Raw genomic sequence first — 72,089 nt, 5'->3', positions numbered from 1 at the left:
TTTGCATTGTGCATTGTACTATCGTCAAAATGTGTCTTACTCGCTTTTTTAGGATTAAGATTACATGGTATTTTCCATTTCCTTTTGTTGGAAATAATTTTTATCTCTGAGTAAATGATTTGTTGATACATCTTACAAGGTATAATAAATAATTCACAACATAACAGTTTCAAAATATCTTGCTTTGTCATTCAAACTCTCAGGTTAGAGTGACAAAAACAAAAAATGTGACAGTCAACGTTTCAGAAATGTATTGCAGGCTTCTACTGAGTGTTGAATTCAATTACTGGATATCTAAAGTTCAAAGAGATAACACACATAAATGACACTCACAGAAGAGTAATGCATGAAGTGATGAAGTGGGATCAGAGTAATAGATGGGGATCTCTTTTAAGACTCAGTCGTCGTCTTTTACAGCATGTCAACACATCAGATAATGGCTTGCCTCCTTAATTACAGAAGCAGTGACTGGAAGGGCACAGCTTCACTGTAACAGGATCCCTGCTGCTCTGCGTGTCTACTGACGGGGTGGTGGCAAGACAATGGTGTCGGTGAAAAGATGTACATACACCTTCTGCTACAGCTTTTCTTTTAAAGGGCGAAGGAGAGTTACACTTATGACACACTACAAACCCAGACGGTGTTATCTTTTTGTACCTTTGGTTTTTGCCGGTGCAGGCTCCTCTGATGACACCTCCTCCACTGTCACCTTCTCCACATCAACAGGTGCCTCCTCAACGACTTCTACTGATGCCTCCTCCACCGCTTCCTCTTCCACAGTCACATCCTCTGCAGATTCTGGTGCGACCTCCTCTAAAACAGGCTCTAGCTCCACTTCGGGCTCTGGCTCTGCAACCGCCTCAATCTCAGGCTCTGAAATCACCCCTGCTTCTGATTCAGGCTCTGAAATCACCTCTGCTTCTGGTTCAGGCTCTGAAATCACCTCTGGTTCTGGTTCAGGCTCTGAAATCACCTCTGCTTCTGGTTCAGGCTCTGAAATCACCTCTGGTTCTGGTTCTGGTTCAGGCTCAGGAATCATGTCTGGCTCTGCAACCACTTCAATCTCAGGCTCTTCGGTCACCTCTGGTTCTGGTTCAGATTCTGCGATCACTTCAGACTCTGTTTCCTCAGATTCCTCAGAGTCTGTTTGAGGAAGCTCAACTGGTTCTGCTTCTGGTTCGGATTCAGCTGCTTCTGGTTCCAGTGCAATCTCTTCCTCGGCAGCTTCCTCTTCTACAGCCTCATGCAAGAACGTTTCCACATCTTCCTCCTCAGCGGCTGCCTCTGTATCTTCCTGTGTGTCTTCACCTTCCTCAACTGCTTCTTCTTCAGCAGCAGCTTCTTTCGCCTCTGCAACTTCTTCCTGAGGTTCTTCTTCCTTGTTGGATAATTCCTCCTCTGCTTCTTCTTCTTCGTCTTCCTCGATTTTCTTCTCCTCTTCCTCAACCACAGCTACCTCCTCCTCCTCAGTCGATGCTACCTCCTCCTCCTCAGTCGATGCAACCTCCTCAGATACTTCCTCCTCTTCCTCAGCCTTCTCCTCAGATGTCTCTTGCTCCTCCTCTACCTCTTCTTGAGACGCAGCCTCTTCCGGCTCTTCCTCTCCATCACCTGTAATCTCCTCAATGGAAGCATCCCCCTCCACTGAAGCTGCCTCCCCTTCTTCGTGCTCCGAGGTCGAAGCTGAGTCTTCTTCAGTATCTACAGCTGATGGAGGTTTGCAGGGCTGGCATAGGGCCCTCTCTGGGGCCGGGGTGTCGTTGGAGGAGCTCTGGCTAGCGGGCTCCTCTGTTGTATCACATCCACAGGAGAAGAGCTCTTCCTCTGGCTGCTGGAGCTGCAGACGCACCAAGGGATCCTCATCGTGGCTGGAGGGGCCCGTCAGAAGATCTAGGAAGAGGAAATATGCGATTAGACAAGAGAACTCTGGGCTGGTGTCTTTGATCACTAAAACAAATAAGATCTTTTGTTACAAATGTAGAATGCATCCCTGATGAGAGTACTGTGCATCAGTAATGCTTTAACGGAAGATGTTCAGAAATAAACTGACCAATCAGACTGCACTAACTTGCCGGACCTCTGCAGACCAGTCACCTTTGTCTGTTACGTCAGTGTTTGAGCGCAGCTCAGTCACTGTGCAAGAACAGAGCAGATCAGATGTTCAGCACCTCCCAGATTTAAGACTCACATTTCAGCTCCTTGAATGGTGACACTAAAGAGAGGACTATTTGAAGCAGATGTACGGTGGAGCGTTGTGTAGAGAATCTAAAAGAAGACAGCTGAGTGGACAGGGAGGCTTAATCGAATAATGTATTTATTGTTGTTGCATGCATTTATTACTGTTTTCTGGAGCCATTTCTGCATTCAGGTCACACTTCTTCTTTTTTTTGACGACACTCTAAACACAACTAAAGCACTGGTGAATGAATGAATTTGGGCTTAATGTAAATTTAGTCCCCCGTTTATACTCTGCGTCAAATATATTAAAATGTTTCAAAACATAATCTCTTTCAAAAAAGAGAAACATACTTCAATGTATGTCTGTTTTAAATTGTTTCAATCTGTATAAACACAACAAAACCTAAACTGAATGTTAATCTGTGAATTTGATGAAGGCCAATACGGATGTATTTGTCTTAATCCTGACACATAAAAATCTGATATAATAATCTGATATTGACATCCTTAAAAATATAATAGTTTTAGTTTCCTGCACAGAAAGTAATAATCAATGAAAATATAACACCACTAATAATTCTAATAGATATACAACTAATGTATGTTATATTGTATAGATATAAGATATAAGTTTCCTCAGAAGCAAAGCCAACAATTGGTTCGCTCTCTCACTCTGGACAATAAGATACAGAAAAAGAGATGTTCATCACCATCCCTCAGCATCATAAAGTATATTATCGTTACTATTATAGTTACTATGGCTTCAAAACAATCACAGCTAAAACAGGGATCACCCTATCCATTACACCACATGTATACATGTACATATACTCTTTACAACCGAAGTGTTCACCGTGACCTCTATTTAATTATAACTGCCTGCCAGTCTTAAGACTGAGGAATGCGTAGTGGTACACTGTGTGATACGGGGCAGCTAAATGTATGTCCAGTTCATGTTACAAGAGGGGTCAGCGTGCGGGAAGAAGACTAACAGCTATAGCCAGCTGTCACAGGTTTTACATGTTCATGAGGCTTCTGGATCAATGCCCATCATGAGCCAACAGGCTAATGCTATGGAAGAAGTTAACATGTGATGATAGCTTTAGATAGTACGTACACTGTTAAACCTGCAACAACTGATTTTTGGCCACTTGAGGAGCCAAAGTTGTAAATGCATCGTTGACATATCAACATCTTTTAAGTTGATATGGTGAACTTGTTCAAATAAAGGTTGATTATTTGCACGTCCAGCTGTTACAGAGCAAGATTACCATTTATTTAGAGTCATGTGTCAGGTCACCTGATGAATGTAAGTCCAATATACTCTTTTAGCTCTGTTTTTGGTCTCCATCGGCTCCTGAAATATGGAAGTACAGTGGGGTTTTAGAGCTCTTTTACTGACACAAAGCTGCCTGTGAGACCAACAATTCTAGTGGGATCTGTGAGAGTGGACCAAAACAGTAAAGTTACAGCCTGACAGCAAAACAATGAGCTGAAACTCACTATATTGCGCTGCAGATTTTGTTGATGATTCTCTGTAAATTTATCACTTTGCCCCCTCACACATTATCATTTGATACTTTATTGATCTCAATTAAACAAAATCTGATTTCCATAAAAGTACGATGAGAATAGTTAAGAGTGATGATGTCTGACAACCAACCAAAAAGCCCAATGTCCTGAATCTTTCAAGGCCCTGCACACCCCCACAGGTGCTTGTAATTACTCAGACCAGCCTCTCTAACTCTGTACCAATAAGAACGATAACAAGGTAAGTTGTCCCGTCCTAACAGGTGCAACCAAACTAATAGGCAAATGAGGGATGTGCCAGTCAAGCACAGCTTGTACACTCCCACATAGTCCTGAGCAGAGGTCTAATCAGGCAACAAGTAAAGACACCTGTGCGGATGGACCATGGGCTTTGGCTTGACGGGCTGCAATCAATTGGGACAAACAAATCGGAAGTGAGTCAACAAGAGTCAAACATGGAGTTGTTGTTTTCAGCTGTTAATTGTCTGTAACTGAAAAGGGAGTTAGTAACACAACTTTTGAATCACAACCATTCTGTCTTGTTGCATCAAAGAAAAGCACTAGTAAAATGAATAGAATAAACAATGGCTTGTTTCCATTAAGGCCCTCCAGGTCCAGGGTCCTGGTATTGTGCAGGCTGCCTCACTGGCAAGGCATCCTAAGCCCCATAAATGCCATAAGTTAAGTCCTATGACATTCCCAAAAGTCGAAAGCAGCTATAATTCAGTTTTATCAGGCTGATATCATGACTTTGATTTTGATGCTACACCACAATCTAAAACTATAAATAATCTCATACTATGCTTACATGACATGACAAGGTTGGCTATCAGCTGCTTCGTGTTTTAAATGTGGATGTGAAAGTACTAGTGTAAAGCCTTGAAGCTGAGTAAGAGTCTGAGAGTCTGAGCTGAGTCCACCAAACCATGATTAGCTGCTTCTAAGTCAAGATACGTTTATATTTAAGGCTATATGGAAGGCTTAATGCTCATCTAGCTATCCTCAATGATGCTAGCAGGACTCTGTGTACCCTCCTTTTCCCGCATCGTTCTCCATGACGGCTGTTATTGCTCTATTTTTAGGCTCTGAATCAACACACCAAACCATTTCATTCTCATAAATGTCGCTTGTCACCTTGTGTATCTAGATGTTTTGTTAGCATGTCACGTCCTGAGGGAATTGGCAGCGTTGCTGCCCAGAGAACATCAAGTTTAAATTCCCAAAGCATCCACACTGCGTGCAAACTGTGAAGATGAAGATGTTTGGTCCTGTAATGTTTCCTGCATTGTGATGATAGTTTTGCTCCTGACTTTTACCAAAGGTCTGGTCTCATTCCAAGTCTAAGCAAAGGCCAAGATAAGAATATGGACAGGACGTGTCATAGTGTTTAATGAGCCTGTCCGGGCTCTGTTGTTCTGATTGAGACATGAGGAAGGTTTGGAGGCTCTCTCAGACACATAGTGCTGCAGCATCACCTGTGCTGACGCATGAACAGCAGCAGCAGAGGATATGTTGCCTAAATTGGGTGACATATCAATAAAAGGTCAGTCCCTATTGCCTGATGACCAATGTTTACGTTACAACCAATTCGGTAAACCCTAAAGGTTCTGTGATTGTGCTCTTTGACATTAGTTGCCTGGTTTATGTCGGAAGCACCTTGATGTGATGATTGAGATACGAGTATAAAATATATTGGAACCAATTCATAATGCAAGGCTTATCCGATCATATGAGCTGAATTTAGTTCACCGCACTGCATGGTTTATAGTTACGGATATAAAGCATAGAGATAATTTCATGCTGTGGTAGTGGCCAATGGTAATTAAATTAAAGTTAACATAGTTAGGAAGTGGGGCAAGGAAGTATGAGAGACAGAATAAAAGTGAAAATAAAATAGTCTGATCTCGGAGACATATTTTGTTATGATTCCAATTATTAGGACAAATACACAAAACAATATATTACTGAATGATTTGGAAAGAACAACTATACAGTATGCCAAGTAGGTTTTCTGTCTTTAATCATACTACCAAACGTGGCTCTAGAGATTGTGGGTCCGTCGGTAGATCGATCAATTTGGTCCAGAATGAAATATCTGGATTGAATGCCATGACATTTGGTACAAAAAAAGAATGATTGTTAATCCTGATAACTTGTTAATTGCCTGACATTTCCTCTAGTGCCATCACGAGGTTGATATTTATGGTTTTGAATTAAATATCTCAGCATACAATAATATAATTTCCCCCATGACCCTTCATAGCATTCAAACGGTGGTCCTGTCAATCATGTACACTGCATGGATTGGTTACAACAACTTTACATCAGGCTACTGTGGGCAATAAAGATGATGATTTATTAGCATAATTGTAGATAGTTTTGGAGATACAGATACCCCAATATTTGAATTATGCTGCATGGGTAAATTGGAGGTCTTTTTAAACCTACATGCTGAAGGAATGTGGGGTGTGTGAGTAAGTAGTATTCCTTTCAGCCAACAGTGCTGTTTCAGCAGTGATATTCCTGCACATCCAGAACATGTTGAGACAAACTGATAGACTGCAACATCAAACATCATTTTCTTATTTTAAAGCAGCACATTATTCTTTTTTCATCACTTTGGAGTGGCGAAACCAGCCATGAACATAATATTGACATAATATTATTACCTTATGAAGTTAATATGGTGAACGCTTGCAAACAGTTGCCACTTTACACATCCAGCAGACGAAGAGCAACACTAGCATTCATTTTTTCTTGTCCACATGATGAAGTCTAATATTGACTCTTCTTGTCGCTCTGTCTCGAGTAAATCCTGACACAAATATCTGACTCTTCAGCTGCTAAATGCTCCACTAAAGTCACCAGCTGGTCTCCAGCTTTGTCTGCCTTTTGGTGCTGGGCAGATAGTGTAAAGCATAAATAAAAAAGGTTTTCTTAAAGCAAAATGTATGCTATGTAATTATTTATGTGCACATCAGAGTGTGCACACCCAAAACACAGCACATTATGCATCTCGAGCTATGAGTGTCGACTGCAGATCTTTCAGGGTTTAGTGCGCTGTGCCTCTCTGGGGGTTCCTCAGCCAGCTGTTGCTGCGTTGAGGCCTGGGCTCGGAGCACAGTGTCGCGGGGACAGATTGGGACAGGTGCCTGGGTGCTGGATGGTACATCTTTGAGACAGAAATAGCCCGACAATGAGTCAGAGGGTGAAAAGAAGGAGGGATAATTCCACTTCTATTTCCAGTAAATTGTGGCGCTCCACTCCTCCCTGTGATTGTCATGAGGCTGACCTGCAACTCTGCTTCCCTGCAACAGTGAGGGGCGGCGGTGCGTAACGGTTACGCAGTAGCTCTTTAAAGAGCAGGAACAATGAATGCATCAGCACCCGCACTGATGGCATGCACCCTGCTTACTGTGGAACTTTGACTGAGCCATGATGAAGGGTTCGTTCATTTGCTTTTACACTTACGCTTTGAGAAAGAGCACAGACAGCATGACAGCAGTGGGTTTGCACATCTGGCTCATCTTAAATAAATCAGCATCTGTCTCAGCATTCATACATCTTGATTAAAGACACTCTCTCTCTTTCTTGATAATAAACCTGTCAAGTCTCACACTTTCTGAGACATTACCACGCTCACACAAAATGCATTATGTGGAGGGGGATTCCACTTCAGCTCTGTCATTGCTTCAATATATTTCCATTTGCTTCAACTTTTAACGGCACTCGTAACTTTAAACAGTTCATCTTTTTGGCGACTGAACGCTGTGTCCTACATGCCTCTTTTAGCTGGGACATCCCCTGGACACGGAGGCTGCTGACTGGAATGACAGATTAGCAGCTCTGCAGACAGAGCAGAGTCGGAGTGATGAGGCTTTACTGAGACATTAATGCAGCACCGACTTTAGCTTTAGACATGCAGTGTATTTGTAGGAATGTATGATTGTCTTGTGATTTTAAGGGTACCTTAGTGAGTCTTTGATGATGTAGATGCGCGTGCATTCCTGAGCGTCTTGAAGAGAAGTGATTAGTGACATGACCACGGTATCTGGTGACTTTGTCTGACTGGCGCATGACTACGGCAAATTGCAGCGGTCAAAATGCACCGGAGGAAGGACAGACAAGGGTACTCTCTGCCTCGGCTTTAACCAAACAGGACAAGTACCTTCTGTCCAACGTGTAATCAAGCAGAGCAACACTTGTGGTGTATACACCTCTACAGTTGGTTATATTATGTATCACTAGTGTCATCGCGATTTTCCAAGTATAAAACAGGATTCATTAATTTAATGTGGCATAAAGGTAAGCCTGTAAAATAACATCGAGTGACTGTAAATAGCCAAAATCCTCACTTGAGCACTGACTGAGTAGCACACGTACGTGCAACTGCTGTGAGGACACAGTCAAACCGAAATAGATCTAGTGGGAAAACTAATAATTTCTGCCAGCTTTTTGCTTTGGCTGCAGCAGAGAATGTCTCTTTGTAGTGAGTCCAAGTCACTTTGTCAGAGCCGTCACTGTGTTTCCCTCCAGGGCAGAGAGAATAACCAGCAGCCGACAGGACAGTTTCCATCAGCTGGTGCCACCTCAGCCCTGACTTTTTCATTTGTACAACCACAAAGCTCCTCGCGTCTCCAGGGTAACACACACTACATGTGTCCTGCCCAATCAGATGAGTTACGTAAGCGGCGGTAAGTGTCAGTGAAAATGTGAAACATATTTCAACACAACATTATCAATCCTGAAAGTAATTTCCTAATTTAGTTAAATATTTTACCAATTTAATCCAACAACTCAATAAAAAGATACTGATCTTTTTAACTTTTTCTTTTATTGACCTGTGAAATCATTTTCTACACTAAACTCTCAGCAAGACATACACAGCTCTGTTGTGTTCAAAGACACAGACCAAACTCCTATGCAGATATCTGTTGATCATTTCCATGTCTTCTAACGTGCCGTTAGAAGACATGTTCCATACTACACCTGCTTAAATAACTCTAAAATGCATCCGACAGCACTGACACCATGACACTTTTAAATATAAGATATAAACCCATGCCCTCCACCTTACCTGCAGCCGACAGGACCAGCAGAGACAGCAAGCAGCACACAGACAGCAGAGACTTCATTATGGCTGCCAGGGGCCTTCCCCTCATCTCCCCCGCCTATATATACTGCTCTGGCTGAAGGTCAGAGGGCATGCCAGTGGAGAAACTGCAGCCATATCAGCCAATGTGTGTCAGAGCAGCTGCCTGGCCCCATCAGGAATGTTTAGAGCACAGAGAAACACGAAGAATCCGGCTGACCATGCTGTCGTCTGGTAGTTTTATCACTTAGTCTGTAAAACTCGTTGATTTTAATGATCTATATATGCAGCTTTTAATTCAGAAGTGTATTTATAGCCTTCTACACCAGCATTCTCAGACAAAATGTTATTTTCCTAACGTACAATTCTCACAGCTAAGATGTAATATCTGTAGTAGTTGCATTTAGCCTAAAAGGAGATTAAAACAAGGCTGGTGTTTATCAGAATGAAGTCGTGGCTGCAGAGCAGCTTCTTTGCTGCTGCTGAATGAGTCGCTCTATGTCGCCTTCTGGTGGACAAAGCGGTCCACAGCAAGCACCGTTTAGGTAAAGCAGAGGAAGCAGAAGGGTGTAATAAAAAAAGTACAAATTTTATTTTTTTTTCATCTTTACGAAGGCCTGTTTACCTAAGTTTTTATAAACAAAATATAACAGCTTCTCATCGACCTGGACTGATGGGAAAAATAACAAAAACACAAAAGTATAAAAAAAAAAAATGATGCTTGTCATCAAAAACTAGACAAAGACAAATGAAAAGACAGAAAAGCAGAACACAATAAACAGCTGTTAAGTCGTGTCACAGCAAGGGTTTACAAAAAAATAAATGGCGAAAACATAATTCTTCCTCATCATTGATTCAGGCAGTACAGAACAGCAAGTGCTTCATATCAAATATCTCAAATTCCACCAAAAGACAACAGTGCTGCAACACAATGTACAGAAACATTTTGGGAAAGTGTTCCGCTGACCAATCACAAACCTCTGCCTAAACTCAGCCAGTGGCTAACCATTTGTCAACAAAACACCAAACCCTTAAACAAAGTTTCACAAAGAACATATTAGCATTTCTCACCATGTTTGACGAGAAAAATACTAGTCTACCCAAATATAAAACTAAACTCCGTGAGTGATCGTGTCATCACATCTCACACAACATAGTTTCACACTGAACGAATCAGTCATGTGTTCATGAGAGAAAAAAAAGAAACCTGCAACGAAAAAAAAGCCCGAAAACAGCAATTAGTAACATGCATTCAATTGGCAACAGAACATATAAGAGATCAAAAGACAGATACAAAATCCAAATGAAAAGGAATGTTTACAGCATCAAGTCAGCGTATCAAATTGAGTATGACAGGAGGGAGGCTCCAAGCAGGGATTTCCAGTCAAAGTCCCGAGAAACATAAGCAACGCAACATGAGGTGGACAGACTTTAGAAAAAGAAATGGAGATTTGGGGAGAGATCTTCAATTCAGTTCAGTACTTTTCACTAGAGTTTTGCAGTTTTTGTGGCATCTGGAAACTTACATTGAACTTATAGTACAAAACAGCAGTTTTCCAGCAAAAGCTGCTGATCTTCTCTTCAATTAATGTATTTTCCAAAATTATGCTTTTTGGGTTGGAGTTCAGCAAGATGTGACCTACGTATATTGTGATATTTTACATTTATGTGAGCCTATATCACAAGGTGACACAAAATCTGCTGTTAATTGTAGCCAGACAACTCCTCCCTGCTCCCCGGCTCTCTAAGCAATTCCAAGCTGCGGAAATGACACATGTCATTTCGCGGGAAAAATATTATAATAATTCAGAAGCGTAATAAAAGTGTGAAGTTACATGAAGGGTTTGGGCCTCCAGGTTGACAAAGAGACTACATTCTGTGTACAAGCAGGTTTAGTTTCACACATACTGTAGGTGTAATGTACACACCTATCAACGGTGCATAGATAACTTCACCTCACAAATAAAGGATACCGACTAATGGGCTGAAGATGGAATTGCATAAATACCATAAAACTAGTGCATAGTTACTGAAATTAACAAACCAAGAGCAGAAGATAGACTGGAAGTCTTTGGAGGAAAACCGGAAGCCTTCATGCCATCAGACATTGTGAATCATGTCTGTGTGTTTCAGATTTAAATAAATTGTCAAATTGTCTCAGATTGAGATTTAATACCAGCCATTAAAATGCTGTTTGTTTTCCGTAAAATTAAGCCACATTTTGTAATGTTTTTAATAAAAACATCCCTTTTTAAGTTAGCGGTGAAACAATCACCACAAGTAGATAAGGAAAATTTAAAATCAATTAATTTTTTAATCTCAAGGCCTCCGGTTCTCTGTAAAAACCTGACAAACCTCCAAATTTAAGTTGTTAATCTCAAAATGTTAACCTTCGACATTCAGTAACCCTGACAGAAAAAAAGTTAACAAAAACATGAAGAACATTAAAACTAAAAGACGATTAATGTAAATTGTTCAACAGCTTATTTTATAAGGGCTTATTTAGATATCAAAAACAACCTTTTTTCAAGTAAATCAGACATAATTTCATTCAACATCTTTCATCAAATTTACTTAAATTTTAATTATTCCCTAACTTCTTAATTTAGAAATGCCTTCGGTTGTAGTTTAAGTGGAGTTTTGTGGACACCGGCACTAGAATATCACCGAGCCGACCAGGAAACTAAGTAATTAAGACTGGGGAAGAAATAACTGCAACTCCACGTCCCTTTTCAGATTCAAGAGCTGCTTGCTTATCGTGTTGTTACATTCAACTCTCCACTGTACTGGCTCCATCAATTTGTCGCACAAATAATACTGTCAGCGTGCCAGTGGCGACAGATAACCGCGATGCTGCGACCGTATGTAGCGCACACACAAACACACAAGAGGACGGACCGATGCCGAGAGCTTTTTACACGAGGAGACCCTCAAGTTTTCACGTAGCCACAGGCCGGCTCTGACGTTGAAAAACAGCCTCCAGAAATCCCACAGGGCCTCCTCTTCTCGCGCTGACCATCCGATTTTTGTTGTTGAGCTTTTACAGTACAAAACTGACAGAGCTTAACCACTGGATTTAGGAGTTTGGATAATGCCAAAGAAAGATTTTTTTTGAAGTAGTCAAGCTCCTGGAGGGAATCTTACAGTGAGTAGGTATTTAAGTGTTTGTGTGTGTACGTGAGTTCATGGGGGGGGATTGTGGGGGATCAGTTCATCGAGCAGTCCTCGCCCTCTGTGTCGGTGTCTGTGTCTGAGCAGGCGGTGTCCATGGCGACGTGGGCGGGGCTAACGATGACGGCTCGTCTCTGCTCCTCCTCGGCGCTCGCTCTCCTCTCCTGAGCGCGTTCGATGTGCTGGATGGCCTGAAAGCAGCGGAACAAAAAACACACTGAAGGCTGCGGCAAAGACTCAGTCGACTGAGAGACGACGATAACTTGAGACTGTTTACGCACGGCTGGCGACGCAAAGCAAAACGCACTCCTACCTGCACAATAGTGTCCAGGTTCTGTCTAGACGTGGATACGGTGCTGGTGTGAGCAGACGGGCTCATGGTCACCACGGTGACGTGATGGTGGGGGTGCTGGGTTTGTGTCGGAGCTGGAACGATGACCGTGGGGTGGTGGGTCGGGGCCGGGGGGGTGGGAGACGCCAGCACCTGGAGGGCAGAACCAAACATTACTTCATCTGAGACGGTGTGTTATTACTGTTCAGCCTTGCAGGACTTGAAGCCCAGAATGCTTCACTTCAGAAGCCTTTTGTTCAAGCAACACAGAAGCCTACTCCATCTTAAGCGTGAGCGCCGCTGACCTGTGGACTGGGTGGTTGTCTGTCGGCGGCGTGGATCTGCTGCAGCCGTAACAGCGTCTGGGTCTGGATGAGCGCCTGCTCCTCCTCCACCTGCTGAGTGATCACCTTCAGACGCTCCGGCTGAAGGTGGGAGCTCAGCGCTCGCACCTGCACACAAACACACAGAGCCGGTCAATTACAGCGAGAACTACGTCAGCAGCCATTTAAGGGAAACTCAAAACACATTGAAGGCCTTTAAATTACTGCGGAAATCCAGCACCAACATCACAATAATTACTTCTGCAGAAATGAAGAGCAATGAAAGCTACTGCAAATAGTTCACATTTAACGATAAAAGTAACACACTCATACAACTGATGATACTTTGATAAATAGCATGAATGCATGGTAACAAAGCAGTATAATCAAAGTCTTATTTGTTAACAATCTCATTCCAAGCTTTGCTTTTCTGCTGTACTCCTTTCTGCAGTATGGTGTTCTATTAAAAGTTGTGAAACCAGAGCACTCAATTACAGCTCAGCTCAATTTGAACTGTTTGTAATTATCTCAACCCTGCATCTCCACCACTGTTTACTTTTCTCTTTCACTACCGGCTAAAGTTTCTGTTTGTCTCCACCACCTGTTCAGTCCCCATTGTCTTAACCGGCTGTTCGGGTAGATCCGGGATGTGAGCCTATCAGGAACTACTGGTAATTCTGCCAACGCAACCACCTCGTTCAGGTGACTGATAATCAAGTACAGGACCCAGATGATGATTAGAAGTTGAAATGTCTGGTAAAACTGAATAGTTTGTCTGGGTGTTTTGCTAGTTAATGTCCACCGTGACATAGCCTGGAGATATTATGGTCAACTTCTCTTATCCACAATGTCTTTGTAAATGAACGTTCTGTCAAGTGCTTTAAACGTTGTTTTTGTATTGTATTGCTCTAATGCTTCAAGAAAGAAAGAAATAGGTCTTCCTCGCTTGCCTTCACGATGAACAAAGAATACAAAACCAGAGTAAACTCTTAATGAATTGAAGTAAAAAGGGGGTCGCGTTTAACAACAGAAAAACTAGTTGAAAGCATCGGTTTCTCACAAATCTCATGTAGCATCATCTACATCTCATTTATCCAGTCGTATGCTCACTACTTCCCAAACGCATGCGTCTTTAACTTTCTCTGTCTTTCTTTTTTTCGTTCACCGTGGAGACATGCCAGAAAAACAAAGTGTTCTTTAAGACTTCAGGGTAACACGGGGTGAGTAATTGATAGGAAGTACAAATTAACATTTTGGGGTGACATATTTCTTCAAAACTGGTAATATTGGCGAAGTTTGCCAACAATCACAACGTAATGCTGTTAAGTGAGGAAAGCAGTCGCAGAAGGAGTCGTAGATCAGTATTTACGTCTGTGTAGCATTTTTCTTCAGTTGGCACAAACAAACAGTATCACAGTCAACAAATGGTGAAATATCTCAATCACATGACAGATTGAGAGAAGTTGAACGGTTACTGTTAAATACTCTTGTGCTACTGCAATAGATTGTTGTCTCACCTGTTCCTCCAGCTGCATACGAGCCGAGCGTTCCTTGTCCAGTTGCTGTCGCAGCTCTAGCATCTCCCTCCTCACCTCCTCAACTTTCTCCTCCTCCAGCGTGTCTGGAGAGCCGATCCCTTCATCCTTCTCCTCTGCTCGCCTCCTCTTGGGTGATGAGCCGCTGAACTCCTGGGGTGACATGGAGGCCAGGTAAGGTTAGATGTAAAACAAACGTCATAATAAATATGACGTGTTAAATCTTAAATTAATCAAACCAACATAGCACTAGTGTCGGAATAGAATCAGAGACGTTTCCACTCCATTTGAAAAAGACACATGCTGCTTGTGCTGAGCTGAACAAACAAAAACAAACAAACCGGCTGGGCAAGAAAACAAAACGCCAGGTGAACCAACAGCCTGGCAAATAAATGAAACAGGTAAACACACACGGCTGAATGCAGATTGAGAAAGTACTGCACTGTCTTTGCCAACACCTACAAGCTATACAAATACGAAATCTAAGTTTGGCTGAGTTATACCTGCATATGTTGCAATAGTCACACAGATAATAAATCAACTCTGCATTAAGTTGTATTTGTTCTGGTAGAACTCAATGAGAAGCCTCGCCAGAGCATCTAACTACCTGATGCCATTTGATCACACCTCCTACCCACACCACCCTTGCACCTTACTACATGTATACAAAATAAAGGTATTATTACTACATGCCCCACACTGGCACGGCCTGGTGAAGCAGTCCACAGAAGACGGACATTTTCCAGAAGAATGTCTGTAGCTCTATCTCTATAAATGGCTTGTGAAAGAGCCGTCACAACACAGAAGTAATTTCGGGCTAGTGAAAGAATACATTTACCCGACTACAATGATGCAAACATAATTACTACAGGTTGTGCAGCCGGTTTCATTCCCAGGTCAAGTTTTGTCACGCCCGAAGCTCACAGATTCGACACAGAGAGAAAGCGTACAGGTCACATCGCGTGGCTTGGGCTGCATTTATTCAGAGTCCGGCACCTTTTTTGCTGCAGGTTTGTGAGAAGGTGTGCATGTATTTTCTTGAGCTTTAGAACAAGAAAAATTCACGACGGTTAGCTTTAGAACGTAACCGCTGAGAAACAATCAGAAAATAACGTTTTAATCTTATTTTGGCTTTGTTCTCTAACATCGGTGCCCCTCTTCATTCATGCTCTCGCTCAATGAGCCGCACAGAGCGGGCAAATTTTGAATGCCGTGTTTACAAATAGCAGCCAACAATGTGACTACATACTATATATTTTTTAAGATGGCCTGAAAGTGGGTTTGTAAAGAGGATTGAGAGTGTAAATATGAGGTATACAAGATCTATAAATAAAATGGGTTAGAAAGAATTATTATGTAAAACAATGGCACAGGATTTTACCTGGATGAAGCGTTTGAGCTGGTTGTTCTGTGCCAGGAGCTGCGTCTTTTCCTGCTCCAAGGCAAAGATGTAGTCCGATGTCTGCTGCAAGATGGCCGCCTGACAAGAATGGACCCAAAAAGTGAATATGAGAACGGTGCATGGACCAAAAACATAACATTATGCCATCTGCGCTGTCACAAAGTGTCAGTGTTTGCATGTTTTCGCACCTTGCTGAGTTTCTCTCCATCTGTGTGGGGCAGGAGTGTTTTGAGAGACTGGAAACCTGCGTTGATGCTCTGCATGCGCCGGCGTTCATTGCTGTTGGCAATTTCACGGCGGATTCGTCTCTCCTGGTCCTGGGCCGTCTCCGGACTGAGGGGGATGTTGGCCAGGCTGGGGGAGCAGGGTCAAAGGAGAGGCGCTCATTATTCTGATTCTGTCCACATGGGCGTTGTGTCCAATGAGAAGGCATTAGCTTCTAATTTGTTTTTATGTAAAAAGACGAAAGTTTCTCCGTACAAACACTGTCAACATCACAGAAAATGCAGCGAAAAGAAAAAAGTGACTTTAAGAAGAAGAAAAAAGTTAAAATAAACAGCAAAGATAACATTATCAATGAGCTGATATCTGACTGATCTCCCTAATCCTTTAACCTGGAATATTTACAAGGTTTTAGTCTCAACCTTACATTCCTCAGTTTAGCTGCCTGGAGATTTGTGAGTTGGGCTGAACTCGGTGCCCCCTCACACACACCGCCCCACGAGATTGGATGTTATGGTGGCAAACCCCTCTGTCATGTTTGCTCAGGGGGAAAAATGCGTGAACCATTAAGCCTAAAGGTGATTATGGTGCCAAGAAGATGTTTACAAAAACGAAGGAGGTCAGACAGAGGACACGGCGCACATGGATCTAAATAGTTATTCTCTATAAAAGACGAGGTGTGCAGCCATACTATAAATGTTCAGAGCTAAATTTAGTCGGATTTGAATGTTTACAAGCCAGTACAGCCGACTGTAAAAAAAGAAAAAAACTGAAAAACCCATACCTTAAAATAACATCTTTATTACTTCATTATGCATGAACATTAATCTCTAAATTGCTTGTATCTGTTCCTCAGTTTAATCTTATTTCGAAAAGCTTTCTTAAATGCATCCCTATCTCCTGGTTAAAGCCCATATAATGAATGTAAAGCGGACTGCGGAGCATCAGCAACATTTAGGGCTTCATTTCGTCTATTGGGATTACAATGTTTATCCATCAAGTTATTTTATGTACACATGCTTAGATTGAGATGTTGAAGTGGCCTATAAATAAATACAATGAGGATATTGTTGTCCTCTGGTGATGTTTAATGTACGACTTCAGCCCATCATATTTACTGTCGTCTGTTTCCACACAGCTTTAAGATATCCGACCAGAAACGGCACAAACAAACAAATGCATCCATCCCACGCAGTTGAGACGCGCCGCTGTTATTCAACTTTAGAGATGAAATCAGCTGTTGTCGGCTGCGGACCTCCAACATGGCCGCCGGAGGGCGCGTCGCGCAGTCTGCACGGCAGCAGCAGTGAAATGTGACTCCGCCAGCAGCAGCTGCTGCAGGCCCCCTGGCATCATGGAGAACAATGCTTTCCACCGTTAGCACGAAGCTAAGGAGCCACTCTCTGGTCTGCGGCTCCGGGACGGAGACACACGGGTCCCCCAGTCACACGCACGACACGTTTCAGTTAAACACGCCAGGACATCCGAGTGGACGCAAATCCGCGCGCACACGACGCGCTTAAGGGAAGCGAGTGCGTCCCTGGTAGCCGACTAGTTAGCCGTGCTAAGCTAAGTTTAGCACACGGCACCATGGCTGCTACGCACACAGCGCAGCCGAACCCCAACAATTCACGTGGCCGCGTTCAAAACACAGACAGATACGTTACGCGGCACGCGTAATTTGGTGAAAACGGCAACGAGAGTGAGAATCGGTGGTTTCAAACGTGTGGTTTGGTGTAAAGCAGCGGAGCGGCGGGGAACACGTTAACTACCACGTGGTTGGCGTTCAACTGGAAGAGTGTATCGATTTCATGGCGCTGATTTACATATGTCCGAGCGTAATGACTGCAAACGTGCCCTTTGGGTTCATCCCATGTCACTAGGCCCCACGGTGCAACAACGTCAGCTCAACTGTCTCCCCTATCCTCGCCGCCGACCGCAGCAGCAGCAGCTGGCCAACGAGCGGCTAACGTCTCCAACCACGCTGCTGCTGCCGCTGCTGCCAGGGCATCGCAGCGAGGCTAACGCCGAGCATGCTAACTGAAGCCGGGCTGCATCTCCCTCATACACACACACACACACACCCGCACACAAACGCTACAGCGACACGAGGGCTGATTTGTGCATGCGGTTTCGTATCAACAGAGAAATAGTCAGCTACACACCTGCAGAGACCTCCAATAACGTCCTTCTCCGTCTTCTTGAAATGCTGTAAGGACGGTATCTTGTCTGTCGGCATCATGAAATATTCCATGCTTTCAAAGCCACCTTCTGGAGTCCGTGTTTTCAGGTTTTTTTTCTCTCTTCTTCCTCCACTGCTGTCCTTGTTAAAATATAGCCTGCTGATGTACGTTTTTTTTAGCACGGAGCTCTCGCTGTACTCCTCAATGGCGCATATTTAAAATACCGCTTCAAAATGTGCCAATCTGAAGAATAGACTTAGAAAAATAAAAGTAAGTTCAAGCTGTGTTGCTTCCCACAGCTGATGGGGTTCCCTCCAATGTGTGTGTGTGGCTTCTTGCCTCCGCCTACTACGTGTCTGTGTGTGTGTGTGTGTGTGTGTGTGTGTGTGCTGCCTCCGCCTACTACGTGTGTGTGTGTGTGTGTGTGTGCAGCTGATCTGTGCGAGGCGGGAAACAGCTGGTTGGAATCAGAGCCCGTTTTCCGGAAAGCAGAACAAACAGACCAGAAAGAGAGTCCGTGTGTAGCTGCATTGCCGCACATATAAGCCTCATGCCGAAAGCCGAGGATAAACACGAGCACTGACTGTGTAATAGCACAAGTATGAGCAGAGACAGAGGGAAGACTCAATCTAACTGGCATCAATGGGTTAGATAACATTGTGCCTGGTGGTACTGTGTGTGACACCTACTGCTGAAATAGTTTATCTGCACAATACACTTACATTACAGATGTTCACGCCACAAGGCCTTACATCACTTACTGTTTGGTTTTAAATCATACATATTTATAACTATATCTCTCTCTTATCAAGTCTAGATTATCAACTTTTCATATATATATATATATATATATATATATATATATATATATATATATATATATATATATATATATATATTAGTATAATTAAATCATTTTGGATTATCTGAGTGTTGGTTGTAACAAGCCATTTTGAGGCATCGCTATGGAGTTTGGTAACATGGGATTTATATTTGTCTTATTAAAAAACAAAACAATACATTCATTTACAAAACGTATGAAGCATTTTACCTGACAGGTTGCATAACAGTTTACTATGCAGGGAGACATTTATGTAAAAGCTAATGTATACATAACATATCCATTATTCACAGTGCAACATGGTACAGCAGGTGGCAGTAATGCACCATAACATGTTTCTACTATTGAATAATGCTGCATTTAATGTGAAATGTTACAATCAAAAGCTGTAAACATGTGTAGAAGTAAAGCTGTTGTGAATAGATGCATAACAACTTGAGGGTGGAATACAATTTCTTATTTAGGATATAATGGAAATGATGAAGAGAATGGATCCAGTATTGGCAATTCAATCTCCATTTTCACTTGTTAAGTTGTATTTGTGAATGAGTAGACTCAACCAAGTTTAATTTTATCAACAGATTCTGGCGTTAAGTCTGCCATACACGAGTTGTCTCCCAGAGACTACTGATTTGAATCTGAGAGTGGCTTGGAAAATCAAGAAAGGAGGACTGAATGAACCACTTTCTCTGTTCAGCATGTGGTTGTGTGCATAAAGTAAGGGTCTTGCTGAAAAAAGGTCAACACCTGTTGTCTTTGTCCACGTCCTTCCATTTGAACTACTCGCTGCTGGTGAGGCCACCACAATAAAAACTACAAATGGTGTTCGGTTCTTCTCGTCGTTGCCTACTGCAGATTATCGTAATATACACAATTTACATTCTCAAAGCTGAACTTCAAACTAGTCTTCATTTATCAAATGTGCCTTACATGCAGAGTGGCTTGTTCTCTAAGGTGGTACTGTATGTAAACAACACACCAAAAGTAGTGTTTCTTTGGTTTTTATTTTTTCCATGCAATAAAAGTTTACTATGCAGACAATAAAACAACATGTCTTTATATATATATTGTACAATGTCAAAGATAAATATTTGGTCCTTATTCCGCCTGATAGTTAAAAAAAACCACAACCAGATGCTCTCCCTTTTTCCCCACACATCTTAAGTATAACACTGAGCTAAATATACAATCTTTCTCCATTCACCTTAAAATAGGATATATTATGTATTTTCTGGAATAATACAAACCTGTAGTAGTATTCCACTGTTCTTAAAGAAATGTACTATATCCTACATTTAGATATGCTAGTGTGTCCATCGAGTTCACTTCGAAGTCTGCAGCAAAGTTCAACATTACAGCTCTGCTTCAGAAATTCTTTGATATGATTAATCATTTTGTAAAGCATACAATTCGTCTAAATTCTGATATTTAGCATGGTAAAAGTTGGGCTTAATGCTGCAGATGAGTCGTCCCAAAAAGCAGATACTCTACAGATTTGTAGATTCATTACGTCCTTAACCTTGTAACTGTCTAAAAACATTTTAAGGCAACATCACTACAAGTATGATTTCCTTCAAACGGGCGTTTCCTTTGGCAAATAGAAACGTGGAATGCTTAAAGATGGTGATTGAGTATAGACTTGGCATGATAGACAAATAAAAAGGAATGCAAGAGTAAAAAACTCTGAAGTACGATTGTCAAGCCTAATATTAGAAGCCTACAGTGCACATGTAGGCGTGATTATCCTTCATCTGTACCATGATGGGAGATGTCATGATGAACACCTTTGAGCAGAGCGGAACACACAAGTCTGATATTGTTGCTTTGTCAATGTTCAAAGATCACTGAGCTGTTTCGGCTTCTGTTGGCACTGATGGTCTGGTTCTCTTTGCAGCAGATTCCTCCACCACAAAATTGTAGTTATACTGGAAAACAAAAAAACAAAGCAAAGTGAGTGTAATCTTTGTTAGGAAAATTGTATGGTCTTAATTCAAGGATCACAGAGCGGAAATTGAGAGCCAGATGTGACCTTACCTCATTTTCAATGTCTTGGAAGGACTTTATACGAATGTTGTTTAATTGAGAGTTCAGTTGAAGGGCCTAAAAGAGAGAGAGAGAGAGAGAGAGAGAGAGAGAGAGAGAGAGATATATGGCAAACAGAAAGAAACGTGAACACATGTTTATATTAGAAGGTTTGGGTGACAAAAGCATAAATCGAGAGATAAAGTGAGAAAAAAATGAAGTTGCATTTTGGAATGAAATCCATCACTTAAATTTGGTTGGAAAATGTCAAACGCACCATGCCGTTTGCCTGGACATCAAACTTTGGGTGAAGGCTAAAGGGAACTCCATCTAAAGCTGCAGGGAGTGAAGGCAGGTGATAGGTGAGTGAGTTGCCTGCTGTGAGAAATAGCACTACGTACGTCTCCTGTGTGCGAGGAGAGACTCGGAGTACCTGTGATCCCCTGTGTACTGCTGTCAGCAGGTTTGTCCGAGTTGTTCTTGATGTTGAGGCTGTGGCGTCTCTGACTCATTTTACTTTGTGGCAGTGGACAAGGGGGGTTGCTGCGGAAAACAAGTAGATAGGCATTCACGTCAAGAGTAAAACATCGACAAAATACAGACTGTACAAAACATCATTCTCTCTTATTTATTTTTGTACATATACTTTTCATGAAGAGAATCATACAAGTATGTCTCATTGGTATCCAACTGGCTCTATTTAAACATATGTGTACCAGAGGAGCCACAACATGCCCCTGAATAAACAATGGCAAGTATTCATTTTGTGAATTATTCTCTGGATATTAAATAAGTCGTGCACCTGGGTCGAAGGGGCAGAAGAGCAGACGGCTGATCCAATGAGAGTCTGCGGATGTCCAAGCTGACACTGCGGGGCTTTGCTTTAGGCATGGGGCTGGAGAAATGTCCCTTTCTGCACCACAACACGTAGCCATGGACGTCTCTGGAGAATTAAATTGACATCATTAAATGACACATGAAGTACTGAATGCACATCTGAAATAGGGTTATGGAATTTAAGAATCGCCTTGATAAAACAGCTGTAAGTCGAATGTTTGTGTGTGTGAAAGTTACCGACCCCACATATGTGTAGTGCTGCAACATCATTTTGCTTTTGGCAGTCACTTTGATATCCAACACAGCTGTGTCCACACTGCCCACTGGGACGACGCGCATACACACACGCTTCTTCTTCCAAACGGAGGCCTCTGGACACACACACACACACACACACACACACACACACACACACACACACACACACACACACACACACACACACACACACACACACACACACACACACACAAATAAGATATCAAACACCAGGAAAACATCAAATATCCTGATGTGATTGCATTACTATCTTTAGCAAGGACTGATTGCAGCTTTCCACCATTGTAGTGAGGATATTAGTGCATCGTGAGGACATGTTGGCCAGTCCTCACTACTACTTGTTGGAAGGTTAAGACTTGCTTTCAAGGTTAAGGTTAGAATGACGTTTAAGTCAGGGTAAAGGATGGGTGTTTAGTTGTGATGGTGAGGGGCAAGAACATATATTATGTCAATGAAGTCCTCACAAGTGTCAAAAGACAAAAAAGTGAGTAATACTCACTTGCTTCGAGGTGCTCTGCTATAAAGCAGTAACCATGAGGAATAGAATCCTTGTCTGAGATGAGCTGAATGTCCGATACGACCATACCAGCTGTCAAGTTCTAGAGAGAGAGGGAGAGAGACTATATTTATGGAAGACAGGAGGGAGAAATGCAATACACAAGTAATATGGCGATCATATCTGTATATCTGTGATTGGATCTCCGTCTGTTACCTTGCTGTAACAGAGGTAATATCCAGATTTCATCGCAAAGCTGCGTGTAAAGTTTGCTGCTGCTCCGTCTTCTGTGATGCTGATCTGCAGACGGACAGAAACAGAGAAGAGGTACATTTAGACAGACTACATCTGACATCACTAACAAGATGAAAGATGGGCCTGTAAAGAGAGGGAAGCCAGATGTGACTCAAAAGTTACACTTGACTTCCCTGTTCTCTTTAGCAAGGCATTATTCCCGTCTACTGCAGAAGATGTCATTCTGAGCGACAGGGTGTGAGAAATATTCTCCAAATGTGGAATGACAGTGAGGTAATGAAACGCTTCAGATTAGATGGTGTAAGGATAATGTTTGTGTTTTAATCTCATGAGAGATACGCTCACGTCTCTCACCCGACACAATAACCAAAGTGATTACAACACGGAGACGTTTGGCAACTGGAAAAATGCAACAGTGTTTGCTGGTTTATAGGTTTGCATGCTGGCCGTGCAAGATAAATGAATATAACAGCTTTCAGCATGTGAAGAGGCTACTGTGCATGGAAAAGTATGTCGTACGACTTATTTAACAAAGATGTTCATGACATAGAATAGTAATTATAATCACACCATATCTGAATAGAGACTAAATTCTCTGATTAGATCGATCAATTGAACTGTCCATTCAAAGCTCATAATCACGGAGTGTGCATTTTTCTTTTTCGATCAACCAATCGCACCTCTTTAAAAGAGGGAGTCATACCTAGCAATGGGGTCAACCGCAACTCCTCACTACGGTCACATTTTCCGTCCCTGCCTTGCTCAGAGAAGTTTACTAAATCACTCCTAAACCAGGACTCCTTGATACATTTATTTAGGCTAAGTTAGGAGCTCTCTAAAAGTATTCTCAAATGTTTACAGCTCATCAACACACTCAAACTGCCCTCCAACCACATTTGACTTCACTCTAATGCTGGAGGTTGTAATACTGTAACACTGTAACTGACCTCTATCTAGGACGATAACCCCAGCCACACTGAAGCCACTTGCCCACATTATTATCGTAATCTTTTCTTCGTTTACAAACTATTGTAATATTATTTCCTTCTGAGATAATCTATGAATTGCGTTCAACTCAATGAAGCAAATCTACAAATACAGCTGCCCCTGCACTCCCTGCGGCTTTGGAAAGAGACCCCTTTTTGTAGCCCTTCTGGTTACCAGTATGTTTTAAATATTTCCAAGACTGCTCTAAAGCAACGAGTGTTTGTGGCATCACAGTACATCCCAGTACAGAATGGGTCTTTCAGGTTGTCAGTTACTAAAGTAAAGAAGGGAAGCTATATTCTAATTCTCAAACTGTTTGTGGTCACCGCTAAGTGAAACATGGAAATACCTGGTTCCTATTTATTTGGTAGATTTTTAAATGGTTTCACATTGCTACTCCAGTGGCAACAATATACTAGTGTATATGAACAATTGTACAATTGAACAATAATCTCTGTATGAGTATATATACCAGTGTGAAATCTTTGGGGCAGGTGCCGGTGTTGGAGGTCCACGCCACTGCTGTGACTGGCCGAACGACCCCATGCTCCATCACAGACATCTGAGGAAGAGAGAAGGCAGTAGTATAGTATATAAGGAAGTCACATCCAGCTGCATCTGGAAGGGAGGACAACAATATGTACGTGTGTGTTCTATTGGCGGAGGCAAACTTAAATACAATCATGTCAGCCCCTCATCTGACGGTGGAGGTTTTTTAGAGAAATTACTCTACGGTGGTAGCAGAGAGTCATTATCTTTAAAAATGTGCTTTCTCTGGCACTGGTTGGCATTGCAAACCTATTTGCTGTGTCCATGTGACGAAAATAAATGACTCACTAAATGTAAACAGGCTCCCATTGAGTCTAAGAATGAATGTTATCCCTAAGCTACATTGTTTAGGATAGAAAGATCTTATTCAGTGCAAGAATTCATCCAAAAACTACAGCAGTGAAGTGGAAGTCCATCCTGGGAACTTCTGCATTTCCCTTTATATGAGACATTTTTTTATTTTATTTTACCAAGCACCCCTATTCTGGTAGAAAGTATGGGTTGATGTAGTTAAAGTCTTCTATCAAGGGATGTGACATTATATGTCACAATATATTTTATCATGAAATAAGCAATCTGCTTTTGGAAAAATCTGAAAAATGATCATATGCCATTCGAAAGCATTTCTTTCAAAACTTCTCTTTGTCAATGGTCTAATACATGCAGGGATATGAAAGGAACCACAGCATTCACTGTATGGCAACACATCTTATGGTAACTAATGTATGTTGCCTTCAGTACAATTACCATGTGTTTAATAGTACAAGCTGTATCAGTGGCTTTTGTTTTTGACTCCTGTAAACATATAGCGATATCTACATGGAGAACATCGCTGTTTGATTTGACTTGATTATCAAACACCCAGAAACTGTTAGTTTTCATCAGAAAAAAACTCTGAATAAAGCTAAAATCTGAAAGTATGAGTGCTGAACAAAGTGTTTAAAAGCCAGTAAACCAATGAACAACACATTTCAAGTGAGAAATGTAAAATGAGGGTTAGATGTATGTATTTACTTCCCGACAACCTGCTTACGTAACAGGCTAATTGTTATTGTGGGAAATGCATACCAGGTAGATGCAGGTAGCTCAGTTAATAGATCCACGTTGAGGTCTGACAGTTTAACTGCTTTACCAGAAACTTTGACATTCGCGCTGGTATCATACTTCTATGTTTCTAAACAAGCTCGCGTGTATTGTAATAGAGTTATGAATAAGAAAACCCGGACTTGGAGTCATTTTCGAAGAACTCATCGTTCACTTAACTACATGACAAGGCGAGTTTACTTTACCAAAGTAGCCGCTGCTCCATTGACACAACTTCGTCGCTTCTTGTTCAAAATGAACTTCGGCAGCTTTTGTTTCCGCGAGTCGACTAATAAAAGCTTAAAAACAAAACACTTACTGTGTCTCCGGGTCCACTTCTGTCTCTTCGAGGGGAAACGGGTCGGCACGCGAACAACGTTTTGGATCACAGCCGCAATTTCTTGGTCTTTCCTCCAAGCAGGAAGTACTGAATCTATTCTGACTCCAACTCCCATCAGCCCACGGGGCAAGACGTCACCGTTAAGCGTCGAATCGAGCCTGACCGCCAGGTGGCAGCATTACAACAGTCAGAGAAACAGTCTGTTCAATTTCACGCCATACATGCATTAAACATGTTTTTTTTCTCCCCCCATTGCTAAACGTGTACCCGCACTGTTACATATGATATGCTGTGGTTCTCGGCTGTTTGTGTTGTTCGTGTACACAAATAACAAAGGAGGAAATAAACATTTAGCCTGTTTTGGCTCGTTCACAACAAACATATAGGCCACTGCAGATATAACTAGGTGTGGACAGAGGGGTGCTGAGAGAAGAATCGATTCTCATTTGCATGAAAATGAGGGTGAGCAGGGCAGACTGGAGGAGGAGAGGGGAGAGCGAGGGGAGGATAATGAAAAAGGGTAACAGGGAATAAGAGATAAAGAAGGGATGAATTGTAGGGAGCAGTGGGGGTTTTAAAGGGCAAGGAGAAGATGTCTGACGAGACTGGTGTTAAAAACTAGGCATGCACACATTACTGGTTTAATGGACAACATATAATTTATTTCAGAAAAAAACAAAAAAACAATGACTCAATCCTACCAATATGTATATAATAATATATATCAATGTTGCATGTGTCGCCAAAGCCTGGTGTGATAAATTGTGGATCCAAATGACTAAAAACACATTAATGTGTGAAAACATTGCACTGGCTGACATGTTCCTTCATTAATATTTACATGGGCAATGTAGAGTATCTTGAATTAATCCCACACGCACCGTTCGGCTGCTTAAATTATATCAAAATCAGATTATCTTGTGTCACTGGGTCATGATTTCTGGAAAGTGACGTTGCTGTTGAATTTTTTTAATTAATTGCTGGTGCTTTGAGCAATGTTGTTCCATTATATAAAAGAGAAAGCAGACATCTCTACATGGCCGATCTCTAGGCAAATCACACTAAAAACACCATGGATTGATAAATAGCAATTAAGATAAGAAGGAAAATATGTATTTTTTTGGTGAACTGTCCCTTTAAGTAAATGCATTGAAGATGGTCCCCAACAAACACACTATGAATCCTACTCCTGACTTAATAGTTTTTTGAAGAAAACCCCCTTTGAAAAGATGTTTATCTTCAACAGGGATCACTGGCTATGGACCTTGGTGCACAGAGAGGAAACAGAGAAGAAAGGGAAGAAAGCATTTAGGACTAATGGTTCGCTTTCATCTTTTCATGGGGACAATAAGAAAAACACAGAATGTCATCAGCCTTATCCTTGAAGGTGCTGTTTTAATGTAAACACGCACACAGTACAATTCACAACAGTATAGCAACAGCAGGGTTAAATCCACCTCACACCCTCCCAAGGTGAAGGATTCTGGGATATTTACATGTGCTTTGAGTCGTCAGTGAGTCCACCGAATGTGAATAACCCAACAAACGATACCCAAATACCTAGACAAATAAGTCACGCTTATCCTTTGTTTATCTTTTCCACCATGCAACATGGAGGCATGCACATTAGGAATACGCTCCTTTAATGGCTGCAGACGATACATTCTCACAACAGACACTCCTCTTAATCAACTCTAATGTTGTGTGTATCTGTGTGAAAATGAGAAAAAAAGACACTCGACTGGAGCATCCAGAGGTGCTCAGGTCCCTGTTGGCATGGCAACATGCAGAGCAGACCACAGGGGGTGGTTGTAGGGGGGAGGGCTGCAGCGGGTGGACTGTTCCATCTCTGTGAAAACAGAAAATCAGTGTTTATTCAGAGCATTAGCTTTATTGGCTGATTGGCCAATTAATGAGAATGAGCCAGCCGTAATCCGGTGGGACTGAAACAAAAGTGAGAAGAGGCAAATTGCCAGGGAGTGCGTCTGTCTGTGTGCGTGTGTGTGTGTGTGTGTGTGTGTGTGTGTGTGTGTGTGTGTGTGTGTGTGTGTGTGTGAATGCCTGCACATCTGTGTGTCTGCTTGTTGGGGGTGCATGCCTGTGTGTGCGTGGTTGTAAATATGAGAGCGATAGACTGAGTGAGAGAGTAGGTTCAGACGCTCTGGTACTTCCCACTATGCTGGAGGGGGGGGGGTTCATTCATCTTTTCCATCAAGTCAGCCTCCTGTCTCGAGTGACAGACACACATGCATTCAGCTCATGTGCAAACAAACACACACTGCAGCCTTAATAAAAAACACTATATATCCCAGCTCACACACCCACACACAGGGCTTACCCACAGCTTGTGAACATGTGTAGCTATTGAGAAGGTTTATGATAAGTCATCTTTGAAACTGATGAAACATAAAGCCCTGTCGCAATAAAATGTAATTATAGAAAACCGGCTACTATACAATACGATGAGGTCACTATAATATGAGGACAGTGTCTGTAGGGAGAGGGCACCTTTAGCTATTCGGACACACGCACACGCACACACACACACACACACACACACACACACACACACACACACACACACACACACACACACACACACATTTATTAGTATTGGTCGCACATCATCATCATCGACATCAACATCAACAACAACATTGTTTCCATGGTGAAGGGATGGCCTCCTCGCGGTCTCAAATCAAACTGCAGCATTCCCCGGAGCCCGCCGACATACTGATGGAGAGCTGCGTCAAGGGAACCAGAAAAAGCCAGAAAGAGGCCGGAATTGAATCACAGTTTCTTTCAAAATAAAAGTACTAACGCGCTTTAATCTGACTCGAAAGCCATTTTTAAACCATTGTTCCATTTCTGTGTCGGTCAATTGATTTCGCAAGGGATAGTCATCTAGGTAATGTTTCAGACATTAAAACTGTGTCGATGCTCAGCAGCTCTTTGTTCTTCAGTGGCCATATAATTATGTTTGGCTTGTGGCTCTGGTCTGGATATTAAAATCCTGTTCCTGTTACCTCCGGGACAAGTTAGAGGAAGACTCCACATAACTCCTGTCGAACTAGACGCTCATGTGACAACAGCATTGATACATTGTACCATTTTAACAATCCAGATGAGCAGGCTCATGAATGAGAGAAGGTATACATGTCCAGATTCATCTGCTTACCCTGCACAAGAGATGCAGTCTGAAGTGATTGATTACAATACAGTGAAGTGGACAAATTCTGCTATTGTAGGGTGCTGACCAGTGGGGAAAAAGAGCCCAGAAAATGCAAAAATGATGAATCACAACATGGCTACCTGCCCCTTCACACGGGCTCAGTGCGTGAGGTCCACTGTCTGTCCTCAGCCTTGCATGACCCTTTTCTGGTGGGACCATTTGTGTGTTTTGGCGTTTTGCATCGGCGCATATGGTGTAAAAAAAGATCTCTGCACGTCCACAAAAACGTGGCCCGTCCCCCGATGCATTACTTCTTGAAACGCACGCCTTTAATCGGGCCATCTGCGTTAAGGTGTATTAGTCTGAAATGTTAGAGCGGAAGTAGTCTTTTCTCGTGTTGTGTAATTTGACAGAGGACGGCATTGCTCCATGGTGGTGTTTTTCTGGGAGGAGTGGGACAACAGCCGTACGGGGAAAAGAAAATAGCAATAAGCAACAACTAAGGGTGCAAACCCGAATTTGCAGGACTTGGACGGAACCAGATAGATGAAGTTCCTCGGGAACACCTTCCCCAGACCGTCTTTTAGGTGACCGTGTCGGTTCTCACTTTTAATTACCGAGCAGGATACGGGACTCATGGATAAAAGGAGAGCAGGCGGAGACGACGACATCAAAGGGGCTCCCGGGTCATTAGATATAGCTATAGCGCCGATCGGACCAGCATTTAACACGCGGGAGCCGACCAGCCTCTCTCCAACAGGAATGAGCTCCGTAACAAGCCAGTTTTGGTAATTATCCGGAGCCTCTCGGTCGTCTTTTCGGGGTGGAAGAAAAGACGTCCGTGGCGCGTCAAGCTACTTATAAAAACAACAGTATCTTTTCTAAAGGCTAACATTTTGTGAGCCGTGCACCCCCACCCCCCTCATGCCAAAGAAGAACCCGTTTCTAGAGCCCGAGTTTTGTACCGTTTTCTTCGGATGAGTAAAAGCTAAGGCTGCTCCACTTCTGTCTCTTTTGCTTTGTTACTCAGACCAATGCGAGCAGGCAGCTCCAGCTGAGCCAACACTTCTCGCAGTTTTGAGCCCTGTATGCTTTTTTTTCTCCCTTTTTTTTATGGGAAACTTTTCAACCTCTCGTTTTTCTAAGTGCTGAAAGTTGGAGAAGGAAACCCCTTTTTGTAGTGATCCTCCTCCTCCTCCCATCTCTCTCCCCACAATAAGAGCTACACTGTAGGTATGGAGGACCAGGCCCGCATGATGTTGGGTCATATTGGACTAACTGGAATGCCTCACGAGGATGTGGGTGATCCTGACAACATAAGGAAACATCACAACATGGGTCAGCCGCAGCAGGACATTGGTGACATCCTCCAGCAGATCATGGTCATCACAGATGAGAGTCTGGATGAGGCCCAGGCCAGGTAATAACATGCCCAGATAAGGCCGGATAGAAGGCAGAACATGTTTTTAGAGTTGGATTTGGGTCTGCACACGGGGGAAATAGTAATCGCAGTATCCCTACAAGCGTGCATGGTCTTACACACACACACACACACGCATGCATCACACGTTGTAACACACTGTAATAACAACCCCCAACTTCCACATTGTTGTGGCCCCTCTCCAGCTGTGGATCACCACCTTTCACCCCCACAGGTCTTATCAAGAGCACGCTATACAACACTGGCTCCGTAGCACTCCCCACTGGGCCCGGGAATCAAACACTTACTCATAATAATGCAATCTATTATCTCGTCAGCAACCCACAAAGTAGAAATAACAAACTCAGTTGTACATATGAAGACTTTGGGTTCAAGTGAAGTTTAACATGCAGTTGGGTTATTGTATTTGCAATGTTATTACACAGACTGATAGGGGAACACATCCTTATTAATATTGTGCTAATTACAATCATAATCACCCAACTCTTGTACCTCACAATGTGGTCACAGTAGTTTGCTCAAAATAGTATCTCAACACACAGGAAATACTTTAATACACCATATATACAAAGTAAAACCAACTAATCTATTCACATTATACGTGTAACGAATGCTACTTATTATTAATATATTGCATTGTCTTTCTCCCTCTTGTGCTCAGTGTTCCTTTTGTTGACTTCATCTTGTGATATTTCATTGTCGTTTTTTGTTTCACAAAGCAGAAATCAAATAGTATTTTAAGAACTGCCTTAAGTATGACATTCAGCGTTTTAAAACAGGTTGAGATAAATCATCCAATGCCACATGGACGTGTGACAGGATGTACAAATTCAAACAGTCAAAAACTGGCACACCACTGCCAGAAAACGACACATTTCAGATCAGATGTATGCAGGAAAATAATAAAATATCCATGCCTCAGTAATGCAATGGAAATAATGTCACAAAACCGGTGTCAGAGTATCAATATTGTATCGTAGTGCGACTTTATATGGCAATATTGACTGCTATACTATTCCATTTGTGCCATGCCTAATGTATGTGGACACAGATTTGTTCCATTTGAAGCTCTCAGAGTTTCTGCATGATTGTGCCGTCAATCTCTTCTCCTGTCTGTCTTCACGAAGGTGAGTAAGTCCAGGTGAATTAGACAACTATGTGCTCGGGCCTGTTTTCAGTCAAAGGCTTTAACAGGTCTGGTTGCACACTCACTCATCTGAATCCAGTCTGTTCAGCACTGACTTGCAATGTGTCTACATGATCTATTGTTGGTGGATGTCAGTGCCTGTAACCAATAGAACGGCTAATAATTTACATTCTCTGTCTCTGTGTCTTTCATTTTCCATAAAAGGAAACATGCTTTAAACTGCCACAGAATGAAGCCGGCTCTCTTCAGTGTCCTGTGCGAGATCAAAGAAAGGACAGGTGAGTTGTCCATTTGGATCGTGCTCTTATGGTTTTTCCACATCAGCCAGTGAGGAAAAGGCTTTTAATGCGGATACGGATAAACACTTTGACTCTTTCAGCGCGTCCGTGATTGTAGTGGAAGCCCACAGTTCACAACCATTATTTTGAACTTCATCATATTTGGTCAAATTGAGAATATAAGGATCAGGGTTTTTATGGAGAAACAATGATCATCTGAGACAGAAAGATATCAGTATATTGTCCAGCCAGGTCTTCCCAGCCTTCCTTCATCTACCGCTATGTGTTATCAATATATTGTCTCCCTTTCTTCCTCTCTTCCTCTCTTCCTCTCGTGCTCGGTGTGTCACACCTTCCATCTTCAGTTTGTGTTGACATTTTTCTAAAACTCATCTTCTGATGCACGCTTTCCTCTAAAACAGTGGTTCTCAACCTTTTTGCAGTGATGTACCCCATAGGAATTTGTTTTAAGCCAATTGTCCCCTAACAAGCGCAAAGCATTTTTGGTTTAAAAAAAACAATGTAATACACAGTGCATTTAATATAGAACATATACAATTCAGTTTAAGAACTTATTATTGAATATGTATTAAATACATTTTTTTAAAGGATTTTTGAATTTATGCTCATTTTAAATATATATTTTTAGTACCCCCATTTGAGAACCACTGCTCTAAAAGCACAAGGTGGAGCGTCTTTACCAACAGACGCTTTTGACTGAGTAATAATATGGTTGTTACAATTATCTTACACCTAAATGTTTGATCCTGTCACTCAATCACACGGCACTGATGCAGCACTTCACTTGAATAGTAAAGGGCCCAAGTTTGTGTTTTATATGGTAGAAAATCATTTTAACTTGTCTTGAGAGTGGAAACTCCTGGCAGACAAGAGCCAGACAGAAGTGTGAGCTTCACAGAGCCCTTGTTATTACCTCATTTCATTCACTTAGTGTGTAAACGGGAACCCTGAGGTTGGCAGCAGGAGGGATGCAGAGTTTCCAAGGCAACTGGTGTAGTTTTCTCACCTACTCGCTGTCATTCAGCTTTTTCACACTCTGACAGCTTCAGTTGTATATTTATCACAGCTTTGACTCAGAGAGAGACAATCTTTGCGTTTCGTGTGAACGGGTGATCTCGGGTGATGTGCTCTGATCTGGGTTCAGTGAGTGCTTAAGGCTGCCCCTCTCAGCCATAAACCTCGCTCTTCATTAGTGATACGATAATCATAAGGATAAGGCTGGTATTATTCTGTATCTTTGTTGGTGTCAACAAATCCCATGAAAACTTCAAAACTAGCAATGTTTCAGTCTCAGTAATTTCTGCGGCACTCAGCCCATCTGCTCCTACTAAACACATTTAAGAAAAAGGCTCAGAAGTTTCTTATAACAGCTGGGAACTGTAACTGTTACCCAAAGTTACTCAAACAGAGGTAAATAGTGAATTTGCTAAGCATTATTTTTTCCTGTGTTTTCAGCAAAAAATAAGGCCATGTGTAGAATTGGAAACAAGTTAATAAATGAAAAACAAAAAGATCGATACAAGTCCAATAAATACAAGCTAAAACTAAGTCTTCTTGTCTTTACGACAGAGTTACTTTGGAGTCCACCTCCGCGTTTCTTAGTCCCGCCACGAGGCGGACAGGCCGCTCGTCCCCTCAGACCAGTATGCTAGTCGCTAGCTGGCGACATCCTCTCCGCTGCTGCGTTACGCCCACACGCTGCAGACGTCACTTGGAAGAGATAAGAGATATAAGATAGGAGATAAGAGATGGGAGATGGGAGAACAGCCCACCAGCCGAGCTCTTCCTCTCCCCTTCACTTCAGTACTCGCACGACGTGTCCCAGTGGTCCAGAGCTCGCCTGGGCTGAGTGGGCCTCAAGCCCGTGGCCCCGGTTCTTTGGGCCGCCACCAAATTCGCCTCTGCGGTTGAGTCCGCTCGCTCCTGTGTCTCTTCAGTTCTCTTTCGCCAGCAGTTACATCCTGTTACTGTGCTCCCACCCCCGTTAACTGCCTCCACAGGTGTGTTCAATTAAGCTGCTGGCTGCGGCCAAGTCCGAGTCGAACAGAAAACACACACTACAGTTCAGCTCAAGTACGTGCAACACCAAGCAACTGCACATCAAAGGTAAACCTTAATAATCATCACTACATGCAAAACAAAATAACAAACGCAAGATATAATGTATTTAACTCACAACACAGCAACCCCAAACACAACTGCAAGAAAAACAATGAAAGGCCGTCTGCCTTTATTGCATCAACTCCTAATACAGTGAGCTGGTAAAGAGATCAAGGATTACAGGCCATGTCATCATATGCACCATTTTATGTGAAAATCAACATCTAGGGACCACTTTTGGTAACCATGAAATATCAAACACAGCTTGCCACTGACATACACTTACATATAGCTATTATACAAATAGCTAGGAACCCAGGCTTGTGTTACCCTGAAGCAATAATCTGGTATGATTGGCCAAATGGGTTTTGGACGCTTGATCGGTATTACGATGCCTCCAAAGCGACGGAGAGTTCCTAATTTTATTGGTGTCTGGTTACTTCTTCACACTGATTTGAAGAATCACACTATGAGTAACTGATGACGATTCTTAGAGAAATATAGCTCTGAACACATTTAATCTCCAAGTGGTTTTCTGGGCTTCTTAGCAGTCTCCATATCTAGATTATTGTGTGTATTAGTTCAGAACATATTCCTCCTCTCTCTCTCTCTCTCTCTCTCTCTCTCTCTCTCTCTCTCTCTCTCTTTGTCTCGACCGGGCTGCCTCCCTATTTCTGCTGTCAGTGTTTTGTTCCTCTCCATCCCAAGTTAGAACCATTAAAAATAACTCCTCACATGACAGCGGCAAAACACTGCTGTTTTCTTAAGATATATGTTCCCTGCATCCTCCTGGATATGTCGGCTCACTTCTCTGTTATCCTCTATGCCTCTTTTCCCCTCCTTCCCCATACTATTCAACCCCTGTTTTCTGGGAATTTTAGTCGAGGATTACAGGCGCACAAAATAGGACTGAGGCAAAGTAAGAAAACAGAACAAATGACAAGAGCGAGGGAGGGACAGATTGATGGATGAGTTGTAGGGAGAGGCAGTAATGGTTGTGTTTCATGGTATGGCAGACAGTTGATAATCTCCAGACCCCGGAGTCCTGTCAGCCTTCACTACAAACAGATTCTCAGTGGGGGACAGTTTGCCACCCACGGCCCCGACTGGGCTCACAAAGCTGGATTTACTCGCTCTGTTCTACGAAGCGTCATGGGCCGCAGCTCATCTCTTTATCCTGTCTACTGTGTGTGTTAGTGTTTGTACACTCAACGGAGTCAACGGACAATCTGGAAGGCTGGCCCAAAATCTGGACTAATTATTATGTAATTAACAGTAATGGGACCCGGCCCCATTTCAATATATTTGTCGTCGTTTTTTCTCTCATCCACTGTCTTTCCTGCTTTTTACCCTGCTTTCTACACTCAGTTGTCAGTTTATTAGGCATATCAAACTAAAACTAATGCAGTCTAGTACAGTAGTCCTGTAATAAATAGACGTTATAATATTCAGTTTTAATTCAAATTTTTGTCGATTCAACTAAATGGTAATTTTGTTGGCTGTAGTTTGAATTTGATTGCATCTATACGAATGGCGGTTTCCAACATAGAAACATCGCTATGTACACCTAAAAATATAAATGTATATTTTACTGTTACATTAAAGGAAATTTGCCTTTTGACCTTTTTGTTTCTCACAGATATGTTTGGTTTAGCCCACTTTTCCCCCCAAATTAAATATCCCTTTACATTTTCTGTCTGATTTCCCACAAGTAGTTTAGAGGAGTTGGGAGGTTGATCGTATAAATTAAGGAAGAAGGGAAAATGGGGATTCAGATGATGAGAAATGCTTCTCTGTAAACCGGCGATTATCCCTCTTTGTCCATACTTCTGAGAAACAGGTGGACATCGATACCGTCATTGAAGACACTCACACAGGTGCACCTGCATGCAGGCTACAAGAGCATGCAGGACTTTGAGAACAGTGGGATTATAGAGTAATCTGGTTAATCTGGCACATTAGTATGTTGGGTGCAGTATACTCATATTTGGATGCAATATTACATAAATATTTCACATATTAACTATATTACTCTACTATAACATGGTTTTGGAAATTGCTAGTGTGTCTGAAATAATTAGAGGCCATCACGATTGTTAGTGTCTTTAGATGTGTGTGTGTGTGTGTATGTGTGTATGCGTGTGTGTGTATGGATGCTGTTTGCCAGATGCGGAGGCTGTCATTGCCCTCGTTGCGGGATTATGAATGTGATCTCTGGAACTACCTTGTAATTGCCACCTAATTTGCATAGCTGTGCAAATTAACGACCTCTCAAATGAGCCTTAATTTTTCACTGGGTCTTTAGTCGCTCCTTAAGAGCTGGCGTTAATTAACAGCTGTGTGTGTGTGTGTGTGTGTTTGTATGTGTGGGGGCAGTGTGTGTGTGTGTGTGTGTGTGTGTGTGCGCGCGTGCGAAAGGGTGCTTGTGTGGCTGTTTTTCTTTGGGCATGAGGATGCCAAGGAAAGCTGGCATCACTGCCATAGCAACAGCCAGTATTTCTTTATGTAAACCTCCCTCCTTTTTGTTGTGTGTGTCTCCTTCCCCTGCCTCTTCCTTCTCTCTCACTGCAGTTGCCCCAGACACTTGATCTCCTCACCGCCTCTAACTAACAAAGCTATGACTGAGGTTTCCCCTGTCATCTAGTATTACATTGTCAGCTCTTTCCGGGCTATTAAATACTGGTTCCTCTGAACTTTTCTGAAGTTCAACTGTGCCGTTTGTGCTGTAAATTTGATTTAATGCTAGAAAACTTTAAAAAAGCTATTGTAATGTTTCCCCTCGAGGCCGTTAGCCGGCTGTTGCTACATGTTGTCTCGTTAGAGACGAGGCCAAACCAGGTGTCTCGGACATATGAGATTTAAAACACTGGCTGGTTTCTTTAGCACCCAGGAGATCATTATTCATATTTATGAGGAAAAGGAGATTGCAACTTTTTGTTTGAGGACATTCTATTGATGGGACAACTCAGAGGAAAATGCAAGTTAGGAGCCCAAATAATCTGAATCTAGTGTGGAATTATGTTTGTTGTGTGTCTTATATTGTGAGATAGTGCTCTCTGCTGGCTGTGAAGGGAACCCTGACTGTGCCCACAGACACACACTATATCAACTTATACACAATTTGGTGTTGCACACATTTTCATATTTTCAATGGGTGCACCAAACTGGTAGCAACTTGTTTCCTATAATTCTTCCTTTAATTTATCACAGATTGGGCTCACACAGCACGGCGATGTCTGTGTCCCAAATCGCAATGCAGCATTAATTCAATAAAATCATTAAAAGCAGTAATATAAAAACAGCTAAGAAGCTGCTCGTTATGTAAAATATCTATTCAGACATGAATGACTGAGTGACTTACTGAAACAGGCGACTGATCAGAGAGAAATTATATTTGAAAGCAGCTTAAAACTTTGACTAAATGCCAAAATATCTAAAATCCACCGATGTCATGCAGTTTTTCTGTCTTGAGTGTGAGTCCTGTTTTTCTAGTTCTACATACCTGAGCCAGAAGTTATGAATGAACATTTCAGTGCTGCATAAGCAGGATTTACAGACCGTCTCTATTCTCCTCCACAGCCCTGAGCATCCGAGGCATCCAGGAAGAAGACGGTCCCGACCCTCAGATCATGCGACTGGACAACATGCTGTTAGCAGAGGGGGTTGCCGGTCCGGAGAGGGGCGGGGCCTCTGCAGCGGCGGCTGTGGTTGCCGCGGCCGCCGGAGGGTCGCCGAGCGAGGGGAACCTAGAACACAGCGAGTACAAAGAGAAGCTCGCTCAGATACGACGGATGTACCATGCTGAGCTGGAGAAATACCAACAGGTGTGATCTTTTTTCATTGTAGCACGTCACATGACTGAGCCACTCAGAACTGAGTACGAAGAGTTTTTTTAATATATTATATTTAGTTTTTGGGGATGCCAGAGAAGCCAAGTTATAGATCCCACCAGAGTGGAAAACAAACATCTAATGTTTGAGTTTGTTGAATTCTTTCTTTGTGCCTCTCTCTCACCTTCATACCTGACTCCTCCTCCTCCCACACACACACAGGCGTGCAACGAGTTCACCGACCATGTGATGAACCTGCTGAGGGAGCAGTCCCGTACGCGGCCCATCTCACCCAAAGAGATAGAGCGAATGGTGGGAATCATCCACCGCAAGTTCAGCACCATCCAGATGCAGTTAAAGCAGAGCACATGTGAAGCCGTCATGATCCTGCGCTCCAGGTTCCTGGACGCCAGGTGGGTTTCGTGCTTCTATTCGTTTATTTTCCTGCCTCCTCTTAACGTTCATCTTCCGGTGCGTGACAGTGTGCTTACAACATCGCGGAGATGAGTATTTGCTGACGGTTAATTATTACGATTGCACTCTTCTGGCAGGCGGAAACGAAGAAACTTCAGCAAGCAGGCAGCAGAGATTTTGAATACATATTTCTACTCTCATCTGGCAAACCCCTACCCCAGTGAGGAGGCCAAGGAGGACCTGGCCAGGAAGTGTTCCATCACTGTTTCTCAGGTCAGGCCATCAAAGACCCACTGGGGAAAAAAAGGGAACATGAAGAAGTTGATATAACACATCTGTATAGTACTTGGACAACGTTTGGTGTAATGAAGCCAACTGAATTTAGTTTGACTTTGTTTTGACCTCTGCAACTCCCTCAGGTGGCGAACTGGTTTGGAAACAAGAGGATTCGGTATAAGAGGAACGTTGCAAAACTGCAGGAGGAAGCTAACCGGTATGCTGTGAAGACAGCTGTGGACGCTGCCAGTGTTTCTTCACAGGCCAGCCAAGCCAACTCCCCGGCCACGCCAAACTCAGGTACACAGCAAACATTCTGCCAACATACATCCTGTTTTAATCCGATTCCCGTCACGTGATTAAAGCAAGGAGAAGATAAGTGTATAGATAACTCTAACGTATCTGTTATAATCTCAGACGTAAGAATGTTGAGGATTAAATCATTTTGGGAATGTTAAAGAAAGTACTCGGAAGATCTACGGATGGTGAGTGGTAATAGATTGCTTACCACATTTTGCTCGGCAACCCGGGGCAAAAAAATCATATAATCAAACATGACAGAACAGGGAGTTCTAATAAAAGCAACAGAGTGTGGAAGAAAAGCATGATACTAGATGAAGAACAGGGTCTTATTTAAAGAATAAAAATACAACTTATGCTACATTCACACCAAAAGCAAATATATTTTTCTTAATGCTTTACTCGTGTCAGTTTACTCGCTCGACTATGTGGTTTATTCGCGTCATTCGTGCCGGAAAGGGGGCGTGGCTTAGCTCCATGGTTTATATCCGTGGTTTATCTCCATTTACTAGTTAACATTTCTGCCATCCACCATGGAAATAACCTCTATTTCTGCTTTATACTTGTTGTGGAAATTCCACAAACATCTGAACATCAGATGCCCTCGTGTCTGGGTTCATAATATCATCTGTAGCGGCACAAACTCCTCCGGGAACTGCGTCTGAATGACAAATGAAAAAATGGAAAATTTGCAGCGCTTTTCGTGTGAACGCAGCATTAGCACACACAAATATTCCACAAAGTGAAATATGATCAAAACAAGATGATGTGACTGTGAGATCCCGCCCTCACTAAACTGTCACTCAGACTCACTCTGCAAAGTTCTCTCCAAATCCGGTGTATACTGCGGGACGACCGTTGGGTATTTTACTTGCCGTCACATGACCAAAGAGTGTTAAAGTGTGTGTTGACTGTGTGCCGACAGGAGGATACCCAGCCCAGTGTTACACTCCTGAAGGGAGGTTGTGAGGACTCGCCTGGAGGAACCTTCTTCCATCCTCTGCGTGGTCATGTGAGTAGCTATGGTTCCACACTGTTGCTATAGTTACACACTCTCCAACTGAGTCGTCATGGTAACAGCCTTTTCCCCGTGTCAGCGCGTGGTGCGGTGTGACACATTTTGTAAACTACCCTGTTGATGTCGTTTACATCGGACACACTGGACACTGGATTGTTTTTATGCACCGAAGGAAACATTACCACGGACGTGTTATTATGCGTAACCCTAGAAGACTAACGTCGGGTGATTTTCATCTGTGCGATTGTGGTTACGAAATGTCATTGTGTTGCTTTTATCTGAGTTGTGTGGGTCCTTGTGTAGCTTCATGCTGCTCACTGACATTATTAAAGGTAGGCCTCGCTCTCTGCTCCAATCCTTGTTTTTCAACAGGCACGTGTTCGGGTCAAATATACCTGGCGTGAGTGATAGAGGGTAAAAAAATTTGGGTGGACATTACATCCATATGATTATGTCCCATGAACGGGTGGACCAAAAAACAAGTTCATAGTTCCATTATTTATCTTCTTAATCATGTTTTATTGACGTTTCCCTAATTTTTCACCCTATTTTAAGCCTTTTTTGAGGGTCCCCCATGATACCTGCATTTCGTTTTATGAGAAGTTCTATAGGGTAAAATAAAAGAAGAGTACTTCAATTTGCCTGGTATTGTTGTATTTAAATATATTTTGACGAGAAGTATTTTTTATTAGGTATATTATATTGGGTAAAATATACCTGACGTTAGTGATGGTGTTGTAACGTTAGTGTTCTAGGGTTAAAGGGTATCGACTGTGCACCGCCCTGTATCGTTGTTGTTTGGTGTGTTTTGGGGTTATTGTTGTTGGTAACTGGGCTAAATTTGCTTCATCACCATTAAATAAAACATGCATTTATCTATTTACATGACAACTCAGACATCAGGACCCTGTAGTCCTGTGAATAGTCAGATTTACGAAGCAAAATGGAAATGCAGGGAAAATGGCTTGAACAAAATGACTTCTAAACATGATTGAAATCACAAGTGTATATATTAACAGTGTCAGTGGTTCAAGATGTATTTGTTCTCCGTTCACATCTTACTCTGGACGTCTGTTTCAGGGTGATGACGGCTGGTGATTCCTCTTCCCATCTCTCCCCACCCAGAGCACCAGGGAGCGACTACGTCACCTCCAGCTGATGCCCCCCCCCCCCTCGACCCCCACCCTGCTCCTCAGACTAATACAACCCAGACTGGAGGTTGACGTCCAGCCGAGCCACGAACAGAGCATTACCAAAACTCTGCAACTGTTCTGTTTTTGCTTTGTGATGCTGATCGTTTTTTCTAACATCTCTCAAAGTTTTTTTTTAATCCCTCCACTTTGCGAATGTGTTGACACCTATTTCTTTCTTTTTTAGTTTTACTATTACTCACGCCATTTTTTCTTCTGTTATTTTTTTAAAAAGATAAATGACGAAAATAACTTTTTTTAATGTACTACTTCACCTTCAGTGAATCATAAACTGTATGAAGGTTTAGGCCCTGCGTGTCGCCTTGAACCAGTTCATCATTTTATTTCAAAGAATTAAAATAAGAAAAAAAAGACAAAAAAAGAAAGCATGAAGTCATTTTTAGATGTTGAACTACAATTTTATTATGTATTCTTTCTTTCAAGTTTTTTAAGAAAAATGTCACTAAGAAAATGCATTGATAGAGTACAACAAAAACATCATAAATGGCAGAAATGACCAAAAATGAATAAAAACATTGTCACTTATTAAAATTTTCTTTGCTTCAGACAAGAGCTGGTTTGAGTTTGTTGCCATTGAAATTAATTTATACGATATTGCTTTAACAGGTAATGATGTTTCTTAAATGCAAAGCGGCTTCAACCCAGGAGATCAGATTCTGTGTGTTTTGCTCATGTGCACACCTGAAGTTAAGTTCAGTTTCACATCACAATGAGACCATGTGGGTTTTATTTGGCTGCGCCCTCTAGTGTTGAACAGTGCCACTGCATGTATTTGGCCTCTGGATATTCTGAAGCTTGTTTACCCTATCTATTAATCTTCAATTGTGGATGTCAACAAATCCTGAGACCTGATAAACAGACAGGCATTACTCCAAATTATGACATGACAGGTTTCAAGGTCCATGAAGGATGATATCATAATTACTTAGTTGCCTATTACTTAATTAGTTAAGACTACACTCCATTACTTTAACAGCGTTCATTTCTTAAATGTACTTTTTATTGCATCTTATTATTCTGTATATACGTATGAGAGCTAAAAGCCAGTGTTTTATATGAGAGTATTGAAACAAACTATGAGAAGAAATGTTATTGTTCATGCTCTCTTCAGTATCTGATGGATCTTTAAGTGTTACTTTAGTTTTCTACATAATTCTAGATGTTTTTTCATTTCATCTGATTATTCTCCAGCTTTACTTGAGGTTACTCACAAATATCCCAAATTTAGTGACACAAAAAACAGGACAGTTGTACTTTGAGTCCTTATCCAGCTACGTATCACTGTTGGCTCACTGGTCAATACAATACAGATACATGTGTCGGACTGGAGAGAAATACTTTTCTTGGAAAGCAGAATGATACTCTAAAGACTAAAGTGATGACATCAATGTCTCCATTTACTGTTGTTTACATGCTTAACAATTAGTGTCCAACTTTTGTAGCTTTCATCAGAAGTATATGTCCTACAATTTCTGTCCTGCACTGACATTAACATGAGTTATTTGTAAGCTTTACTTGGATAACCTCAATGCAACTGAAATGTCACATTATATCACGCAGGCACTTTAGACGATTTTAAAATCAAACAATTAATGAAAACAAAATAAGATCGCAAAAATAACCATACGGCAGTGAAACACTTCATACGTGACTAGAACTAGTATTTGAATAGGAGAAGGGTTAAATGGTAAGTTAGGGGTTAAAGGTTGAAAGGGACTGTTGGAAAAGAGACAGAGAAACAGTGAAAGAGAGATTCTTCACAGGGGACGAAGGGGACTGTTCTCCGGTCATCATGGATTTCTCACCTGGGGTTCTGATCCTGTTTTCTCTGTTATGTTCAGGTAATAAATCTGATTTACTTGGAACAGAATAGCAACTTTTCTTGCTAATTAGCTTGACGTCTGCAGAGATTTATTGTGCCGTTAAAGGGTCACACAAACTGCTGCTTACACAACAATATACAATAATATATGTTTAAACTTCAACAGCAGTGTCCTTTTAGAAACAATGTCCCAATTACTCTGGATAATCAACACATCTAACTGTCTCACTTGCATTCATAGTTTCAATTTAAGAAATAGTACCTTTGAAGGCTGCTGAAAGCATGTTCTGTTGATTATCCAGAGTAATGGGGAGAGTACAAATCTGGGAAAATCAAACAAAAAATAAACCGCATGGCTCCCATTATTTTGTAATGTGGGCACATTAACCCTTTCATATAGAAATACAGATATTTTTTTACCAAAGTTAAAAAAAAGATATACTTCTTTGAAACAATGTTTTTGAGAGAATTGCATTTAATCTCTGTGCCTTTTATTTTTTGCTTTGACATCAATAGCACTTCTGTTCAATGTGTGTATTTGCTCAGTTTGTTTGCTTTGGGGTGGTTTGTGTTTACACTGCATTTTACCCAGACTCGTCTAAAGGTTCACAAAGTTGCATTGCATGCATGCGTGTGTGTGTGTGTGTGTGTGTGTGTGTGTGTGTGTGCGTGTGTGTGTGTCACCAGTTATCTCTTTCTGTGCAGTTGCTGGTCAGGCTCCAGACGTCTCAGTGGAGCCCCGGGCTGCGACTGTGCGCCAAGGGGAGTCTGCCAGCTTCAGATGCCAGGTGCAGAGAGGAGCCCAGCCAATCCAACTGGTGTGGAAGAAAGCCAATAGCCAAGCATTACCAGGTCAGGAGTCATAACATGTAAGCCTTGTTCATACAATATCAACATCTGTGAAGTTTCACTGCATTCTCCTTTTTCCTTCTAGACAATGTTAAGACGGGTCCTGATGGCTCTGTGCTGACGGTTGCCAACGCTCGACCTGAAAACCAAGGCCAGTATCGTTGCGTGGCAGCCAACGCTGTGGGCCGCGGCACTGCCATGGCTGTGCTGAACGTCAAACGTGAGCTTCTGCTCAGTATATAGTCGAGCCCGTACCTTTATTGCTCAGGTTCACTCTTACCTTATCTTATCTCATATCGTCCTCTCCAGCAACAGGTAGCTGCTTTCAGAGAGAAAGCGGGAGGTCTCCACTACCTGCTCAGGACCAAATGGCACTCAGACACAGTTAGCGACAACAGCTTGTGAACATAAGAGAGCATTGAGCTTTGAATGGATACAAACCAAAAACCTGAAACAGCTAAACGTTAGTGAATATTAGACTTAACATTAGTCAGGTGGGCAAAAACTCCTGCGCTTTAAAAGCGACTCAGCTTCCGAGTGACAAGGATAGTGACGGCAACAGTTACATTCATAACTTCTTACCTCACGTGAACCTCACTCTGACCGGCATACGTTTAAATAGGATGACTATATAAAACAGGTCACAAGGAACAGAAGAATATAATTGGACGAACCCCGCTGGGCTACAGACACCAGCACAGCAGTGCTTACTGCTGTTGGTCACATCAAATCTGTAAAATGTTGCAATGCAGGAATGTCAAAAGCAGCCTCATCCTCCTGTCCTTTTTTGGATGGAGATGAAAGGAGTTGAACCATCGCTGTGCGGGACGCGCCTCTGGCAGGCCCGAATGGAATCACAACTGACGCTGCTGCCAGCAGTCCCAGCTGTTTATGAACCCCTCGCGAGCTTCCCTAGTCGGAAATGACATAACACTTTCTCTAGACTGTCTAGCCTCTCGGGAGTGAGACACGCATTCATTGTCACAGAATCAAAGTGGATTCCAAGAAAGTTTACCTGCTGCTGACGTTGCAGATTGCTCTTCTTAGAGTTCACTGTGAAAAAAAGACTGAACATGAGCCAGCACCATCTCTGGGTCCTGGATTTCTTGATTTAGAGAGAGGGACACAGATACATTAGTCGTTCAGATATGGCAAGATTTTCAGAGCCTGTAACTACAAATATTTGACAACTTGGCCTTGACAGGCAAAGGCGATTTCTGTGTATGTATGTATCAATCAATTTGAATGGGAGTATCTTCAGGTATCGGTTTGGTGCCTGAAGTTGAAAACAGGTCTGTGACCAACACCTTTTTCTGAGCTCTATTGTTGGCCTCTTTGAGACTGAGGCCTCCTCGGTCGGTTTGTGGCGTAATTCTATCCGCGGGCACAAAAGCTCTGTTCCTGAACCCCTGCGGGGCTCCGACCCACAAGTCGAGGCCAGACAGACTGCTATAGCTTTTGAGGCATTTCAAACCCATTTGAAGGTCGGGGCTGGCTTGCAACAAGCCTATTAGACAGTTTCCCTCAATGCAATAGAGCGCTCAGCCCTATCCAGCACATGCTGAGAACCTGGCATTACTGGCAAATTCATCACTTCATTCCTTATGGCATCTGGCAAAACAGTCTGTGCCAGCCATATATCCTATGACCTAGGACAGCTGATGATAGCCTCCACACAACAGTTTCGATAGAGCTGACTAAGGGGATCCAATAAGGCATAGAATCCTGATCCTCTATGCTCAGTACTTGTCGCAAGGACGCCAGGAGGATAACCCTAGCCCTAAAACACTGCTTCACTCTCCATGGTGTAATTGCCGGTTCTGGTGGCAAGTCAGCTCCAGTTTTCACTCAGTAACGGACATTAGTGAACCATATATAGCATACATTGAATTGAGGCTGGTAGTTGCCTGATCGCCCCCCCAGTGGCTTCCTCTTTCTGATTGATGTACACTATCAAACAAAGAATAGCCAGCAAAAAGAGACAGCACAACCAGCATCATGCATGGTGTCCATCCTCTCAGATCTGATGATGTGCATCTGAGCTGCCGCCCTCTACTGATGGAGAAGGGGTCGGGGTTGAAGCAGTTTGCGTTTCACTGCAAGGCTTTATACGTCATCCCTCAATGCCCATCATCGGTTCCATTGCTGCTTTGGATGCTCCTTGAAACTCAGTTCTAAACGGTAACTAGTTCTAAGTGAGTAAAATCCCGGAGTATTGATATGGTCTGGAGTTAACGGTTCTGTTATTGGTACTGGAGTGAGATCTCCGAGGAAAAAAACAGCAAACCTCCTCTCTCTTGATAAAATCATAACGATACTCATACCTATTGCTGACTGACAACCAGCAGCCGTGGGAAGCCATTATGTCCCTAAACAAAGCCGGATAGGACACAATAAAACCCCCCTGACCGCAAACAGCAGTTAAGGGTAAATCAAGTCCACACAAAGAATGTGTCTCACACCAGTATGCAAATTTGAGCAGCAGGCCCAACACTAAACCCCACCAACTGCCAACGGTGATTATAGAGCATAAGGACTGCAATAAGAACCAAACTTTGCAATTGTTTATCCGGTGGGTAATCTGAAGGAACTGCAACTACAACGGTTTTCCATGCCAACTTAGCAGTTTATATAAAAGTATTTTGGTCCCAAAAGTGGGTTATTGCTGGTTTAATATGTCCCTTGTGTCTGTGTGTCCTTTGTCAGATGCTCCTAAAGTGAGCCTGACACCTGTAGGGCCCCTGCGAGTCAGGATGGGAAACCCTGTCTCGGTGGAGTGTCGTGCCACAGGCAGGCCACGGCCCACGCTGACCTGGCAACGCCAAGGCTCCACCCTGCAGCTGGTAACCAAGGAGACAAATGATGTCAACACTATACAGGTGAAATATGAAACACACGCACAAGTAATGCTTTTTTCCACAATTTAAGATAGCAAATAAAACATGATTGCCAACTCTTTTCTCAGTGGCCTGCAGTGCATCCAGAGGACTCAGGAGTTTATATTTGCCAGGCTGAAAACAATGAGGGGTTGGCAGAGGTCAAAGTGGAGGTCATTGTTGTGGGGCAGCCGGGAGCACCAGCGGCTTCAGTGGGGGCGACAGAAATGACCGTGGTGGAGGGACATACAATCACAATGGCGTGCCAGGCCAGTGGTAGGATGTTTGTATGCGTGTGCGTGACGATATCACTCAGCGCTGCTCTCACTTCCCTTTTTTTCTTTCTCACTTTGTTCTCCATTCATCTCCCTCGTTCCAGGTTCCCCTCCTCCAGTCATCACCTGGTCCAAGCTGCGAGCACCGTTGCCATGGAAACACACAATGGTTGGTGGAGTTTTGACACTGACCAGCGTGGGGCGCCAAGATTCAGGCCAATACATCTGTAATGCAACCAACATGCATGGCTACAGTGAAGCGTACACGCAGATGGAGGTGGAGAGTGAGTTGACGATGCAGATCATGGACACAGGCGCGTATCAAGATTGTCACCACTCATGATGAAAGTCATGCTTTCTCCTTCATGCAGGTCCTCCATACGCCACCTGCCTGCCGGACCAGGTGAGGCTGCAGCCCGGGGATGCGCTGCACGTTCAGTGCCTCGCCCACGGCTCTCCTCACATTCAGTTTGAGTGGAGCCGGGGGGACAGGGGGAGTCTGCCTCCAGGAGCAGAGACCACAAACGATGGAAGGCTGCGCATCGCCCACGTTAAACTGAGCGACAGTGGGGCGTACAAGTGTGTGGCCACCAACCACATCGGCTCCAGTGAGGCACTGGCCAAAGTCATCATAAAAGGTGGGCTGGTGTTTGGGTTGAGGCAATTCAGTCAAAATAACTGACTCTATGCTCTTTATTTCCATTTTTTAATGTTGTGTCTTTTCCCTTTTTGCTTCTTTTTACAGCTTAATCCAATGTGTTCTTGTCTGATTGACAATCCAATGCAACGCTTTCACCTTCTACAAGTTGTTGTTGCCATCAACACAGGTTAACAGCTAATATTCAGAAAACATAGAACAATGTATTGAATAGATCCTTATATTTTGAGGTATGAAATATATCAATGCTGTTTAAACTTCTGGTGCCGTTAATGTGGCGTTAAGTTTGTACTTTTATAGAAAACTGATAATGTTACTGTTGTTGCTCCTGTCTCATTTCTTCCTTGCGATAGCTCTTCTCTGGACCTCAGTGTGGACTCAAGTCCGACAGTATGTGTGTGGGAGTTTCTGCTGGAATGCCTCTGCTCCCTGTCTGCCTCCCTTCATGTCATCTGCTGAGTTGACACTGTTGCACTTCTATTAGATCCAGCTTTTCTTTGTTTTGTCCGGAAACAAAGAAAAGCCTGATCTATAACAGCTCTGATTGTGCTATTTCATTCAAAACAATAAAGACCAAATAAAACAAGTTTCATTAAGTTCAATGTAAACATTGTGTTTTATTAAATTGTTGTCTGAGTTGTTGTCTGAAAAGGTGTAGGTTTGCTTTACTAATGCTATAAAATATGAGCACACTTTGCCAAAAACCTCGCCGCTCAGGTAAAAATATGCAATAAACCTGGTTATTAAATTACATTCGCTGGTCAGGAGCCTTGTAACTCCATTTCAGCTCAATCTTATTATTGGTTATTGGTTTTAAAATATTATTACAATGACAAATACAATACCAACTTGGAAGATGCAGTGCACAATTATTTTATGAACACAGGGCTTTTTTTATCTCTCATTTTCAGACTTTAGTCTTTCGCCCCAGCCGACGCTGATGTCACAAAGCTCCCACTGGAGCCACAAATGCATGATTGATTTATGAACTACTTTGCAGAATGTTAAAGAGCATATGCACCAGAGACGTGAAGCCCAGAAAGGGACGATAAAGAGGTTTTCATTGGTTCCAGTGGTCCCTCCTATGCGGCTGCCAACAAAAAAATCAAAAGACACAAAATCTGTGAATTAAAAAAACTGTCTCAATGCACAATTCAGTGCTACGTAGTTCAGTCTTTTCACGTTTTCAGCAATTATTTCTAAACATGTCGGGCTTAAAATGTGTTTAAACATTATTTTGGAACATTTACAGAAAGGACCTTGCCATTGCTTCCCAAATCCAGCAGCAACGCATCCCTACTACAGTAATTGTTGAACATTTATGTTTCTGCCTTTATATCAGATAAATTATACAACTGGTGTCTAATCTGAGCATTGCTTCATAAAGTAATTTCTTTAACCACATGGTGGCAACATATAGCTTTAAGGCACACACCCATTGCCTTCAAGCCAAGAGCAATTTGAGCCTTCACACCCTCAACAACTGGAGGGACAGATGCAGTTCACAGTCAAACTATTGTTTTCCAAATCCCTTCATTTAAAAAAAGCAAACAGACTTGGCTGATCATTGCAGCTCTCTGAGTAAATATGGACTGTAAACTCCTCTTGAACAAGCAAAGTTCAGTTTGATCAGATGGACTGTGTTGCAGAGTGACGCAATGAAGGCTGCGCTGACAGAGACAATTTAAAGCAGCTTCGACTAAATGAGGTGTTAGCTTGACATTTCGGGTTTGTGGCTGCAGTCGAAGGTTGGAAAGAGAGCTACCCTTTCCAAAGCTGCTGCCAGGACAGAGCCTGTATCTGCTGCTTGTGATTGCGGCCTCCCTCATGAAACGCCCAACCTCCACGGAGAAACAGGCTTTACCCTTTCCACCATTCCTCCCCTCCATCTTTACAAGCATCTTCAAAGCTGGGGAGGAAACATCTGCCCTCTGTCACCTCACTCCACCCCCTCACTTCACAGACAGACTGGAGGGAGGTAGGATGAAGGAAACTAAATAAATACACTGCGGAGGATATTAGAGGACGGAAATCTAGATTGATAAAGCGCTATGGAGCTGGAAAAGAGGGAAAAATGTATCAGCGACAGAGAGGAAACTCACATTCATTAAATCGGATCCCTCCACTCTCTCTCTGTATGCCTTTGTATACATAACAACTAGACATGGACATATGGTCTCTAATGGAGTCTAATATAAACAGTGAGGTTCATAGGAGTTCAGATGACATCCCTCAAAAAGGATGTGCGCACACACTCGCACAGTCTGTCACAGTTTGTCACAGTTTCAGAAGCGTTGCATTGGTTTATATTACAGTAGGAGTAAACAACAGCGGTACATGTACTCAGGACCACACTGCTGACATTAGCCTTAAGAGGCGAGGAAAGGAAGAAATCAACAAGCAATCAGTCTTGTAGCGGTATGAGCGCACAAGGAGAGTAAAATTCTTCAAATATAATTTTTCCTCTTCGCTTTATATTCCAATTATAATTAAAACAGTAGATAATTTTGGATAAAGATCATTGTCATGTCCCTGCAGTAATAATAATGGGAAAACCGGATAATTCAGGAAGGAACCAATGAGGTGACAGCTTCCTCAGGAAGTGATAGGTGGAAGGGGGTGGGGGGAGGGGGACCCCTGTCAAGTCTGTTGCTATGGTTTCCACCTGGTGAACTCGGATAAGCAGTGGCAGGGCAGCCGCTTGTTGCCTTAGGATGTAGGAAGGCCAGCTGATGGGCTGATAGGGATCACAGTTCCTCTATTGTGTTGGCTGTGGAGCCAAGTTGACCAGAGTGCATAATAGCACACACCGCCTCCAACCTGGTCTCACATTGTGTTAATGAAAGCAAATAATTTCATATCGATCAGCTAAAATGTTGTTATGGGGAAAAAAAGAAGAGTCAGCTATTCCCCTGAGGCTGACAGGAAGATGCAACCTGGCTCCACGTGACAAGAGCTAGGGGCCTCTGAGTCGGGATTTAGTTGTTTTAACTGTAATGCAAATATAGCAAAGAGGGCTGTTACGGCATTTACCAGGGGTTTGTGAAATCCCAGGGTTGTCATGTGGTTCCATCATACTCCTTTAAAAATAATCCCAGTGACAGTATACTGTATGGCCTTAAACTACCCTGTGACAAATTCTGTGGAAAATATTTTCTGAGATTCAGACTGAAGAGGGTCATTTCCTCTGCCACAGCCACACCACAGATTGACTTCAACAGACGCCACACAATTTAAAACATATGTCTGTCTTAGTTTGATGTGTTTTGTAAATTATTTATATTCTCTTAAAAACTTTTTTTTATTTTATGATATTTGTTAAACAGCCTTAATAGTAGGGTGGCTGTAGGTGGGGGAAACACATAATAACAGCCTTGTTGTCAGTAGCATCCAGCGGTGGTTGGCATTAAACACACAGCCAGCTCCTTCTGGCTGTAAATACACTGCTGCTTGTTGCTGAGCACCAACAATATGAATTATTTTGGTACAAGCCGTGTTCACTTCACTTGCATCTCAAACAACATCACAGACCATCTCAATCAAACATAGTGCACACACACTTTCACTACCCCGCTTTTCTTCTTGCAGGCTTGCAAAGCGTCTCTTAAGCCATGACGGATCACAGGCACGTTATGTTCACTGTCTGAACCACAATCTGAACCACAAGATGTGTACTTGTTCTTGTACTTGTACATGACGTCACATGTCAAACCCACATGTAGGTTTTGCTTTCCAGAATTAATTTATTCTGTAATTGTGTTGATAAAACAACAGTAGACACGAACTAAAAATGAAAACTGAATGACAGTCTGTTTTCTTTCCAATTATTCTCTGCTCTATTACACTTGTCCCTACTCTACTTTCATGAAGTTGTATGCTCGAAAGAAGAAAAGAGGGGCAGGAAAAAGGATGTGGCAATTGAGTGAAGGGCATCAGAGAAAGATAATCTCTAGTCATCGGCAGTTTCAAATGTCCTCCTGGACTGGTGGAAAATAACATATTACGAAACCAGATTTGATTAAAAAAACATTGAAACGTTATTTTCCAAAGATTGTTTGTCTGTGTCTGTGCCCGGCTGAGTTTCTGGATGTAAACAGCAACTGCAACTGTGTGATTATGATCCATTTACTCTCCTGTTTCCATATGGAAAGATCCTGTTTGTGAGTGTGTGTGTGTGTGTGTGTGTGTGTGTATATGTGTGTGTGTGTGTGTGTGTGTGTGTGTGTGTGTGTGTGTGTGTGTGTGTGGCACTGACATTTAGTTGTCGGTTAGTATCATTAGGTTGTATTCCACATTTGTAACATTATACAGAAACGTTCCACCATACCACAGAAATGCAACTTAAGGCAACTTTTAAATGCCATGACAAACTCTTCAAAGTAAATCTAAATTTGTGGGCAGCTGGGGTATTGCAAGAAAATGTATTGCACTGGGAGGTTTTCTGCAGTTGACAACGGCTATTTTATATTTCATTTCTTGACAACCCCTTGAGGATACATTCTTTCCCACGATCCATGGCTGGCTTGCAACCCTAACTTTGAAATTTTTTGATTTAAAATACTTTTCCCTATGAAATTAAAGAATACCCAAATACGAATCTTTTAAACCTCTCTTCCTAATCTGTCCGGCTTCGTTGGGGGAAAAAACAAACTGTTATCTTCTAGATTGAAGTTGATCAGCAATTATGAATGAAATTATGACATTAATTTAGCTCAGTAATAGATTTGCTTACGCTTATTTATATATATTTTCTCTGGTGCCGATTGAGTTATATTCTTTCTCATGTGAATTTAGTCACAAACTTAAACCACACAGGCTTTTAGGCCGAGAATAAACAAACACCTCGCTGCGGTGGCGTGAGATTTTAGATTAGATTAGAAAACTTTATTAATCCCCAGTGGGGAAACTCATTTGCCACCAAATCAACTCGTACAGACAACAATACCCAGTTTCCACAGCGCACGACAGACAGAAAAACACATTACAACGAATAAATAACACTATAAATGCCATTTGAGATATTTTTAACATCAGTAAAATGCTAAATCTAAAAACCACATATAACAAAGAGGGTTGTAAAAATAATCATAATCCATTGCTACCCCTAATTTAAAGGTGGGGTCCGTGATTTTTATCCCATACACTTTTTGTTAAATTCAGCAAATATCTTCTCACAGTCGACTAGCTGTCTGTTCTGTCTGCTCAATGAAGAATAAAGCCGGTGTTTTGTGTGTGCGCTAGCAAGTGGAAGAGCAAACAGTTTTTGACTGCAGTGAATAGAGAGATTCTAAAAAAGAAGAAGATTGAATAATTTGAAGCATGATGTTCCGTTAGATCACAACGTGTTTTAAAACACACTCTATTTACTCTACAGTCTATTTCACAAGACATGCAGATCAGCAACTCTGAGGACAAGTCATACCTACAGTTTGAAAACCCAAAAGTATATTGACAACAACTTTATTATTTTGCCATTGCACTCATAGGCCTTGCTATTAAAAACACATCAAAGTCGTATTTAATCACTGTGATTTCCCTGTCTGCTCTTATCAAAGGGATGTTCTTGATAAGCATGGAAGTTAATTATTCACTGTGGAAATATTGTTTTGACAAGACAATCACAATTTAAAACTTTGCTCAGCTGTCATGGCGGTGCAATCTAAAACACACTTAGATAAATTACTATGTTGGCCCAGGGGATGGCAACGTCCGCCTGCCCAGCACTTTCGTTAAGACTTCAACAACTAGCATTTTGGCCTATAGTGAAAATATCCATGCAAATATTTTGTCATTTCACTGCAAATTTGGTAGACCCAAGGAAGAGCTTTTGGTAGCGCTTTAAAAGAACTACATTCTATTTAGCATTTATAAAGCATTGTTCCAACATGAACACTCATTAGTAACTCATTTGTATGTGATAGAAAAATGTACTCGACACCTGGTGGTAAAATCATTGATCAGGACATTTAATCTTTGCAAAGAGGAGCAGAGTCAGAAACACAACATGACATGTCAATTGCATATCCTGGACTGCTCAATGAATGAGCAGAGAGTTACCTCTTAAATACATTAATGACACAATCACAGAAGCTCTCATGACGTCTTCAGATTCGCTTGCATCGGCATGGTCATATGATAACAAGGAACACCACGTTCTTCACACAAAGACATGTAGGCATCCACAGTCTCAAGACTCCATCAGAAGGTCACTGTTAAAGCATACGCATGTTTTAACAGGAAAGTAGGTCAAATGAGATTTACACCGATTTACAAATGGGGAATCCATAATTTATAAAGTATGAAAATCATGCGACTAAATACTGGCAAAACCGATGACATTCCCATCAGTCTCAGCTGTAATTTGTGTTCCGTTCAAATTAGCAAATGTCAGCATTCTAACACGCTAAACTGAGATAGTGTACATGGTAAACACAAGAAAACACTTTCAAACTAATTTAACACCTATGAGTCTGAGACTTAGCACTACAAATAGACATCTGGTAATCTCACCTCTTTTTGGAGGGGGGGACCTTTTTTTATTACAGAGACCGTGAGTGCAGAGCAAGAGGACGGAAGAGGACAAGAGGAAAGAAGAAAACCAGAATGACATTACTTGTGATGTGGCCGGACCCAAACGGAAAGTGGGATCCAAATTCCAAACTCCTGGACTTGCACACAACATAAAGGTGTTTTGGAAGTTTAAGTTAGGACACAGGAAGTGGGGGGGAAAGCTTTCAGTTATGTCATGTTCCTCAAAGGCAAATCTGCACAACATGTGTTGCATGTCTGCGGTGTTTCAGGTAGTTGCTTACAGATAGACACATGTAAATTAGCACTGTTGTGTACTTACATACATACACCACTGTGTCAGTATCGAAAGGTGGTCATGAAAGTGTTCCCCCTTCAACTTTGTCATTACTCTCTGATGATCACGACTTGTCTTTCTCCCTCTGACAGATTACATTTTTCCCACACTGTTTTTCCTTTTGGGTGATTAATGGTCACAATGGGCTGACGTCCACTTTATGCATGTGGGATTAATGTTCACTGCCAACACACACACGCACACACACACACACACACACACACACACACACACACACACGCACACACACACACACACACACACACACACACACACACACACACACACACACACACACACACACACACACACAGAGGCAGTTACTTTTCACAGCCTGACACTTGCTGAAATAAAAACATATACAAGGACAGATCGATATATCCCCACCCCGCACGCACACACACACACACACACACACACACACACACACACACACACACACACACACACACACACACACACACACACACACACACACACACACACACACACACACACCAACTAGCTGGATGCATCTGCTTTTATTCAGTCTTTTGCTTCCGAGAGATGCTGAGGGGACATGAACTTGCATTCTCTCATCTTCTTCCGGCCTACATGTGCTGGTGATTTATCTGTCTCTGTATGTCTGCTCATTTGTCTCTGTATGTCTGCTCCTCTGTCTGCGTGAATATGATGGAAAATGATGACAGAGAGTCAAGAGGATGCTTAAGAAAACTGAAACAGGGAGCAACAATGAGAGACCGAAGGGAGGGAAGAGGTCATATAACCATCTTTTCGCTCTCTGTGAACGAGCTGAGAAAGGCTGGTGATACACAAGTGGCTTGTTGCCACTGCATGCAACAGCTGTAGTGTGTTGTGCAACAATTGTGTATGTTTTGCTCACTGGAAACAGCTGAGCACTTGCTTCCTATCCAACATCACTGCGTGTAATAGGAACTACATCCATGTGTACCACACGCTTGTGAGTTTAGCATGTGCTAGACGCTGTTGTTGTATTCTGCAAGGGAACCATGACTACTATCATCTCACAGATGTAAAAAGTATAAATGTAAATGTCTTAGACATTAAGTATGTTCCTACTCCACTCACTCTCAGTTAATATGCTTTACAGCTGCTGTGTTTCGTATCTTTGTTTTTGTGTCTTCTTGCATCAGAAGTAGAGCAAAATTAAACTGACCTTTGTTAGCGGCAGCGACCTGTCAATCACAGTAAGGCAGTCCTAAACCATACTCTATGGTCTATTTTACTCTAAAAGGGACCATCATTTACTAAATGAACACCATGCTGTATTGAAGAAGACTTAAAACTAGCGATTGAGACCATAAACTCATGTTTACAATAAATAAAGTGAGACTCTATACAACCTGACTTATTTTAGGAACCGGAGGAGTTGCCCCCTGCTGGTCAGTCGAGATAATACACGTTTTAAAACGCATCCAGATTGGCTTCACTCGGCGGAGGATGACGCCGTTACGTGGGATATCGAGAGCAGAGTGGCAGCAGCTCGGGTCTTCAGTCTGTGTCTATACAGGATGTGTTCAGGCACAGTATTGAGAAATAGGTCATCTGAGTTTTGGGCTGTGCAAAGAACCCAACACATGATCGTTGTAGTTACGGGTGCAAAATGGAACAACATAGGCTTGACTTTTGCCTTCGACATGATGCTAGTGTTGTAAGTATGTGGTTACCGGGGCATTCTGATACAAAATGTGGGGTTCAAAATAAGTCAACTGGAGACATTAACAAGTCAACTGGATATTACGTTTTCAACCAACTTCACTCGTGAAGGCCAATTTGAGCCAATAAAGTTGGAAACTAGAAATGAGAATCTGTCTTCGTCTTATTGTTTGTTAAACCTCACGCGGTAAACCTGTGACAGTTATTATTGTAAATTGCATTGGTGGTCAGATGAAGCAATAGTGACAGAGGGGGATGGGATGTAGCGGTTACAGTTGAAGTTGCTACAATCTAGTTTTTGGTTTAGACTCACCAAGCACTCAGCTCAGAGTTTTATACAACCCTGTTTTCTCTGAACCACATTATTGTCTTGTGGAGAATTTCACTTTAGTAGAGGTCATCCTGCGTCCGTCTCAAGTCTGTTTTCTTGCTGTCTGGGGGGTTGAGAAAACTCAGAAAGCTTCACTGGAATTGGGTGAAGGGCTGAACATTTCGGAGGGAAAAGAGGAAAAGTAGGAGGAGATTTAGAGTAGGAGTTGGGGGAGAATGGAACAGATATACGATTACTTACTGGCAAAACTCAAGTACAGCAGCTGCTTAGATTGAGTGTTAGTCATCGGCCTCTGTTCCCGCCTCCTCTCTTTCTCAGTCTCTCATGAGAGTGTTGTGAATAGCTCCTGAAATAGAGCTCGCTGGAGCGAAAAGGGAAATGTGAAAGACGCCGTAGACAGAAGGGGGGTTTGTGCAAGCAATTTGATAGGGTGCCAGTGTGAGAAATGTGTTCACAAGGAAAGATATGGAGTGAAAGAAAAGAGCAAGAAAGAGTGACGTAAAAGAAACAAGGCCACACAGATACGTGAAAGGGAGAGAGAGAGAGAGAGAAAGAGAGAGAGAGAGAGAGAGAGAGAGAGAGAGAGAGAGAGAGAGAGAGAGAGAGAGAGAGAGAGAGAGAGGGGTGGGGCATCAGGCAGAGAGCGAGGAGTGCTCAGACTAAGGGTCTGAATCTGAAAGAGCAGGAAAGCTGGTGAAGGTTCAGTTATTTCCCCTGCCATACAATTATCCTCTAAAGAAAGGATTGATCTTTGTTTTACTCTCAACTGGATTTAATGGACCTTGGACTACGGAAAAGTCTGAAAAATACACAAATATTTCTTAAACGTTGCGACAGGATCTTTTTATTACAGGACATCAACCAGATCTACAAGATTTACAGCCCATTCATACTTCTGATCAAGTCATCAGCTGTGTGCGGGAGATTGGTTTGCCTTTAACATGGGGAATTGGAAGGAGCTACTTCTTCTGGGTAAGTCCATCAATGAAAGCATGTGTGTGTGTGTGTGTGTGTGTGTGTGTGTGTGTGTGTGTGTGTGTGTGTGTGTGTGTGTGTGTGTGTGTGTGTGTGCTTGGGTGGGTGAAGGTTGAGAAAAATGAGAAGAAATAGAAATTACGGGGAAGTTTAGAAATATTGTAATTCAGTTGATGTACTTCTACTTTTGGTTTCAGCCAGACACACATTTCTATGACTAAGGGCAGCTATAGAAACATGTGTAAATAAATCCCTGATCTATATTAGTAGATAGAATAGTCACTGGCGCTGCAGGACTGACCAGGTCAGTTAGAGCAGCACCTCAGGCTGTCAGAGTGAAACAAACCCAGAGTCCGGATGAGGTCTGATGGCGCACAATGACTCATGATAGGACGAATATAATTATTGCATTGCAAACCATGGTCTAGATAGGATGGAGATATTTCTGGTTTATACATCTCTGTCAGAAGCTCATCAACACAGAACATATTTAGAACACTCTTTTGTTCTATATCTTTGTCCAAATATCACACATTATACTATATGTTGAACATGTTATCGTAAATGATATCCAAAACATAATAGGAAGCACTGAACTACCACTATGCTACAGCTAATAGCACATATCCTATAAGTATAATGCATGAAATTGGCTATCAAAACAATTATGTCAAACTAAATACATAAAAAGGTTATGGCTATATAAAAATGTATATTCTGTTTATTTATTTATCTATTGTATTTAATGATCTTATCACACTTTGGTTTCCTTACTTGAGGCACTCAAGGTTTTCTGGCCCACAGTTAGATGGTTTTGATTACTTGATTATCATTCACCTTCTTTCCTGCAGCAGCAGGCAGCAAATATTTCCGTATAGAGCTAAGGGTGGAGTGAATGTTGAATATTATGAAGTTGCCTTCATATGACAAGTGATGTTCTCCGTGTCTGCCGGATGTCAGCAAACATGTTTGCCTATCCACTTTTTAAGGCAATTAAAAAAAACAATAAAAAAAACAAAACAATGGATGCAGGTTTATAGTATTCCATCATATAAATATATAATTTGGAATTAAAGAGAAATTGGTCATGGCTTATAAGAGGCCCATTATGAAAATACAAAACGTAACTGTGTCCAATTATGTTTTTAGACTTTTGTTATGAGCTGCTCATCAATGTCTAAATCCATATGCTAGTAGGATGTCAAACAAAATCTTGAGCCTGTCCATAGTTTTTTTTATTGGTAATCAATAAAATCATTATCGTAATTGTGTATGTTTAATGAGGACTATGGTATTGAGGCAAGAATTTCTTTAAAAGTTTTTCAGGACTGTCTTTTCAATGGTCAGGAGAAGCAATTGGTCCCATCATTTTGAAATAGGTGTAGAATTATTGACATGAACAGCTTTTATTATTAAAATAAACATTTGATAACTTTTGGGCGATAAGAAATTGAAGTTGCTTTCATAAGCATGTCAGAAAATACACATAGAGACAAACCCTGACGACGCAGAAGACAAACAAAAAGGGTTGGTTATGTTTTTAACTTCCCCTTTCTATCAGGACCAAAGGTAATGCAACAGGAAGAGAGAATAAAAATCTCTATTTCATTCACCACTATGCTTCCTGGTGAATGAAAATCAGTTGGAGCTGAGCATGAAGTCACTCTTTGTCTATCCACAATTTTGTAGTCATAAAGTTAGAATCAGTCACACTGTTTCACACACTCACTGTCTCTGTCAACTTCTGCCTGGTTTTCCTACAGTGGTGTTACTGCTGGAGCTCCAGCTTCATCAGAGAACAACAGAGGGCTCATTGTAAAGCAGGGAGGGAAAAACAGGAGGGATTTTTTTTGCTGGTGCCACGAGGGGGTATTTTAACTGTGATGAGTCAGAAAATGTGACTGACATGTGTCTGTTGTGCTTTGTAAATAATCTGACCAGAAAGCGGTTGGGTTATGGGTGGAGTTTAAATCAAATAATGTCATGTAATTCAAAAGATGGCATCAGGCAGTAACATTTGGGTCTGCAAATTGAGGCGAATTGTGCATTCTTTTTTAGTTAAAACTTCTTTTTTTTGCGTTTTCAACAAAACAGAACAATCCTTCCCATTTAAATAAACATAATACAATAAAATAAATAGTAAATAATCAAAACAGTAATATTAGTATCAATAGTTTAGCTTACAGCGAGTATAAATGCTAACCTTTACATACATGCACATCTACACCGACAAATGCTTATACATATGCATCTACTTATACACAACCATCATCCACATACATACCCGTATAGCAGGGGTGTCAAACTAATTTTAGTTAAGGGGCCACATACTGCCCATTTTGATCTCAAGTGGGCCAGACCAGTAAAATCATAGCAAAATAACGCATACATAACGGCGATATTTCTCTATGTTTAAATCATTGGTGAAGGTTTTTGGATGATAAACCCTATTTTAAGGTCTTTCTACAATTAACTAGAAACATAAAGACCCACTGTTTATCTGCCTGGGCTCTCCTCTGCAGATTCCCTCGCTTTGTGACGCCTTTGTGATGCAACTTTCATGACGCGATCCATTTTTAACGACTTGCAACACAATGCCTCGCGGTGAAAAATACAGTGAAATGTCCCAAAACTTTATCCTCCATTTGCAGCTTGTACTTTCTCCCTGAATTTCGTCACAACGCCTATTTTTCTCCCGATCATTGATGGTGCACTGTCTGTACCACTTGAGCACTTCAATGAGAGCGCTAAAGATGTAATTGGCTGTAGTGGTGTCTGTCATGGTATCAACTCAAGGAACTCCTCGGTGACCGCCAAAATCTCATCAACACCACGAATGAATACGGCTAGTTGAGCAACATCTTTAGTAATGTCAGTGCTCTCATTGATTGCAACTGAAAATGTTACAAATTACTTTACTTTATGCTTCTTTTGGCTATCCAAATCTGCTGAAAGATCGGAAATCCTACCTGTCACAGTATTCCTCGTTAGGCTAATTTTGGCAAAAGCCTGTCACAAAAAATAAAGCTGGACCACCTGGCGGGCCGGATCCGGCTCTCGGGCCGTATGTTTGACACACCTGCCCGTATAGCATACCCATATATACCTTCCTACATGTACACATGCATAAACTTTTACACATGGAGGATTGAAAGAGGAGGGACAGGAGGACTGAATAGCTAAATGAAGTTCAATTAAATGATATATGCAAAGTGCATTCTTTCTAATAGCCAGCAGGTACTACCCATCTGGGTGAAAAAAGATGTTTGAGTGTATGAGAAAAGGGCCCTACTTCTCACTTGATTTATCAGTAAACATTGTAAACATGAGTTTATGGTCTAAATTGCTAGTTTTGAGTCTTCTCCAATACACCATGATGTTCATTTTGGTCACATAGAGCAAAATAGGCGGTAAAGCACGGTATGCTTTTGGGTTTGATTTCCTAAACTTGCAACCACAAAGGTCTAGACTAGAGCAAAACGTATAATGCCCTCTATGAAGCAAAGAACATGTTGACATTGATTTCTTCAAGTTGACTATGACCTATTTTAAATAGCTGACCGCAGACAAGTATCTAGGATGGAAGGGAATAACAATTCATTCAGTATTATGTTGAACAACATAACAAAATTAGCAGAATTACTTGAAAACCATACGTATAGCTGTAAAATTAGAAATGTTGTTAAAATGATATGTTGAAAATAACTGAGCCAAAATCAAGCTCCGCCCACCGGCCTGAGCAAACCTTCTCATTTTAAAGCTTGACAATAGCATAGACTAAAACACATTTCTGAAATGGGAAAAAGGCAATGCAGTAACATCATCTTAACTCATGTTTGATCAGCAGTTCTTTGAGGGTTTGATTGTAGTTCAGGAGCAGTGATTGACGCCTCTGCTCTGATTTGTGGTTTTGGATGTGGCGGAATATTGCAATAAATGCAATTAGGAGCAATACAAGACTTTTGACTTTTTCACGGATTATCTATCTTGTGTATTACTTTCAGGATATAGTGACAGTTAGAGCAACTACGACAATTCTTGTTTTTATCAAAGTTACCAGCTGTAGCTTTACACTAACTTATAGCAAACTGAGCTCAAATACTTAACTAGACTCTAGTGGGCCTATTCCAAACAGAGCAAAAACACAGAAAGTGCCACTCACAGTTCAGGGTCAGTCCTGGAGGAGCAGTTCATGGTCCCAAAAATGAAACCAGACAGCAGCTGCCTCTCTCAATCTCTCAGTGAACCATTTCCCCTTCTGTGTTAAACTAAATTACTCTCAGTTGAATTGCTATACTTTAATATTTCCATCCAACTTTATTAGGAAGTAACTTGCTTTAATCCCATAGCATATGTTTACACCAGGGCTAAAACAAAAAGTGGGATAAACGCTAAAGTCAAAAAGCTAACATGATCAGAAGGACAATATACCATGCCAATGGTTAGCAGGTTGAACATTTACAAAATTCATGGGAATCCAACCAATACGGTTCGTCAGGAGTTTGAGACATTTCACGAGATAATTGATCGTATCGTATCCACCTGCTGGTGGCGCCATATGAAAAGGCAGGTTTTTACCAAAATCATTAGGATTCAGGACCAGAAATGTTTGGACACAATCTCAATTGTATAAACTGTAGAGACATTTCAGTCTGGACCAAAGTCTTGGACCAACTGACCCACACAAAGACTGATCCCTAGAGCAATGCTCTAGTCACTGTTGGTAGCTTTTCACATGTAAATCTAAAGCTTCATCACTGGAAATCATATAATAACTCAGCAGCAAAACTGCATGCAATTCAAGTTTTGTTATGTGTTGCAATTTGATCAGCGCTCTCATGGGCAGGGGCAAAAATGATTCTTGGAAGTTTCCCATAAAGGCCTGGCTGGCGAAATAAAGATTAAAAAAAGGGCATAATGCTCAGGTGTAGTTGCTCTGCTTTATTGGGTCTTCCTTGTTCTTGTAATATTTTGCCTTAACTGTGAATTGAAACTAAATGACCTTCCTTCTATTTCCCCACAGGCCTATTGTGTATGCTGGGCGAATGTCTCTCTGAATGTGGCAATGGCTTCAACGAAGGCAGTAACTGTAGTGGTAATAACCCTGCCATGACCTCTAACTTCAACCATCCCTCTCCACTGTCTTGTTTATGTCCACCAATTTTTCTATTGTGACTTCTTCTAAAGACGAGAGTTCCCAGAAATAAGTAGTGTTCCTTACGCAATACCTCATACTGAAGTTAGAAAATAAGATTTTTTTTGGTGACGTTCCACTGTGTTTTTCCATTTTAGGCATATAGTTCATATCCAGAGGGGATGCAATAAAAACAAAAGTAGGAGATGTTTAAATTCTTAGATCACCACGATTAGCCACAAACAAGCTAATCGTGGTGATCTAAGAATGTAAACATCAAGCTAAAAGAAAAAGGGCTAATTGTTTTTGTTGTATTTGTTTCTAAATGCAGATGTGGATGAGTGCGAAGAAGGACGTTGTGGTAAAAACACAAAGTGCTTCAACACGCATGGCAGCTTCTACTGCCAGTGCCTGCCGGGCTTCAGAGAGAATAAAGGACTCGTTAACTTCACGCTAGAAGGACATTGCCTAGGTGAGCGTATGTGAGTGTGTGTGATCAGTGTCTCTCTCGTGTCAAACCGGTCTGACCCATCTCCACTTGTTCTTCTGTTAGATATCAACGAGTGCAGAGATGTCGACAACATCTGCGGTCATGCTGCGAATTGTTCCAACCTGATTGGGAGCTACAAGTGCACCTGCCACTTTGGCTACACCAACGCCACCAATAGCCTTGGAAACTGCATAGGTGAATAGTGCTTATTCAGCGTATGTCAACACATGTGACTGGTGCTGTGCTGGGAGTTTGGGAGATCACTTAAATATAAGTATAAGCAGCCTTCAAGTGTAACTATTACGCTCCAAAACCAAAACCAAAACCAAGCTCAGTGCTGGTTCAGCTGACTTCAATCAATGGCTTGTGTGACAAACAGAAAATCGCACATATTGGCAGCGCTGTAAACATTACAAAGTCATAAACACATAGTTCTTGTGGCTTGTCTTGGCTGAGTCCAAATTAAAACAGCAGTGTCTCTGCCAACATGTTAACACTGTGAAATTGTTAAGTTAGTGTTAACCAATGATTCTCAGCTACGTTCTGCTATTTGATTATAATCAACATACCTACTGTCTTTTAAGGCGCTCTGCTCTTCAGGGTTTACTGTCTTTACCACAATGTGACGAGCAGCTCGCGATCATGGCCAAGTATTGCCAAATGTCAAAACATATACTTAGTATACTGAGGCCTTAATTATAAAAGAGTTAACATAGTATAACAGCAACACAATAAAGCAAACTGACTCAGTAATCTCTGTCATGCAGCAGTATCTACCTTTTATGTTTGCTATCATCTAACAGTAGCCACCACAACCTGCTGCTCATATCAGACCAGTTGGTGGAAGTAGCAAAACCCCAAGTAAAGTATTGTTGCGCTTAACTAGAAATCTTCTCCACTTTTCTTCTGCAAGAGGAGAAAAATGTTTTTTTTTTTTTGGTTGTGTGTTTTTTTTCAAAGTTTTAAGAGATTGTAGTATAATGTCATATTTTGCTAAATCCTGGCGCTTTTCAGTAAAGAACAGAAAACGACTCCTCTGACAACACCGATGCTAATTTAACAGGGATACATATGGGCACATTTCTTACAATCAAATACAACTCTGAGCAATTATGGAAGAATCATAGCTTCCCTCCGGCTACGAAACATTTCCAAAATTAGAAACTGTGTAATTTCATGGTTTGATCTTGAAAAGATCATACATGCTTTTATTTCATCATGGTTCAAATATTGTAGCTCCATGTACTCTGACATTAACAACTAAGCCATCTCCTGCCTCCTGCTAGTACAAATTGCAGCTCTTAAAAACGCTGGTTGCCGCCAAAGTGCAGAACTGTCTAAGCTCCGAATGACTCACATGACTGTTCCTGTAGTTATATGCAGGAAAGTGTGTTCCATTTGCAATACATGCTATATTCAGATGTGTTTCAGGCTAGTCTCTCTGAAATCATTGCCCTTAAGGAATGTCAGTGGTTATGTCTCTGTTCGCTCTTCTCACACAGACATTGATGAATGCAAAGAAGCTCACAATAAGAAAGAAGACCTCTGTGGAGTAAAAGGGACTTGTGAAAACCGTAATGGGAGTTACTGGTGCGCGTGTCAAAAAGGATACACCAATTATGGCAACAAAAGGACAACATGCTCAGGTGAGTGAATACACCAAATCCCTCTACACCACCAACTTTCATTTCCTCATATGAAGCTTCTAATTGTTCACCCCATCCTTGGATAAACTTCCCAACACAGATGTCATTGTGGTAGCTCTGGGTACTTTCTGAGTTGACTCATCTGATTCCAGATGACCCGCGGTTTATGTCTCATGGGATAATGAGGATGAGTTTCTGTTCAGGGTTGCTGTTTTGCTGCCTAGATTGTATCGCACTTCTCTGCTTTCAATGCGTACTGGGCGGAAGTGTCAAACTCAACCGGTGAGATGATAATCTGATGTTTCTTTCCGTTCCATCTAGAGCTTGACTGTGACGGCTTCAATGGAGACGGTGGGCCTGCACCGGTAAGCTGCATGTTTAGATACAAATGATTAGCACACTGCAGCAATGCATTAAGTTCTTACACAGGGTTGTTTTTCATAAGGTCAGAGTGCAGGGTCAGTTATAATCAAGCACTGTGGGTTTTCTTAAGAACATTTCAACCAATTTCCTGAATTTACTAGACTTCCCTGCAGCCATGTAGCGTTTAGTATACACATGCTTTAGTAGGGAAAACTGAATCGTTGTATTATTCTCTCTCCTTGTCTCTCAGTCGCTCGGAGGCCTGGCAGACATTTTGTTCATGATGAGAAACAGCTGTTTGGCTATGTCTGACCCAAGCACCGGTGGTGAAGGGAACACTGATGGAAATGTGCTACTGGAGGTCAGAACAGCAGATACAGAAACACAATCACAAACATTCTTATACATATAAACCCATACAGTATTCTCAACGCTCCCTCTCGTGTCCTGCGACTTGGACAGAAACTTTTCACAGCGACTGAGGCCATCTTGTCCCCCGGGCACCTGGACAGCAGTGAAGATGTGAGCGGATTGCTCGGCACGGTGGAGAACGCTATTATGCTCATTGGCCCACAGCTGAAAGACGGCCGCACCAAGACGGTGACCACTGAGACAGGTAACAGTTACCATGAGCTCAGTTGTGATTTACATTTTGTATTTTACGGTAAAAATCTCACGCATGAGTTCAATACATGATGGTGGGAAAGTTGATGTGAACTGAGTCATTTTGTATTAATTATCTGCCCAAATAGACATGGAGATTGCAGTGCAAAGGGGAACGACTCCCCCCACGGGACCGATCCATCTGACCAATGAGAATGCTATACTCAACACTGACTGGACAACAGCAGCTGGGATGGGACCATACCCTGGTAAACGTCTCCTCTCTTTGGCAACGAGGCCAAAACTCTATGGTTCATAATGAATATTCTCATATTTCTTATTGTCTTTTACAGGTTTTGCACTGGCTGCGTTGTTGAGCTACAAGAACCTTGAGATATCTGTTAACCGGTCCTTTGACAAGCTCACAGGACATGAAAAGGATGGAGTGAATCCGTCCTTTCAGATCTCCTCTAGAGTTGTATCTGTTGTGGTCTCCAACCCATCCACTCAGAACCTGAGCCGCCACGTCAACATCACCCTCAGACATCTCAAGGTAGTCCAAGCGCTCACACCGTTTTCTGTGTGGTCCTACTTTTGTCAAAACACTTGAGAGAACTGGAATATGAAGAAAGACATAAACACATAGACTTTTGCTTTTGGTGATTTTCTTGACTGTTTCTGGTATTGTTTGGTTCATAGGACAAAGAGGAGTCGGCTGAGCTGAGCTACATCTGTGCGTACTGGACTGAGAGTGGGGCTTGGTCCACAGATGGTTGTTATCAATTGAGCTCCACTGCCACACACACTGTGTGCACATGTAAACATCTGAGCAGCTTTGCTGTGCTCATGGCACTCTACGACATGGAGGTAAGACGCACACACAACATAAAAACCCTTTGTCGCATTATGAAAGTAACAATATATAGTACAAAAGTGGCAGGACATGTAAGTGTTACTGGACTTGAAAAAGACATTAGGAAATAACAACTAAGCCCTTGACAGCATATTTATTCATGTTTATTTTTGATTGATTTGATTTATTTCTTCTTCTTTTTTTCTTTTGACAAATTATTGTTTAATTTATATTCAATTCTATTCAATTTATTTTTTATAGCTCAAAATCACAAATTACAGATTGCCTCAGAGGGCTTTACGATCGGTACACATACAATATGCTTTGTCCCGGGACCTCACATCTGAACAGGAAGGAGAGGATCTCTCTCCCAGGATGGACAGAAGTACATAGAATATATATATTTTCCACAATTTATTTGTTATTACCTATTCATTTATCCAACAACTTCACAGTTTCATACAGTGTTTGGCCACAGCAGGCAGCTGTATAAGTGACAAAGCTCTGATGAATCACCTGACCAGCAGAAAATGGAGAAGTTAGCAATTAGCTGCTAAATAACCACATGTTTCCTTCAGGAGGTTGTAGAGACCTAATAGTGGACTTACATTGATCAGATGGCCAGAAACACGACTCCAAATGAATGAGCATGTATCAGTTCAATCTATAAATAGGTAGCTGATTGCAAACGATTAGTTAATGCTGATGCCTCTCTCTTTTCTCCTCCTCATTCACCTACATGTCAGAGTAACACACACACACACACTCACACACACACACATACACAATGTTGTAAATGGTAACCTCGGGAACTAACGCGTCTTCTCTTCTAGCACACCTTTGGGCTCCAGGTGGTGACCAAGATAGGGCTGACCATCTCCCTGCTGTGCCTCATATTGTGCATCCTGACCTTTAAGTTCTGCCGCTCCATACAAGGAACCCGCACCACCATCCACCTGCACCTGTGCATCTGCCTCTTCATGGCTGACCTCATCTTTCTGGCTGGCATTTCACAAACTAAACCTGTGGTACGTTTGGTCACGCAAATAGTGACTACAGCTACACATACTCATACTCATCACGATCGGCATTGTATTCACCAAGAAAGTAATTTGATTAAAACGTTTACACTGGGTTGAACTGTTCCACTCATGTTCCTGTTTACATGCAACAATGTCAATGTGAAGAGGCCGTCCTCAGATTCACTTTGAACATTAGAGCGTTTCTGCAGTATTCAAGCATGTCCTCCAGCCACGTTACAGTTGAATACCCTTGTGGTTATCTTGAGGGGAAGGAGAAAATTGTTCTCAGAGGCTTTTGCACAAACAGTACTTTTCTTGAGAAGGCTGGCGGTAGAGCGAAACATCACACAATGGCCAAATAGGAAGTTTGTTTGCACTTTTTGTTCAAGATCAGCGGTGGATAGTTGCTGTATTTAAGTACAGTTTTTGAGATCTTATATTTTCCACTTTATGCAACTTCATATTCACAACATTTCAGGAGAATGTATTTCATTTTTTACTCAAACATTATTTTTTGACAGCAATAGTATTTACAGTAATTACTCTGAGGATATAACATACAAAACACAATCAATGTGTGCTAGATTTCTATTGACTAAACCATCCAACACTATATGAAATGTAGCACCCCGACCCACTACAATATAAAATATTTGAGTACTTTACTTTTGATACTTAAGTTGATATTTACTGATAATACCTTTACAAACAATTTGAATGCAAGACTTTTACGTGTGCAAATGTATAGTCTTGATAGAATTAATCTGATCATCAAAAATAGCTTGGACACTTCTTATTCAAAGTATTATCTTGATCTGATTAGTGCTGTGAGCCATTTCCGTCCTCTGCTCCTTCCTCTCTGATCTCTTTATTCATGTGGTCACATTATTACAGGGCGGCTGCAGGTTTGTTGCGGCGATGCTCCACTACTTCTTCTTGGGAGTGTTTACCTGGATGCTGTTGGAAGGGGTGCAGCTGTACCGCATGGTGGTCCTGGTGTTCAATGCCAGCATCCGGCCCCTCTACTTATTCCTCACTGGTTATGGGACGCCGCTCCTTATCGTCGTTATATCTGCCATCATCAGACCAAAAGGCTACGGGACTGACCAATAGTACGTTTGTGTTTGAATACTTAAAGTGTGATAGCAATTACATCAGTGCACTACCTGCTGTTATCTATCTCGGTGACCTCAGGAAAACTCTGTTATGCACATGTGTGTCCTTCTTCTCATCTAGCTGCTGGCTGTCTCAAGACGGCCTCATCTGGAGTTTCTACGGTCCTGTGTGCTTCATCATCATCCTCAACGTCTTCTTTTTCATCGTCACCGTCTGGAAGCTGGCCCAGAAGTTCACCAGCCTCAACCCAGACCTTTCCAAACTGCATAAAATTAGGTCAGTGTGTGTGTGTGTGTGTGTGTGTGTGTGTGTGTGTGTGTGTATTTGTTGGCGTGTAACAGTGCCTCTTTGAGTGTGTCTGCTCTTGTGCTCTCTGTGTTAATGTGTGAAGTAATGTGACCTTACCTAAACCACTGCGCACGTCAATACGTATGTAAGCCGAATGGAGACGCTTCTGGACCTGAAAAATGTATGGATGGAAAGAATGTGGGAGTTTTGTGGGGGGGAAATTCAGCTAATGTTTTTTTAGTACCAACTCTGCTCTCCCCTCCTCACTCCATCTATGCATGCTCATTTTTTACTCCACTGTCAACAACACTGCATAAGCATGTGCCGCTACAGAACCCATTCTTTCATCATTTAATGAAAGAACAAGATTCATGTGTTTCCATGATGAGTACACTTTTATATGCTATTAATCTCTACTGTATCTCAATGTGGATTATATTGCTAGTTATTAATGGGAATAAGAGAGACACATCACCCAATAATACCAAGGGCTCATACAGAGTTGAAATAGTGTTCCTCTGCAAGGATTTGTTTGCTTCAAACTAATCTTTTGTATTAATCTCTTCCGTTCCACTGTTTAGGGATTTTCCAGATGCTGCAATAGTAACTGAGTCATCCAGGTGTTTGGGCTCATGCTAATCTTTCCCTTTCATTCTCTATCTGTTGCCTTTTCTTTGAACCCACCCTCCCCCATCCTCCTTTTTCCTCTGCAGAGCTTTCACAGTGACAGCCATCGCCCAGATGTGCATACTGGGTCTGATGTGGGTGTTTGGGGCCTTCCTGTTTCAAGAGGGCACCACAGTGGAAGCATACATCTTCACTATCCTCAACAGCCTGCAGGGAGCGCTAGTCTTCCTCATGCACTGCCTACTGTCTAAACAGGTAGGACACAGCAGCTGTGTGTGTGTGTGTGTGTGTGTGTGTGTGTGTGTGTGTGTGTGTGCGTGTGCGTGTGTGTGTGTAACTGGGTCTGTCTGCATGCAGGTAAGATATCAACATGAAACTACAAGAGAAAGTATATTGGCAAAAGAAATGTGAGGGTTTTGAGCAGTTGGTTTTTGTTCTGATGTTCTGCTGCCCCCTGCAGGTGAGAGAGGAGTATGCCCATTTCCTCTCCTGTGTCTGCACACCACAGAAGAAGAGGAGCTCCGACTTCAGCACTACCAATCCCTCCAGTAGTCAGTCACAAGTAAGTGCAACTCACCATCACAAACACATGTACTCAACTGTTCTACTTCTGATTTGTATGTATTTAGCTGACATTTACAGTAACATGTTACTTTGCAGATTCAAATTGACATACAACAGATCTTATAAAAGTGTAATCCATTGTTAAGAGATTAAGCGTTACCATTCGCTCCACCATGACCAACTACGACATGAAAAGGATGTTTACATGATTATATATCAATGTATAGCAAGAGCATTTATGTTGAATTATGCATTCATGTATTTTATACTCAATGTACATTTTGTTGGTAATACTTATGTTTACGTATGTATACTTTTGAGTGCCAGACAATTAGTGGTTATGGAGTATTTTAACATTGTGGTATTGCTACTTTTATATAAAAACATACTTCTTCCATTGCGGCAAACACATTACAGAACATTGTCTAACATTGTTTCTGAACTTTATTTGTGTTCATTCAGGGTTCTCGGAGTGGGCAGCACACCGGAGAATCCAAAATATGAAGCGCTCTATCAGTTATTGTAACCCAGACACAGACTGTCATCATTTTAACTTATCCGGGCTATATCCTAGCCCTGGTTTTAAAGGTTTGGAAGACATGAATTAAAAACTATGTCTTTATTTTCTTCCATGATGTCAATTGAAACCATTTCAGTTTTCTTGTACCACTGCACCGACTGTTTAACGGTACTGCTAATCATGGCCCCCAAGAGGTCACAAGTTAAATCTGAGGTGTTAATGAGACCAAATTCTTTACAACCAAAAAAGTCCATCAATATGAGTATAGCATCACCTGCCAATGAATTGCATTATGGGTCAGAAAGCCTGATATTTAGCTCTTAATTGTCCTTATTTTCCTTGCTGATGATGCTCTTCAGGGCTGTAAATGGTGGATCAAGTTGTATTGATGATGACTGAATTTGTTATTTCGTGTCATTATCGTCACAGCAGGCAAGAAGTAGAAGTGTTTATTCAGGAACTATTTAAATGAAAGTGAAAGATATTTCAGTACCTGTCGTAGTATCGGTTCATCAAAAACATATCATTATCCTAATATAAGCTGTATTGCCTTTCAAAGGTATAAGAGTGAACATACACGCTGACATAGACTATTTAATTTTAAGAGCAGCGTGCAGACTATAACGTCTACATTATGTAGGCTACGAGAAAATATGAGTGATGTTTTTATGCTTAAAGCATGAGCAAATAGTTTGTGCTCTATTTTATATAAATGATTGATGTAAAAAGAAATAAGGGTGGGTGTGCTTTTTGTTTCTTAGATCTTCACAGAAAATACAATTCCATGTACTGTATTTAAATGGCAAAGAAGTGCCTCTGAAGTTCCTTTCATGGTCCTGCAAATCCTGCAAATCCAACTTGATTTCTTGATTTTTAACAAAATAAGTGATCATATTTTCATCACTTGTGGCTATTTTTTACATAATATTTTCTTGCAATTAATTTGCAATTGAGTTGTGCCTTTGGTCACTGGTGTTTGTGAAGATAATGTTTTTTCTTTTCACAAGAAAACAAATCCAGCCCCAAATAGCTGCTTGGGAAATTCACAAAAACAGCCCCACCCTTCTGATAAGCCTGCAGCTTCCTGCAATCAAACTGTGTTTATGTAATGAAATTCCATTTTGTTTTAATGTTTTCTTATTACAGCTGTTTGACAATGTCTCCATACATTTTTAGTGACTGTAAACCATTGCATCCCAGAAATGAGAACTTCAACTGTTTTGGTGAGGTCTACAGACCTTGTTTGTTTATGTTGTTGCACTTTTCCATTGTAAAAGATGATAATCCTGCACATCTTTTCCCTCACATGGTGCAACAATCAACTTGAGAGCCAGCCTCACTCGCAGAACCTGAACAGTTTACGTGTTGTAAAAAAGCTATCAGTTATACATTTTAATATTTTCTATAAAGAGAGAGGCCTTTGGGAATACAAAATCAGTCTATTTTATGTGAACGGTTTTGTCCTGCACCTTTTGTTTGTATTTAAATTGCTTCTCTCTTTCTCATCTACGAGCCTGATTCAGACCACATACTGTATATGTGTTGGTTTAACAACTAAACAGTTCTCAGGTTCTTATGAGTGTCTGCTCTCTTTTCGTGAACAGCGATACCTTTTATCTGTGCATTGCGAAATGTATTTTCATGAGAAAAAGCTACGTACATTATGCAGCA

At 41.8% G+C, this 72,089-nt stretch overlaps 5 protein-coding genes across 5 annotated transcripts in view; 2 read left to right on the top strand and 3 right to left on the bottom strand.

The window, feature by feature from the left end:
- Window positions 1–8,855, bottom strand: part of LOC306737474 (sarcalumenin) — a 15,929-nt gene extending 7,074 nt beyond the window's left edge. The window contains exons 1-3 of the mRNA XM_079219207.1: window positions 8,786–8,855; window positions 1,481–1,890; window positions 658–1,429 (exon numbers count right to left, since the gene is read on the bottom strand). Coding sequence (XP_079075333.1) covers window positions 658–1,429; window positions 1,481–1,890; window positions 8,786–8,843 — 1,240 coding nt within the window. The 5' untranslated portion in view covers window positions 8,844–8,855. The remainder of the gene's footprint in view (window positions 1–657; window positions 1,430–1,480; window positions 1,891–8,785) is intronic.
- Window positions 8,856–12,006: 3,151 nt separating this feature from the next.
- LOC306737367 (transcription factor AP-4-like) lies at window positions 12,007–18,038 on the bottom strand (the record flags this gene model as incomplete). Its single annotated transcript, XM_079219091.1, has 7 exons — window positions 12,007–12,162; window positions 12,285–12,455; window positions 12,608–12,754; window positions 14,143–14,313; window positions 15,542–15,640; window positions 15,751–15,916; window positions 17,950–18,038. The coding sequence occupies 7 exons, from the start codon at window positions 18,036–18,038 to the stop codon at window positions 12,007–12,009; spliced, it is 999 nt and encodes a 332-aa protein (XP_079075217.1).
- Window positions 18,039–19,793: 1,755 nt separating this feature from the next.
- On the bottom strand, window positions 19,794–25,728 carry mvb12a (multivesicular body subunit 12A). Its single transcript, XM_079220209.1, has 10 exons — window positions 25,636–25,728; window positions 24,157–24,246; window positions 22,659–22,742; window positions 22,446–22,545; window positions 21,909–22,038; window positions 21,633–21,773; window positions 21,264–21,373; window positions 21,108–21,166; window positions 20,843–20,908; window positions 19,794–20,733 (listed from the first exon to the last, which is right to left on the bottom strand). The coding sequence occupies exons 2-10, from the start codon at window positions 24,244–24,246 to the stop codon at window positions 20,650–20,652; spliced, it is 864 nt and encodes a 287-aa protein (XP_079076335.1). The 5' UTR covers window positions 25,636–25,728; the 3' UTR covers window positions 19,794–20,649.
- A 4,265-nt stretch (window positions 25,729–29,993) lies between these two features.
- Window positions 29,994–41,406, top strand: LOC306737941 (pre-B-cell leukemia transcription factor 1-like). The gene is made up of 8 exons (XM_079219754.1): window positions 29,994–30,248; window positions 31,621–31,694; window positions 37,395–37,639; window positions 37,868–38,058; window positions 38,197–38,332; window positions 38,479–38,635; window positions 39,561–39,647; window positions 40,734–41,406. The coding sequence occupies exons 1-7, from the start codon at window positions 30,064–30,066 to the stop codon at window positions 39,602–39,604; spliced, it is 1,032 nt and encodes a 343-aa protein (XP_079075880.1). The 5' UTR covers window positions 29,994–30,063; the 3' UTR covers window positions 39,605–39,647; window positions 40,734–41,406.
- A 1,250-nt stretch (window positions 41,407–42,656) lies between these two features.
- On the top strand, window positions 42,657–70,442 carry LOC306737473 (adhesion G protein-coupled receptor E5-like; the record flags this gene model as incomplete). The annotated part of the gene is made up of 23 exons (XM_079219206.1): window positions 42,657–42,705; window positions 43,392–43,538; window positions 43,621–43,755; window positions 43,845–43,850; window positions 46,242–46,414; window positions 46,501–46,687; window positions 46,791–46,970; window positions 47,058–47,324; window positions 62,658–62,798; window positions 62,880–63,011; window positions 64,319–64,462; window positions 64,784–64,827; window positions 65,076–65,186; window positions 65,288–65,441; window positions 65,578–65,697; window positions 65,782–65,981; window positions 66,128–66,295; window positions 67,115–67,309; window positions 68,198–68,415; window positions 68,540–68,695; window positions 69,421–69,589; window positions 69,795–69,896; window positions 70,361–70,442. 23 exons carry the CDS (start codon window positions 42,657–42,659, stop codon window positions 70,400–70,402), a joined length of 3,240 nt encoding a protein of 1,079 aa, XP_079075332.1. The 3' UTR covers window positions 70,403–70,442.
- Window positions 70,443–72,089: the final 1,647 nt, after the last annotated feature.

The sequence above is a fragment of the Taurulus bubalis genome (assembly GCF_910589615.1).
Source record: "Taurulus bubalis genome assembly, chromosome: 6".
Lineage (NCBI taxonomy): Eukaryota > Metazoa > Chordata > Actinopteri > Perciformes > Cottidae > Taurulus > Taurulus bubalis.
This window is presented reverse-complemented; position numbering and strand designations above follow the sequence as displayed.

Bases quoted from the DNA above. Each gene is read 5' to 3' on its own strand.
- mvb12a (XM_079220209.1), bottom strand. From the start codon at position 24,246: ATGTCTGTGATGGAGCATGGGGTCGTTCGGCCAGTCACAGCAGTGGCG. The intron at 20,909-21,107 runs GTGCGTTTGACA...TCTCTCTTTTAG, and splicing joins ATGTCCAGGCAAACGGCATG to GCCCTTCAACTGAACTCTCA. The intron at 20,734-20,842 runs GTAAGGTCACAT...TTTGTTTTCCAG, and splicing joins TCCAAGACATTGAAAATGAG to TATAACTACAATTTTGTGGT.
- LOC306737941 (XM_079219754.1), top strand. From the start codon at position 30,064: ATGGAGGACCAGGCCCGCATGATGTTGGGTCATATTGGACTAACTGGA. The intron at 30,249-31,620 runs GTAATAACATGC...TTTCCATAAAAG, and splicing joins CTGGATGAGGCCCAGGCCAG to GAAACATGCTTTAAACTGCC. The intron at 38,059-38,196 runs GTGGGTTTCGTG...CTCTTCTGGCAG, and splicing joins TCCAGGTTCCTGGACGCCAG to GCGGAAACGAAGAAACTTCA.